The sequence below is a fragment of the Lytechinus variegatus genome, chromosome 13 (genome assembly GCF_018143015.1).
Source record: "Lytechinus variegatus isolate NC3 chromosome 13, Lvar_3.0, whole genome shotgun sequence".
NCBI lineage: Eukaryota > Metazoa > Echinodermata > Echinoidea > Temnopleuroida > Toxopneustidae > Lytechinus > Lytechinus variegatus.
This window is the reverse complement of record NC_054752.1, coordinates 21,700,855-21,772,943: the sequence shown is the minus strand read 5'-3', so window position 1 is coordinate 21,772,943 and position 72,089 is coordinate 21,700,855. Positions and strand designations below refer to the sequence as shown.

The following is a 72,089-nucleotide window of genomic DNA, read 5'->3' as shown; positions in this document are numbered from 1 at the left end:
GAAGGGTCAAAACATGAATGTTTATTCATAGAGAGGTAGTTGCTAACGCTGGTTTGACCGAGTGTACTTGGTAGAGAAATGCTACCTCTAAATATGCTTTTCACATTGCATTTCTTTAACCTCATACTATCTGCTTAGCGAAGGTTAACGCCTTAAGCCCGGACTATTCCACAGCTCATGAATATTGATGATTTTACCATACAGAGCGTGATCAATGTGCAATTTCGACTTCTGTGATTGGCTAATGCTTAGCCCCACTTTCCTTAGCCCTGTTTCGTTTTCACACTGCATCTCTTAGCACCGCAATTGTGGTCCACATAAGCTGGCTAACCCTGCTTTTTTGCAGGGCGAGATAGTACCTTACTATTTACCGTGCTAGCCCACTTTGCTAAAACGTAGTGTGAAAACGAAGTGGGCTAAGCTTAACCCCGGGACATTGGTGGGGCTAAGGCCCGCCCCCCCCTTAGACCCACCAATGTCCCGGGGTCCGGGGTTAAGGAAAAAAAGTACAGTGTGAAAAGCATATATCTCACCTGAGCTATCCAGTCTTTGAAATGAGCAGCCTCTTGCTTCTCAAGCCTGAACCTTTCTGAGCGGTAGAAGGTGGCCACACCCTCTCGTACTCCCAATGCCTTCTGATGGTGAACACCATGGTAACCCAGACTCTGCAGTTCTGGAAGTAACGTCTGGTGGTAGTAATCGGTCTCTACCTGAAATAAACAAGCGAACATGTTTATAATAATAATATAGGGTATTTATATTGCGCATATATCCATCTTGTTAGGTGCTCAAGGCGCTCCTATATTACCCGGCTAAGCTAGGCATTCATAGCGCACAAAGCTTTTCCAGGAATTACTTCCTACCGGTACCCATTTACCTCACCTGGGTTGAGTGCAGTACACTGTGGATTTTTTCTTGCTGAAGGAAATTACGCCATGGCTGGGATTCAAACACATGACCATCTGTTTCAAAGTCTGAAGACAAATCCACTGGGCCACAATATCAACAGAATATTATTGCATAAACATTTCATAAAAAGTGATGTGACATTATCGAACGTTATTTTACAAATATACTGATGATGAACGGGCAGACTATTTCTTAAGGTGATTTGGATTATCAAGCTATCTTTCCCAGATGAAGCACAGAACGTTATCAACAAATCCATTCAAAGATGTGATAGATTCTCCCATCCACTGTCACAAAACAATGATCATCTTCTTCATATTGAAAACAATATAATTTTAGAAAAAAGGGAAGCAAGGATATAATCCTGGCAAAGCTATTAATTATCAAGAAGTACAATCTTTCATGGAAGGGTGCTCTGTTTGCTTTCAATGGGCATTTGTCTTTGCTTTATCAAACCCTAAAGAGAATTCAAGAACCCTCACCTGAATTGTTATTTATTTTTAGAAATTTTGCTCACAAATGAACCAATTATCATTATCATAATCCGGTATCTTGTGATAAATGCATACATTTATTTTGCAGGTTCTACAATGGAAGACTGACGTACCTAAATCTTCCTAAGATTCAAAATACAAATACCAGGTATAACTATCCAATATTTTACAACGATGAATGGTTCCTGAGATATCATCTAGTTCAAATTGAAATTCAAAATATATTCTTGGTATATCTATGAAAGATATTGGAATCCATCATAATTATGAATATAGATGAAAGGTAAAAGAAAGCCACAAACCCATACATACAATCTTTTTTTTTTCATTTTAGATCTACATGTACCTCTTGTAAGCAAATGATGTCTGCATCGCCATGGATACGAAGTTCAACCATCAACTGGTGATGCCTTTCAATCGTCTCCCGGTGTCCTGTCGGGCAGAACGGGTATCCCTGCGGCTTGATGTGGATGGATGCTAGGATATTGTAGGAAACTATGGTAACCGCTGCAGCACCTGTTGATGCGTCTAATGGGGGCAATGATGTCTTCCAGTCAATCTGAGAATGATGCATGCTGTTCTGAAGTTCTTGGCTTGCCATACTTTGAAATCTTTCTATCATAATTAAAGAAATGAAAGGTCATTTGACCGAAATTGTCCATGAACTATCTACGAACTGGTCTATTGACAAGTCTTATTTCTGTTCATTCCACTGAACTTATTATATTATCATTTTCTTTGATATTATTTTGATTAAATTATTTTTTTGTTATTTAACTTTATCTTATTTCTTATTGAAACCTAAGGGAGTTCTTTATTGATATCATTAAGCATTACACTGGTTTATATTATATAATCTTTCTTCAGAGTATGTAAATTAGTGGATTCATTCATTCCTTTGTTTTTTCTGTTGTTATGACTGTTTTTTTTCATCATTCTTCAATATTCTATCCATTCTATTGTTGTTTTTCTTCCTGTATATTGACATTTATATTCTTTGACAAATATTATCATTCAATTATTTTGTATTTATTTTTGTTATTTATTATTGGAAAAATATAAAGGGACTTCTTTTGAGAATGTTTATTTCATAATAATAAAGTATTACATTTATTAAATTCTCATGAAGTGAAGGTATTTTCCAATTCTAGTGCATTTAAGCATCTTTTATTTTCAAAAAAATATCACCCCTGTATACTATTGCACAAAATTCACATCCTGGGGCCGATTGCACGAAAGGGTCTTTCCAAGGACCATCTTTCGTGCTGCCCATCTTTTATGATGCGCTATAAGCGAGGTGTTTCTGAAATTTATAATTAAAAAGTAAGATTTGTTAGCTTGCTTTTAAATAAAAATTTATACAATTTCATATATCACATCATTTTATGAACAAATATTTTGTTTATTTTAACGAACGAATAAAATATGTTTGCAGATAATTTATCTAAAATGCGTTTCACATGGCGCATCATAAAATATGGGTGACAAGAAAGACGGTCCTTGCAAAGACCTTTTCGTGCAATCAGCCCCAGGGCAATTCCAAGAATGGAACCTTTTTTGGTGAGGATGTTAGAAAGTAGAAAGGCAAAGACAAACTCAAACTTGAAAGTTTGGAGATCAACAACCTTGTCTCAAAAGCACATTATTAAATTCAAAATTGACCTTGACCTTGAATTGCGCATGACCCCTAAATCCAAAGGTACATGACAACCCGATGCTGGTGATTGAATATAATGTTATAGTACATCAACGACAACAACATTGGACAGATATGAGAGACATCTACACTACAGATTTCCTATAACGTTTGTAACATCATCATGTGAAACGTGTTATCCTCTTTTACTTTTTAGTGACTTAGTCTTAGTCTTGGCTCTTCTCTTCTTGGGTCAAAATTATATCTTTTCTCCATCCATGTAATTGAATTGGGATGACATTTTTGGTAGACCACCACCAATGACCAATCAACATTCAAGAGAAAGAAATTCAGTTACTGAATATTGGAACTCTTACACTCCCACGACGATATCAGGCGATTTACACCATGCGCAATACAAATACGATAGCACAGAAACGTGACGATCTTAATGCGACAAACGTGCAAAAGGATCGCTGTACTGGTTGTATTACGCATGGCTGCCATGCACTACTTCCTAAATGAAAGATTTGACAGCTCTAAATTACGGTAATATTAATTATAAAGCAATCGTATTGAGTAGTGTTGAGTTACTCACCAGATATTAACTTCGGAGATTCTTAATCATTATTCAAATGGTCTAGAGAAGATATTTTCTTGGGAAGAAGTCGCAGGCTCGTAGCAGAAGACGGAAGTGAGGTAGGCTGGACGGACGGACATGACGGAAGCTTCAATCAAAATGCACATGATCCTGATCCTCGATCGATCAGCGCGTAGCTTGCTAGCTCGAGGGCGGGCGGGGGGGGGGAATGGATTGGATGAGGTTTAAATGAGCAATAAAAAATACATCTGGGACTCTTTTTTTCAAAACTGTGTGGAAATTACCTGAGAAAATGTAGCCTCGATGGGGAGATGATTTTCCGGGATTTTGGTAATTTCCTCTCATCCTACTCGTGACTTAAAAAAGGGCCTTTATTCCGCACTTGCTTTGATGAAACACACGGCCCTATGCCAAAAACTAAATAAACAGACATAAAACCATGAATGAAGATCACTGAAAATTATGGGAATCTATTTTTTTTTTTCGGTGGGGGCTAAGGGAGACACGAAAAGAAGAGGAACAAGGAAAGGCAAAAGAGGAGATCAAAGATTATTTTTTCAATCAGAGAACTTTTTTAATTCCTTTTTTATACCCAGCCCCCCGGGGGGGCACTCAGTATATAACGCATAGTGGGTATGTGCCGCGGAGGGGACCCCATTTTTACACTCAAATTTCCGTTCCAAGGCATAGCATTTTTGCCTTGTTGAGAAAAAGAACAAAGAAAGCCGCTCCAAGGCATAGCATTTTCTTCTTATCGAGAAAAAAGAAGAGAGAAATCCGCTCCAAAGCTTCGCATATTTTTCGTTACGCCGCTCCGATCGCGTTGAATGAGCTGCAATTTTGGTGAAAAGCGGCCGCAGAGCTCCCCGGCGGAGGCCGCGCTAGCTGCATCATGCACGCATGACCGTTCCGTAGGGATGCATACGCGCTCACACGCTGGCAATCCGTTCCAAGGACCCCCGTTTTCACAAACATTTGTCGTTCCGAAGCCCGTTCCAAGGACCCTCCTTTTTACAATAAGCCCGCTCCAAGGCCCCCGTTTTTTGTCTCGCCCGCGGCACACCCCCACCACTTTTTTGGTCGAGTGCCCCCCCGGGCCCAGCTCTCCCTTTCCCAATGGCCAATATCCCGACAAGAATTTACATAAGGTTTGGGTCTCATCTATCCAATGAAAGTAAACGTTTTGACAGTATATTACACTTGAGTGAGCACTGTCCGTTTTTGTAAAACTCGCAGAAATCTGTTTGCGCAGAAATGCTCATTTTCACGCTGTGTCAAGGGGACTGGGCAAAATCAAACTTATACCCCGCGAATCATTTTTCATACATTTTCCATGCACTTTTAGTCAATTTAGATAAAACGGATACATTCAAGCATTTTGCAACATTTGGCCACCCAAATTGAAATTTCAACACTTAGTAAACACAACTTTTACCCTTTTTGTGCCACCTGGATCTGAGGACATAACTGAATCTGAATAAAAGTTTACATCAGACATCTCCAGCATTTTTTCACTAAGTTTATATCGTGTAAAGTGGGTTTTCCTTTATTATTCATTTAATACTTGTTTCTCCACACTTTTCCCAAGCTTGACAATGATTAACAAGAAGAAAATCAAGCCTAGGCCATTTCATGTATATCACAGCTCAGTGTAAAGCAAATATCGTATTGATAGCCTCGGTTTGTTGGGGAAGTAAAGTGGGGCGCAATGCACTTTTCGAAGTGTTTTTGGCAAGGAAACAAGTTGAAAAGGGTAAAAGATATCTTCAAATCAATTTTACTAGCTAAATTCCTCGTGTTCTACACGATTAAGATCTACTTTTATTCGCATAGCTATTTCAAAGTTCTGCGCAAATCATTTTTCACTAACTTTTCAAAAGCAAGTGGTGCTCACTCAAGCGGAAATATTTTTCGATAGTTTTATCGTCATTTGCTTAAATGGATCTGTACCAATGTTAAATTGTGGAAAAATCTTCAGGATATTAAAAATGTATAATTTTACAGGATTTTTCTTAGTGTAAACTTTTTTTGATACGCACTGTTATGTGCCGTGTTCAGAATACAAATTTTTATTCTATTTCTCTTTTAATCTTTCAGGAAATAGCACTCTGTAACCGATACATCCTTAATTAGTTGAATATTATAATAAGTTATGACATTTTCAACTTTTACTTGATTTCACAAAAAAATATATGCACATCCTGGTCAGTACGCTAATGAGGGGGACTGCTGACATCATCCACTCACTGTTTCTCATTGTATTTTATTATATGAAATATTCTAATTTTCTCCCCATTGTCATGTGGAATAAAGTTTTATTCCTCTCTGAACATGCATAGGCCTAATTATCCCGGGAGCCACCAACATAGACGAGTGAATACCATGCGCGAGGTGGGGCCGTTCTAAACCCAATGATGTACGCATATATAGAACAAGTGGAATGCCTCTGGCCGTCTCACCTGCATCACGCGGTTCAATATAGCAGCAGTGCTGACTTTGAATACTACTCTAACTCGCACAAGATGTTCAGTGATACATGGTTACTCTTATGTCCACTTTTTATGAACGAGACCAATAAACTTACAGAGATATGATGGTTATTCAACAAAAAACCCCAACATGGCCAAAGTTCAATGACCTTTGACCTTGATCATGTGACCTGAAACTCGCACAGGATGTTCAGTGATACTTGATTACTCTTATGTACAAGTTTCATGAATCAGATCCATAAACTTTCAAAGTTATGATGGTAATTCAACAGATACACCCAATTCGGCCAAAGTTCATTGACCTTTGACCTTGGTCATGTGACCTGAAATGCGCACAGGATGTTCAGTGATATTTGATTACTCATATGTCCAAGTTTAATGAACTAGACTAATAAACTTTCAAAGTTATGATGGTAATTCAACAGATACCCCCGATTCGGCCAAAGTTCATTGACCCTAAATGACCTTTGACCTTAATCATGAGACCTGAAACTTGCACAAAATATTCAGTGATGCTTGATTACTATTATGTCCAAGTTTCATGAATCAGATCCATAAACTTTCAAAGTTATGATGGGAATTCAAAAACTTAACCTCAGGTTAAGATTTCGATGTTGATTCCTCCAACATGGTCTAAGTTCATTGACCCTAAATGACCTTTGACCTTGGTCATGTGACATGAAAATTTAATAGGATGTTCAGTAATACTTGATTAACCTTATGGCCAAGTTTCATGAACTAGGTCCATATACTTTCTAAGTTATGATGTCATTTCAAAAACTTAACCTCAGGTTAAGATTTGATGTTGACGCCGCCGCCGCCGCCGTCGGAAAAGCGGCGCCTATAGTCTCACTCTGCTTCGCAGGTGAGACAAAAAGGAAAAACCGATATCTGTGACAGATAACGCTTAAAATATTGCTGTACTTATTTAGGGGTTTAATTCAGGGAATTTGCCAAGAGTGTCGTTTTGTTTCCAATACTTGTTAAGGGTATAGGGTTTCACACGCCAATACTTGTTAAGGGGTGCATTTTCAGAATATGGAAAATACTTGTTTAGGGTGCTTTTTGAGACCCCATTTTCGCGCATGGTATCCACTCGTCAATGGAAGCCCCCCCCCCCTTACCATCTTGACTGAACCATCAAATTTTGAAACAATATTGTTTCAACATTTTATGGTTCAGTCAAGTTGGTCCTTATTGTCAAATCTGTTTAAGAAAAAAGAAAAAAAAAAGAGTGAGTGAAGGACATCATCGACTGTCTGATTTACATGCCACTGAATTGAGCATAATTATATCATTGTTTTGTGAAACATAAGCGAAACTTTTGAAATGTCATAACTTTCTTATTTTACATCCGATTTTGAAATGAAATCTTCAGCTAGTTTGATTTTTCTCTATCTGTTCAAATCAACATTTTTTCTGGGGTGAACTTGACCTTTAAATGAACTTTCAATAGACCAATTCTCATTTGACAAATAACATTTATTACGCCATCTACTAGGCATCAGACTACATGATGATTAAATAAAGTGATGGTCGTATCGAGTGGCTTTTATAATAGCCATGCTGGATTTAGACAATCTGAAAATTAGATTAGTGCTAGGACTAAGAAGATACAAACAGGAAATAATAGCAATTTTAGATCGTTATAAATAATTATGATGGCATAAATTCATTTGATTATTAAAGGGGAATGAAACCTATAGATCAATTAGGCTTGTGTCGAAACATAAAAATCAAAGAAAAACAACAAAGAAATTTTGAGAAAAATCAGAACAATAATGAGAAAGTTGTGAGCATTTGAATATTGCAATCACTAATCCTATGGAGATCCTCCTGTTGGCAATGCAACAAGGATGTGTGATGTCATATGTGAACTTTCAACTGATGGACTATAAAATACTTCAGAATGTCTCTTTTTGCTTTTTCTAATGGTGATACAAACTCTTATAACCCTCCTCTAGAAAGAACATAATTATGATTTATGGATAGATGTGATAAAAGAGGCAATTTAAGTGAAATATACACTAAAGTAATGGGGAGAGTTGTTCACAAGTGACACATCTTTGTCACATTGCCAATTTGCTATCTCTGTAGCATTAGTGATCGCAATATTCAAATGCTCATTACTTTCTCATTATTTGTCCAATTTTTCTCAAACTTTCGTTGATCTGTTTCTTTTCACATAAGCTATCTTGTTCCAAGGGTTCCATGACAATTATTGTTCCACTCTTAATTCCACATATTAGTCGAATGACCAACTTCAACCCTGGGTCTAGCAATATACCCACTCTAAATTTAAACCTATACCTAACACAAAACCTATATTGTCATTGGCGGCGGAAGCCAACAAAATTAGGAGGGTCTACCTGAAATTTTGTGATGGACACAGGTAAAAAATTTGACAATAAAAAAAAGGTAATCGACCTAAATTTTAGGGGGGGCCAAACACATTTTTTTTTTGGGGGGGGTTGTTGCACCCACAAATGTAATAACGCCCACAAATGTAATAACGCCCACAAATGTAATAACACTTTACCCACAAATGTAATAACACTTTACCCACAAATGTAATAATTTTGGATCGCCCACAAATGTAATAATGACTTTACCCACAAATGTAATAAATTTGAAGGGATTTTTGGCGAATCCGTTCTAAGCTAAAATCCTATAGTAATGCGTTCATATAGCACAAAAGTGCAAAGTCTTTTTTCAGACCGGGTTAATAAAACATCAAAGTACAAGTCCAAAGTCTTTCTTCCAGACCCGGTTGTTTCAAAAATTATAATATAAATCCAAAGTCTTTTTTCCAGACCCGGTTGTTTAAAAAAAATATGATAAAAGTCCAAAGTCTTTTTTTTCCAGACCCGGTTGTTTCAAGAATTTCAATAAGTCCAAAGTCTTTTTCCTGACCCAGTTATTTCAAAAATAATGATCTTCCTGTGGAAAAAATGGAAGTCGAGCTTAGTCTTTTCTCCAGACCCAGTTAATTAAAACTGGTGGAATTAATGTCTTTGTTGTTGTTTCAACTTATACGGTGTATATTGTGAATATATGCACTAGGAGTAAATTGAGAATCAAGCGTAGTCTTTTCTCCAGACCCGGTTCCCTGTTATTTAAACATTATGAAAAACAGTTTAAAAACAGTATAAAGACCCCATAATCTTATTAATGCTGGATATAGCGTAGTCTTTCAGCCCGACCATTTTTTTCTTTAAAAAACGCTAATAGTAAGAATTAGAAAAAAACCAAAGTCTAAGACCAAACAAACCTTCAACCTAAGAACCTGTTTTAAAAGAGGTTTAGAGTGTTGTCTTTATTCCAGACCTAAAACAGTAACGAAGAAAAATCTTCTAACATAAGACCTTATATTCTTATTCTCGTGGACTAATACGAGTTTTAAAACGTACTCTTTCCTCCAGACCCGGCTATTAAAAAATGTAACTGAAAAACTTTGAATTTAAGACCAAATTTCCAAAGTTTCACCCAGTAAAATATGTCTTTTTTTAATAATACTACTACCCCTACAAAACATTGTAATAACGCGTGGGTAAAGCAGACATCCTTTCTCCAGACTTGGTTACTATTTGAAAAATAAAATAGTTTTTACAAATATTCTAAAACGAATACCCAATAATCTAATTACTGTGGAACAACATGAAGACCGATTGTCGAAGATCGACTTTCCTCCAGACACAATTATTTCAGGAATAAAAAATAAAAAAAACTCAACCCCCAACAACGAATCTAAGAACCAACAATCCTCCAATTTAAGACAATGCATGTAGAAAAACACATGTTTAGAGCGTTGTCTTTATTCCAGACCCGGTGATTTAAAAATTATTTAAACAATCCTAAAAACAAAAGACTCATATTCTTATTCTTGTGGAATAACACGAGTATTATGCTAGTCTTTCGTCTGGACCCGGTTATTTGAAAGATAAAGAAATATTGAAAAAAATGACAGCTGAGACCAATCTGCAAAATTAAAGCCACTTAAAATGCTTTTAAGCCACTTAAAATGCTTGTGTTGTATTTACCCCTCACCGACGTATATTATAACTTTTGAAACGACCGGGTCTGAAAAAAAGACTTTGGACTTGCATTATAATTTTTGAATAAACCGGGTCTGGAAAAAAGACTTTGGACGTGTATTATAATTTTGAAACAATCGAGTCTGGTAAAAAGACTTTGGACGTATATTATAATTTTGAAAAACCGGGTCTGGAAAAAGACTTGGACTTGTACTGTAATATTTCATTAACCGGGTCTGGAAAAAAGACTTTGAACTTTTGTGCTATATGAACGCATTACTATAGGATATTAGTTTAGAACGAATTCGACAAAAATCACTTCAAATTGATTACATTTGTAAGTAAAGTCATTACATTTGTGGGCGATCAAAAATTATTACATTTGTGGGTAAAGTGTTATTACATTTGTGGGCGTTATTACATTTGTGGGTAAAGTGTTATTACATTTGTGGGCGATCAAAAATTATTACATTTGTGGGTAAAGTGTTATTACATTTGTGGGCGTTATTACATTTGTGGGTAAAGTGTTATTACATTTGTGGGCGTTATTACATTTGTGGGCGATTATTACATTTGTGGGTGTAACAGGGGTTCATATGAATTTAGGGGGGACGCAGGAAACAATATTGACAAGCAAAAAAAAAAAGAAAAAAAGAAAAAGGTTATCAAATATGTTCTAGTAAAAAAAGTCAAAATGTGATTAGAATGACAGTTGCACCAAGCTGACTCTAGTATTAACCAGTCATTTTTGATTGATTTGTTTATAGAATGTATATCTTACACAAAATCAAGCCCGGAGCAATTGTCACAGGAGCAAATGTCATCGCCAATTAAATAGTTTACCATTTCAGGAATGAATCCTAAAATAATCAGCATAATTATATCTGTAACAAAACAAAAATAAGACTGGAACATACTGGGAATACAAAAGAATACCAACCAAAATTGTTTCATTGACATCTTAGGATCCAGTGTTGGGCCTTTCTTGTTATCTGCCACTGTTGTCGAGATATTAATTTCTGAAGGGGGGGGGGGATTGAGGAACTTGAGGTGGTCATGGACAATTTCTGCGAGCATCACACATCTGCTTTAATTGCTGGCGTACTTGAAGCAGTTATATATTTAATATACAGGGGGGGGGGGATTTTATTATCTTCTTTAAATCTATTTACAACATAAGAATATAACAGTTCAACAAAATATATATATATAACAGGAACATATTGCCAACTTTGTCAAGTATAAACAGGGAGGGTGCTTATCAAAATAGCAAAAATTAAAGTTAAGAGAACATTACATAAATACTTGCTTTTCACCATAAAAATTTGTTTCTGATTTATCACCTAAATGTAATATGAAGAACACAATTGACAAACGACACTGACAAAAATCATCTGATAGTTTTATCAATTCTGAATTTAATATAAATATATTACATTCATATTTATATAGAATATTGATTAAAATAAGTAAATTCAAATGCATCTTTGGTAAGAAAGACAGGTGGTAATGTTTCTTTTTTATTTTAAATATCATTGAAATTAATCACAAACCAGATATCAATCACAAATCAACTAATGGGATAAAAAGTGCACAAATATGTCATAAGAAACAGAACCTTCATCACAACAGATGAATGATAACTAATTGAACACTCGTCCCACTCATCCCAGAATGCTACCACATCCCATGTTCTTTGTTTCGTAACATTATAAAATGGGGCAAAATAGTGATTCTAATTTGAACAGAATACTAGTACATGCAAGTTGCAACCCACATGTATTGACAGCGATGTGCAAGTTCCTATTGGCATTCATCATTCTCGGAACTGCTGTCACTTTGTACGATGCTTTATTTTTCAATCCTATTTTCAAAGTCACCATATTTGGTGTGATGGAAGACAGAAAAAGCAATTTGACCATTAATTCCACATTTTACAATTTTGACTTGGGGCTATCTTAGAACTTAAAATCATTGCATCTGTTTCAACTACTAACAAGGATAAGACGCTAATCAAGTTTTCAATGGGAGTTACCACAGTGTCACCATAATTATATGTAAAAGTCTGAATAAAACTGGTACCCAATCAATATCAAATATTTTTTGAATCTGTACCAAATGTATCGGCCCTAGTTTTTTAAAGACATTTAAGAACATACAGAAATATATTTTTGTACACGAATACATGGCAAGAAAAGATCCAGGTGGAAGTCTAAATTCATCACTGATGAACTTCTGTGCTAGGCTATTCCACACATTCACTTAAAAGGGGCATCGTACAAAATTATGATGCACAATACAAATGGTCAAGGAAAATCTTTCAGAGAAATATCACTACTTTAGGGCTTAAATACTGAGAAAATGGGAGCCATACCAGTCTGTAAGTGTAAGAATCACCTTGTGCATGAGGGAGTCATTGTTCTATCATGGTTATCAGATCCATAATAATTCATTGAATTCCTTGGCCCATATTGTGAAGTCGGGTTTAACTTAAACTCAGGTTTAAGTATGGATAGCCAATTGTTACATAAATCACTAAACAATAGAGATATCTTATTTCAGCTCATTTGGCTCTCAAATCATTCACAATTGTCTAGGAAGTATAAAAAGTACAAAATTGTCTTTACCATCGATGAATCAGGAAAGAGCAAAGTAAACATGAGAAAATACAATTTAATGAAAATTTTGAAACTTTTGGCTTCCCATAATTTTAGGACAGAGTTAGACCATGGTCTATAAAGTTAAACCTGACTTCAGAATACGGGCCATTGAGTCCATAGAGGTAATTAGTTTTGTTGCCAGTACAGACAAGAGTATACAGTGGTGCTAAAAGGTTTTGTATCCCACCAGAAAATGCACTCCTTCATGCTGAATCTAGAAAACGATGCTACAATGTCCGGCAAGCCAAGAGAAACAAGCTACATATTGAATGGAATATTCTATCACCCAACTTCACAATCAAATTTCTAAAAGATGGCAAAATCTCTAATTAAAATTTTCTGGTAGGGTTAACTAACCTTTAATCACCACTGTACATATTAGAGCATACATACATGTACATCATACATATTACATAATGGATGAGGAAAAATGAACAAGTCTAATAAGTTAACAAATCATATAAATCAATAAACCTCCAATATTGACAACTGACTGATTAAGATGATTTGACAATCAATTTTATGACAAATTACCATTATTTCATGGTTACAAGCTTGACATTGCTTCAGTTTGCTATTGCAAATACATGACAAAAACTTGTCAAGCAATCTCTAAATAACAGGATAAAAAATTTCATCTCACAAAGTTCTGTCAATTTTTTTTGTCTCCCCACTCCCCTCCCCTTTCAACAACAATCATGTAACATAAAAGATAAAATCATAAAATTGAGTGCAAGTAAATGAAAAATCACCATGCACAAAAGAGTTATGATTGATTGTATAAAATGCAGTGGTTGTATTGATACCTCTACTTTCTTTATAAATCCGTTGAAAAGACTTTTGTTGAAAGACCTCCTTGTAGAAAGTCTGAATGAATGTTACATGTCAGGAATTAAGTCAGATACTCAGCGAAAAGGTCTGATCACTTTATTATTCAAAAAAGGTGACTGTAAAGAACTTAATTGGAGACCTATTAAATTGCTGAACTGTGATTACAAAATAATAGCTGCTGTCCTAGCTGCCAGAGTCCATAAGGTTGCTGACGAAATTATTCATGAAAATCAAACTGGGTATATAAAGGGACGTCTATCAGCTTGTAATGTAAGGTTAACAAAAGATGTTACCGGTTTTTTCAATAAGCATTGTAAAACAGGTGCTATTATGCTAGCAGACTTCACGAAAGCTTTCGATGTTTTGAATATAGAATTTTTAAACGTGTGTTTGGAAAAATTCAATTTTGGTGAATCATTCCGTAAATGGATTTCAGTTCTTTATAAAGACATTTCTAGCTCTGTTTTGGTAAACGGTTGGATCTCAAGTTTTAATATTGAAAGAGGTATAAGACAGGGATGTCCATTATCAGCTCTTTTGTTTATCATCGCTGCCGAATTTTTTAGCGATTAGTATAAGAGAAAACAAAAAGATTAAACCTATTGAAATTACAGAAAATGACGTTCAACTTAAACTCTTACAATATGCTGACGATACTATTTTTTGTTCAAGATGAAAAATCGTTAACAAAAATATTAAATGAATTAAAACATCTTTGGTAGAATAGCAGGACCAAAGATTAATAAAGAAAAAACAGCATTGATATGGTTAGAAGATACAAGTAAGAAATATGATATTAAAAAATACAATTTATCTTGGACTATAAAACCTGTAAAATACTTAGGTCATTATATTCATTCTGATGACAAATCGCTAAACTTAGAGTGGGAAAAAAATTAACTAAATTGAAAAAGACTCTTGACAGCTGGTCAAAACGAAACTTTTTTTGGTCGGGTAACTATTCTTAAATGTTTAGCACTTAGTCAAATAATACATTTGAGCATTGTTGATTCCATTCCAACGAAATTCCTGAAAATTTTAAATAATATAGTGTATAGATTCATTTGGAACAGAAAAGTAAAAATTAAAAGATGTACTTTAACAGAAAATTATATTAATGGTGGAATAAAAATGACTGATGTTCACCATCAAATGCTAAGCTTTCGGTTAAAATGGTTAGGAAGGTTCTTGAATGACAAAACAGAAATATGGAAAAAATGTGTTCATATTGGTTTGACCTCCTAGGAGGTATCTCGTTCCTTTTAAATTGTAATTTCAGTATTAATACACTGAAAATTATAAACGAAAGGAAAATACCAACTTTTTACAAAGAAATATTGGAGGCCTGGGAAATTTTTAGAACTGTTACCACATTGAAAGATGTGTGTATGTGTAACCCTAACTGTAATGATAATCGAAATCAAATACTTTGGCATAATAAACATATAATATTTGATAACCAGTCTTTATTTTATAAAGACTGGTATAGAAGTGGTATAGTTTACTTAACAGATATTATTGGGAGAAATGGTTACATGCCAATGGAAAACATTCAGAGAAAGATTGATATAAAAAGAAGTAAAAATACTGTTATTTTCGACTACACAAAATTAAAAAAAGGCAATACCAGCAATTTGGATAAAAAGTTTGAGCGATAATAGTGGCATCACTATCCGACCTCATGGTTTTATTGCTCCCCAGGTAATGATTGGAAAAAGTTTGAAATGCATCAGTGATCTGAGTAGTAATACTATATATAACCTGTTTCCCTCAAAAAATACTTTCACCAATAAATGCTGTTTACTTTCACCAATAAATGCTGTTTACATTGGGAGAACAAACTTGATATTAATGTAAATTGGGCAAATGTATTTAAAAATAATCTTATTCAAGTTAGAGAAAATAAATTACGAGAGTTCAATCTTAAGTTATTATATAATCTCTTACCAGTAAGAAGTAACCTGTTCAAATGGAATTTTGCAACAGATGATTTGTGTCCAACATGCAAGGTTAAAGAAGATATCATACATGCTTTTATTGACTGTGAAGTAAACAAATCCTTTTTCAAATACATCAAAATTATTTTGCGAGAAGTTTGCAATGTAAAAGTGGAAGTAAGCATCAAACAATTACTTAAAGTTGAAAGTGATAGTAAAACAAATATCTTTGTAACTATTGCATTTTGGTCAATATATAAAGTTATTTTGGATAGGAACAAATCAGGAATTGAAAAAAAATTGTTTTGAAACATGTATTTATAAAAGAAATAAAAAAACGGATAGAAATGTACATTGCTAGTAAAAAGACCAAAGAAGAAGATGAACTGCCCAAGAGCTTGTTACGATTCATGTAAGAAAACCTATGTAACGTAGATATGACTTTGTAATTATTGTAATAATACTTATATGTTTCATGGTTTATGACTGTGTAACCTTTGATTTGAATGTGATTTATTGTGTAACCCCTGATTTTGATGTTAATAAATCCTCTAATAGAGGCCAAAAAAAAAATACATGTACATCATACATATTACATAATGGATGAGAAAAAATGAACAAGTCCAATAAGTTAACAAATCATATAAATCAATAAACCTCCAATATTGACAACTGAATGATTAGGATGATTTGACAATCACATTTATGACAAATTACCATCATTTTAATAATGGTTTCAAGCTCCTGAAATTGCTTCAGTTTGCTTGCAAATACATGACAAAAATCTTGTCAAGAAATCTCTAAATAACAGGATAACAAATTTCATCTCACAAAGTTCTGTCAATTTTTTTTGTCTCCCTACTCCCCCTCCCCTTCAACAACAATCCTGTAACATAATAGATAAAATCATATAACTGAATGCAACTGCAAGTCAATGGAAAATCACCATGCACAATGAGTTATGATTAATTGTATAAAATGGAGTGGTTGTATTGATACCTCTACTTTCTTTATAAATCAATTAAAAATATTTTACTGGTTGGAAGTGTATCGAAAATTTGAATGTAAATGATGGCAACTTGGTCTTCATAAGAAAATAATTTTCATTATTATATTACCTACGTTAATGGAAAAGGTAGCAGCTGGAACAATATAGGCATAATTGGCATATCTCAGGAGAACATGATAAAAATATTGCATTATAATTTCAAGGAACTGTGGATATGAACAAGAAATCCCACAACTGTAAGGAATCATGAACAAAGAACAGCAGAAGTGTATGCAAATGCAAATAAGAAACCAGCAAGGAATCGTGAACAAGGGAATGATGGAATCAAGGAATGTTAAGAGGTAACAGGGGAATTTAAGGAATTGTAAAGCATATACATAAGTCCTGATTCCTGTTTCATTGTGCTAAGAAGAGAATATCTACAGTCTGGTGTAAATACTTTATAGTGGTGAATCATATTCATTTATAATTTCTTTTTGAGAACTTATCCTCATTCTTGTACAAAGTCGCCAAGGCGCAGGGTCTAAGAAGAGAAGGCAAGATGGCGACCTGTACAAACTCGCGACTTGTACAAAGTCGCCAATGCGCCCTGTCTGAGAAGAGAAAGCGAGATGGTGACTTGGACAAACTCGTCAAGGCGCCCTGTCTAAGACGAGAAGGTGACTTGTACAAACTGGTCAAGGGGCCCTGTCTAAGACGAGAAGGCGAGATGGTGACTTGTACAAACTCGTCAAGGCGCCCTGTCTAAGACGAGAAGGTGACTTGTACAAACTCGTCAAGGGGCCCTGTCTAAGACGAGAAGGCGAGATGGTGACTTGTACAAACTCGTCAAGGTGCCCTGTCTAAGACGAGAAAGCGAGATGGTGACTTGTACAAACTCGTCAAGGCGCCCTGTCTAAGACGAGAAGGCGAGATGGTGACTTGTACAAACTCGTCAAGGCGCCCTGTCTAAGAAGAGAAGGCGAGATGGTGACTTGTACAAACTCGCCATGGCGCCTTGGTCTAAGACATCCTACGGAAGCTAAAAACTGCCATCGAGATGACGAGATTATTCCTCCTCTACTCGACTTTTGGGGTCCGATAAGGCGTGATCCGGCATCTCGTCTTCTAAGCCTTTTTTGGTCCAATAAGGCGAGAAGGTGAAATTCCGAATAACGTTTTCTCGACTTCTCGGGTACGAGAAGGCGACATCTGGAATCTTGTCTTCCCGACTTCTCGGGTACGAGAAGGGGAGAAGGCGACATTCAAATTCTCATCTTCCCGACTTCTCGGGTACGAGAAGATGAGAAGGCGAGATTTGGAATCTCTTCTTCCGACGTCTCGGGTACGAGAAGGTGAGAAGGCGAGATTTGTAATCTCGTCTTCTCGACTTCTCGGGTACGAGAAGAAGAGAAAGCAGATCATTAGGGGCCGTGCAAGAAGTTCACGCATGGATGACATCAAATATAAGCTGAAACTGAACTAAGATAAGACTGAGCTTGTAGTATTTGCTTCAAAAGTCCACCAGCGTCTACTCAAGGACTTTACATTAACCTTGCATGATAACACAGAGTTGAAGCCATCACCAAATCTTCGCATCCTTGGAATGTTAAATATCAAATCCGTAATCTAAGCAGAATCAGGAAATATCTAGATGAAAACACCACACATGCTGCTGTTCGTGCCCTGGTCCTATCGCGCCTTGACTATTGCAACAGTCTTCTTTACGGCACTACAACTAAAAACATCCATCATCTTCAGCTACTCCAGAACCATTCAGCACGTCTCATCTTTTGTCAGCCCAAGAACACCCACACTTCACCTCTACTTAGCACTCTGCACTGGCTCCCTGTACAACATAGACTCCAGTTTAAGATCGCTAATCTAATTTATAAAGCCATCAATGGTCTCTCATCCTCATACCTGTGTAATCTCATTCATGTGAAGCAATCTAACTATAATCTAAGATCTAATGCCAGCAGAGTTATCCAGATTCCAAGATGCCGAACCCAATGCTGGCAAGCGGGCGTTCCTAGCTACTGCTCCAAGAACATGGAACGATCTTCCCAACTTTGTAAAGAATTCCGTTTCACTCAATGCATTCAAGAAAATCTAAAAACACACCTTTTCCGCTAACTCCCGCTTGCGAGCACTGGTCTTTTATCGTTTGAATTTTCATTTGCATTTATGCGTGAGTGTGACTGTTTCTTTGTTTTATTTCTCCTCTCAATATAATGCGCTTTGTATCTTGTATTAGAAAAGGCGCTATAAAAATGTATTATTATTATTAAAGCGGGAATCAAATAACTACAACCTGCTGTACTACAGTCCAAAATGGACTGAGTGGGTCAAGGTCCCCGCAGCATATTTGGTTCATGAGGAGCTTCAGGTAAAAGTAGAAGCAGAAGGTAAAAGTTGTGTATAAAAGCCGTCAACTTCAAAATACTTAATTAATAACATTAAGCTCACATCTTCCAGGTTTATATCCCTTTGGTCCAATATATGTCATTCACTCCAATACTAATAGCCAAATTGTCTAACATCATCTGGTCTTAAACCAGTCCGTCCAATATACATATGGTCTAATACCAGTCTGTCCAATATATGGTCTATATTCAACACATCGTCCAATAAACGTATCATCCAATAGCCATTTTGTCCAAGACCATTTGGTCTAATAGCCATTTGGTCTTTTATCAAGTAGTCCAATAACAATTTGGTTTATACTGTCGAATGGTCCACTTGCAATTTGGTCTAATCATCGAGTGGTCTAAAATCAACTTGTCCAATACTCATTTGGTCCATATATCACTTAGTATAACTGCAGCTGGTCTAATGTCATTTTGTCTAAACCCATTTCGTCCAATAATCATGTGGTCAAATTACCACTAAATCTTATTTTCTTTGCTGTATGTGTTTTAATTATTCATTTTGAATTAATACAAGCAGTCAATGCATAACTTTATATATATATATATATATAGATGTAGATGAAACAGTCTCAAAAAACCCCAAGCTGATGGAGATGTTAAGGTCCCTGAGAACAGACCGAGCCAAAGGAGAGAGAGCACCAGATTCTGATATGTCCAAGGTAATGCATTAAATGGAAACAGCGTAATATATCTGTAAAGAACAACACTTTTAAATATGACAATTTAAATCCCCTCCTCTTTACTCTCTATATTGCACCCATACAGGACATCATCCGTGCCCATAACATGGAATCCATGTTCTACGCAGATGATACCCAAGTCTACAGCATTTTCAATCCTGACGAGAGAGACTCTGTCATTACTAGAGTCAACAACTGCCTCCGAGATATCCGAGCGTGGTCTACGATGAACAAACTGACTATGAATGATGACAAGACGGAGGTAGTACATTTCACTTCAAATTTCCTTTCAAGGTGTTGTCCCGGTGTCAGCATACACGTAGGAGGTGAAGAAATACCAAGTAGAGAAGTTGCCCGAAACCTCGGAGCCATGATTGATCAGCATTTTACCTTGAAGGCCCATGTTAATAGAATATGCAGTTCAGCTATGGCGGCCCTTCGTAAGATAGGAGGCATTCTGGACTATCTTGATCAGCATACTGCAGAAATGCTTGTTCAAGCATTTGTGACTTCGAGGCTGGACTCATCCAATGCACTGCTTAGAAATTTACCTGACTTAGAGATCAAGAAGCGTCAACGGGTTCAGAAGAGGTATCAAGACTGATACGCATCTGGTATCAGCACTGCATACCTTTGGGAAGTATTCTGGGGCTGCCATGACAGTTAGGAAACGAGGTCTGGCAGCAAAAAATGCTGCAGTAAGACATTTGAACCTGAAAGGTTCCAAAAAGATTGGTGTCCAACCCACATCAACAGCTCGAAGGAGCAAGTCAGCTACATGCAGGACGGCCACCCAAGTCGTTGCGCATCCAGGAGCATGGCTATTCCCGACTGTCTTCATCCCAGTCATCAGCTGTCGTGCCGCTAATGAGGAGGAGAAGAGCACCTGCTCCTCACAGTTTGAGCCATGTTGTGTCGCTTAACCAAGCACTGGGGAAGACGCACAGTGCTAAATAGGTGGTTAACTCTACTAATGTTAGTGACAGGGTATAAAAGGGTAATGTTTCAAATACCAGCTTTGCATTTTCCAGTTTTGCATCTTATTGAAAAGAGATTGACTTATCAATTTGACATCATTCTTATGAAAATTGAATGCCAGCCAAAAATATTTTTTGTATTGGGTGTTCCGAAATTCAGCTTTGCATCTTCAAAGCTCATAGTTTTAATATACTGAAGAAACCAAATATGATTTTAATGCATGTTTTCAGTATTGGAAAGGCTAATAAACTTACCTAGACTGTCATCATCACTCAGTCTACCTGGTCCATCCATCTGAACAATATATATGCAACAGACATCAAAGATGAGGAATTTTTTATATATGGCCTCTGCAATGTTTAGTTTGTTTACCAATGTCTTTATAGATTTGTTCAGAAACCCTAACCCAATTCAATAAATATTCAAAATGATTTATATAAAATCAAATAAAAGATATTTAGAGCATACCATTACTGCTCGATGACTATCTATTACTATAATTTTTGTGGAGAATAGTTTTTGAATGTTTTCAAATTTACCAAAAACTATCTTGTTGCTTTTAATACCTGAAACTTGATCACATATTTGTCATATATGTTTTGTACATGATGTACCACGCCGTACACCGGGGTACTGTAGTACCCCGGGGAATGGCGTTGTGCAGCGCCATCTCGTGTTGTAATAGTGTACAGTTACATACACTAATCTATATTAATACGTCATATAATCGTCACCAATGGTTTGACGCCGTATGGATCGCCTTTGCCAACGACGTCCTACTTACAAAAGCGACTGGCGCGTATAATCTGGAGAGATTGAAGAGCGCCATCATATTCAACAACAACAACATTGTTGTCATGGTGATCACGGTCGTACGATCGGTGCGACAATCATGACAATGAATGGGGACAATGATCACAACGCCTATTTCCTTTCTTTGATACAATCTAATGCCAATAATAGTAAACAAATTATGTTATACTATACTTTTCGACAGCTAACTTACACAAAAGATTAGCTTATAGTCCCAAAACTCGCCCTGGTACACGCGATGGGGGTGGTGTAGGCTTATTACTCGTCCATCACAGGCACAGCGCAGTGCATGTGCAGCGCATTTGCAATGGTATTGCATGAATTTCCAAAAGTGAAGATAGCCATTAGTTTTTGTATAATGATCGAGCAATGTTGGGGGAGAGCTAAAATTAAATTTATGGACTTTGATTCTTGTGATTAACGTCAATAATTATAATTTACGTAATAAATAATATTAATGTCATTAAAATGATTTTATAATTTTATTTTCATTCATTTTGTATTAATTTATTTACCGGGTAGTAGACCGGCAACACGATACAATTAAACGTAGCTATTAAACTGCATTAGATATCCCAAGAGGAAGGGGAGGCTATGGATAAGTTTAGGTGCCCTGTCTGCAAATTGAGGCAAAGTTATGGATTAGATGGTTTTCATGTTTGCTTTGTTTCTGTTGACCCGGCAATCATGGGTGAAAATAACTCGAAATGCATTTTTTGTTAACCATCCATAAGTACTTAATGGATGATTTGATTACTTTGAAATGCATTTATTAATTTCTGCCTGGTAAAAGGATGGCAGTCAAATTGTATGTTTTGGTCTTTTTCTTTCTTCCATTGTTCAGGTATGGAGAATGTAGAGTCCATGGAAGTGGATAACGGCTCAAGCAAGGGCAAGGCCCCCGATGCTTGCGACGTCGCGGGCGATTCCCTGGAAACACTTCCAAACAAACCGGAAGTGTCTTCAGCGACAACCCTTGCAAAGGGTCCGGATAAGGCATTTCCCAAGGCGCCAATTGCTGGCACCCCCCTGTCTCCTTCGAGGAAAGTGGGTGGAGTGAAGCGAGGGATTATGTGCCCCTTCAGGGGGTGTAAGGTTGTCCTCAGGAGGGACAAATTACCTAACCATTCATTCAGATTTCATTTACCTCTGTGCTTTAAACGGGAATCTTCCGAGTTTTGGCAGAGAATGCGTGGCGTGCGCGTCGATGCTCTGTTTGCTCTTTCACGAGAGCTTGGAGTAAGAGGGCTGATAGGATTGTTTGATTTTCTGTTCAAGCGATGGAACTGCTCGATTAAGACCCAATTCCAACTAGAGCTGGTGGATGACATGATACACCTATCGAAAGAATATGGCTGGCACATTCCTCCACGTTTCGGTTTGTCACCACCAAACTCACCAGCAGTTCTCATCCATTGGCGTCCCTTGCTGTTTTTGGTAGGTCAATTGCCTCGGACCAGACAAATTTGGTTCAAAAACAAATTCTCAGTTCCTTCTGTAAAAGAGGAGCCGGTACCAACTTCCCAAGAATGTCAGCACAAACCAGCGTCACCATCAGCGCCAATTGCTGCTCCATCAGTGGTACCTACATGCAGTTCTGAGAAATGTCAGGTCCCAATTGTGCAAGCACAATCTGCGCCAATTGCAATGACCATTCCTGCTGGTGCGGGCGTGGCAACCTCTGTCTCAGTAGCGATGCCGTCAAGATCTGCGCCAATCACAATGACCATTCCTGCTGGTGCGGGCGTGGCAACCTCTGTCCCAGTAGCGATGCCTTCAAGATCTGCGCCAATCGCAATGACCATTCCTGCTGGTGCGGGCGTGGCAACCTCTGTCCCAGTAGCGATGCCTTCAAGATCTGCGCCAATCGCAATGACCACTCCTGCTAATGCGGGCGTGGCGACCTCTGCCCCGGCCGCGATGCAGTCAAAACCGGCGCCAATTGCTATGTCTGGCCCTGATGAACCAGATTCACCTGTTCTTACAGCTTTTGACGCTCACTATCACCCTGACCGTTTGAGTGCGCATCTTGGGCATGTTACAGAACAACAGTTAGCACCGCCCCGTGTTCCGGTCAGAGTTATAGGAGGCGTTATGAATTTCTGTGATCCAGGGACCTACAGTCAAATGCCGCGTTTAGTTGGGCATCCATGGCATCTTGCCATCGGAATCCATCCTTCGCGCGCAGGTTCATATACTGCAGACGACTTCGCGTACCTTGAGCAGACTTTGTCATCTCGTCGGGTCTCGGGTATTAGCGAAGTAGGTTTGGATTATAATCTCGAGCCAAGCACATGGGATTCCCAGATGCATCTTCTAAACCGTATCTTAGGACTGGGTACTTTGGGTTATGTCCTTATCATGCATATTCGGGGACCGAGAGGAAACCCGGACCTTACTCGTTTGGCATATCGCAAGGTATTCAAACAGGTAAGGTTATACTGTTCCGTTTATCAGCGGATACATCTGCATAGTTTTTCGGGCGACCTAGAAACCATGAACGAATGGGTTTCTAATTTCCCAAAATGCTATGTAAGTTTCTCCGGACTGTTGCGTGTATTCACGTCAGATCAGCTTAGCGCACTGCGGCACTGCCCGTCAGAACGACTGCTGATCGAGACGGACTCACCATATTTGCCCCTCAGGACTAATGTGGGAGTGAATACGCCTAACAACATTGGAGACATTGCGGCTGCAGTTGCAGAAATAAGAAATGTTCCTCTCATGGAAATTCTGCAGAGGACCAGCAGAAATGGTAGAATCTTGTACCTAGGTGTACAGGAAAGCAATGCCTAGATACATGGAAGTATTTTTTGTATATACCTTTTTGGATTTTGGTTTGTTTTTCTTTTACAAGAAAGATCAGAGTTTGATCTAATTACCTGCAAATTTGCAACAAAAAGTGCAGGAAGTTGACAGGTAAAATATGGTAACAAATACAGAAAGGAAAATTATATCAACTGGCTTCCTGCTTGTACTTGTGCTAAAAATGTACATGAGTACAAAGAAAAGAATTCCTTTGTCTTTATTTTTCTATTAACATTTATATATTCATATGCAGGCAAATTATTTTAGGGGATCCCCTGATAGTCTCGATATTGGTATCAAGTGTATCTTGTGACCGCAAGTTTGGGCATAATATTTCAAAAATCACATAGATACAAATCCCCTTGGGCCTTTACTCGAGAAGTTGGTTAGGTATTTTTAAGAGGAAAAAATATATATATATATGACATATGTTATACAGACTTGTGACAGGTTAATCTATTGGTCTAAACACTCATTTAGGTTTTTTTTGTTTCTGACTTAATACTAATCCATGAGTGCGACAGTAGATTAATATATGCGTTCTCACCTTATTTGGAATCATTGCGACCCGTACAAGGGCCATGGTCGAATTTTTGGATACTACCCGCTCAAGGGTTTACTTTCATATCCTTAAATTAAAAGGCGACAACGCTGTCCTAAAGTCGGGGGGAGTGTGGTCGTAAGTACCTAAGACCACAGGGTATGGGTAGCTTGCACGCGCGCGTCCCAAAATGGGGAGATCGCGAACGGACGGCCGTACGTTCGCAAGGGGCCTTGCCTACGCGGAAGCCATCTTCATCACTTTGAGAGTCGACATGAGCGAGACGAGGACGTCTGTTTTATAACACAACCTTTGCTTCGCCCGTTCGCTCTTCGAGTTTATCTACAACAAGCTACATACCTTCATTACAAGCTGCAACGTGCTCTAAAATATACACCAGGAATATATACATCCACAGCAAGGAGTATTATCACAGCAACATTCTACTAGTTTCTTTGGCCTGGTAAGTATCACTAGTATTTTCCTTCTGTTAACCCCCTTTCCACCCTTCCTTCACCACAGGGTAATCCCATACCTAATATTCCCATAAAATTACCACACTAACTTCGCTTCGGACGTAGCTAGTGTTCGGATTGTGTACACAATCATGTCGGTCGCGGGCGGCTACAAAGACCTTCTTAAGCCGAAGAAAAAATACAAGAAACTTTAATAGCAGGAAGGACAAACCTGATAATGCAAGAGAGAGGGTGGTTAGGAAGTTGGGGGAGGAGAAGATTGAGGAAATTGTGAATACCTTTTCAAAGGCTGACGGCACTGCAAACAAGGCGAGAGCCGATGGCATGATTTTGACACTGCTCGCGCAGGGGCTGTCGCAAATCGAAGTGATTTCTATTCTGCCTGTTGGCGGATATTGGGTTTCGCGACTTTCCAGGTTCGATCCAAAGAGGAGGGAAAGACAAGGAAAATTCCGTGGCATGCAGCTACAGACGAAGACTGAATTGAATTGAATTCAAAGACATAAGATCAATAATGACAACTACAGGTATCATTATTAAACAGTGAAGATTAGAACAGAACATGAAAATTAGAATAAAGTTATCATTTGCATGCATTAATTGTTACATAAGATCACTAAAAAGAAAAAAAAAAGATCTTTCTAAATACAGGGGAACCTCACTATAACAAGGACCTTAAGACCATTACAATAACCTTGTTAAATCATGTTTCTCACTAAGTCACTCAGGGTAAAAGACAACAACAAAGCAATACAAATACACCAGCAAAAATCACCTTTTTATGAGAGGATTTTGTTATATCTGACCTCTGTAGGTTCCATTTTACAATGAACATGCAATTAAAGAACAGATTCACTAAATATATCTGACCTATACATGTACTAAACCCTGTAATACATTTTTTATATTTTGTCGTGAAATACCTATTTAAATCCAAATTTCGGAAAATGAAAGAATACAATTTTTATGTGTGAAAGTTTGAAGAAAATATACCCCAAATTAACGAAATTATGAATCTGTGACGTCATCGAGTTATTTAAATGTACACTCAATAAAATGTAATTTTTTTCAGGAGAATATTCTGGGTGTGTGTGTGTCCGTGTTTTCTTTTCTTTTTTTCATTCGGGGGGGGTTACAATGTAAACTATTATTGCTTTGTGTTTCAGGAAATGAGCCCATACCCAATCAAAATATATTTCATCCTAATTAATGACATTTATTAATCTAGCTATCCTCTGCAAGCAAAAAAATCCAAATCGGTCAACAAATAAAGAAGAAGTAGCATTTTATGTGAATTTTGAAAAATGCACATAAATTAGCATATTTAATGAATTAAAAAATTCTGTGTAGAAGTTTTGAATGCCCCACCTAGTGATATCATATAAAGCAAATAGAAATCGGATTTGAAATGGCGAAGTAGTAGCATTTTGAAATTGTGGACTGACGACGGATGCCATGCCACGGCATAAGCTCATCTTGCCCTTCGGGCCGGATGAGCTAAAAACCAGCTCTTCTGGTTTTTCCACTTCCCTCAATCATCTCTGACTGACCTCTGGATGAATATTCATCTCAGAGCATCTGAGAGGCACACGATGCTGCGAGAGCCACCCTCCAGAATACACAGTGACGGTTGAAGCGGGATTATGACAAAGATCTACTTGCGGCGATTTAAGGAAGGGGAACGATTATACCTTCTCACCAAGGCGACCCCCAAGAGAAAATGTAAGAACCTGCAATCTCCCTGGAAACGTCCGGCTATAATCATGAAGCGATATACCCCTTATGTGTACCGGAGATCTATCGGAACAAGGCCCTGACTGTAAAAACCACAATCATCTCAAAAGGTGCCTTGACAAGACCAAACCCTGACTGGAGGAAGGAAAGAAATTTCTACTTTAGAAACCCGGATGATGAATCCTTCATGATTCAGTGTGATGGATGTGATGAGTGGTTCCATGGTGCATGTGTTGGTGTTACCTATGCGGAAGGAATGTCCATTGACAAGTATTTCTGTCCTTTTTGTAGCTGTGGGTAACCCATTTCCTTTTCAGACGGATTAGCTAGAACTCCACGCCGAGTCAACCTTTGAGGTGGAGATGGATACCCCGCCCCCCTCTACTCCCCTAGAGGCTACCTGGCAAGCAGAAATAGATGCCCGGATGGGTCCAATCCCACCACCTGGCAGTAAATGTATTTGCCAGCATTACATCGTATAGCTGGCAAATGTTGTTTATACGGCAATAAGTGGTGAACACTTATTGTTCTCCGGCATGCGTGACGGAATTATTCAATTCCGTTGCGCCAAAGGTGTTTCATTTGAATATGAAAAGAGGGGATGCGAGATAAGGATGTGGTGTTGTAGGGGAAGTCATTCTAGCCTTCCAAGGACCGCACACTAGCACGTCTTTTAAAGAGTCTCCAGCTACATTACGTCTATCTTCGAACATGGATCCGGCTAAAGTTTCTGAGCTTATTGATTTAAAAAATTGAGCCAGTCGCAAAATAAATTGCTAACAGACTTGGACGGTTTGATATCTAATAGGTTGAGCAATTTTCACCAGTCTATAAATGTAAACCAGAAAGCACTAAGTGATGCACAAGTTGCAAAGATAGAAGAAATGCACACCGAGAACTTTAAGTTTCAGCATAAAGGCAACGAAGAGCAGCATGAAGTGAATGTGAAAATTCATAGGAAACTGAAAGAGGCCGAGCATTGTCTCAACGAATCCAATGATACGTCAGGAGCTGTCGCAGGTGCGAAGGACAAAATAATCGAAGGTTTAGGTCTACGCAAGGCGGTTTCAGATGAAGTAGAGGCATCGGGAGCAGTTACCATCAAGCTTCGGAAACTATCGAATAGCATGGCATCTCATCTGGTGCATTCAAGAAGTGATGGGACTGTTAACAAGCATTATTCAGCATTTAAAGTAGAAATATATTGAAAATCGTAAAAATGGAGAATCATATATCAAAATAAAGGAGAAAATAAGGAGAACACGATGGTGTACATCATTTATCATGGAGACCGATGAAACTCAGTAAATTGATAGTTTAATACCTCCATGGGGTCTTTCGAGATCTGCTGAAATTGAAGCTCAGATGAAGAGTCTCCAAAAATGAGAAACTACGAATGGCGGAAAGCCAGAAGCAATGTGTAATCTGTAATGAGTATTTTGGGCACACCACAGTGTGCTAGTTACAGATTATCTTCTGTAACTAGTCCGAGAACTGTGTGGAAGGCTTTTCATAGGGACATCATCATTGTTTTATTTGTGGATCTTGTAAATCAAAATGAATGCGTCAAACCAAAAAAGATGAGGTGATCGGAAAAAAATCATCGAAAGAAAAGGACTTTCGTTTCTCCAAGTGTGACTCCCGCTGCAAAGAGAGCAGCAACTTTTGCCACACCAGGAAAAGATAAAGTACAAAAGGATGATAATGACAAGAACAATGTCAATGATGACAATGGTGATCATGATGGAGAATAAGTAAAACTGCAAGCAACTCATGATAAGATCCTCCAACTCCTCACTAGGAAAAATTTTGTGAAGGCATTACGTGTGATCTGCACTTTATCCAAGGAAGCCAAATTAGCCATGGTGCATGCAACCTGTGAGATCGTGAAGAGTGAGGTAACATATTGCTTGTGAAATATCAAAGAGGTACTCTTGGCTGAAAATCATATGATTTAAGCAAATGAAAAAAGGACATGAAATAACGAAGTTATGAATATTAATAGACTTGGCCATGGCAAATTTCCATTTACTCTGGAGGCGTCACAGGATGAAAAATTCTCAGAAAAATAATTGTCAGAAGAGAACTTGTCAGATAACGAAACAGACTGTGTTTATTATCCACCAGAACAAAAGAAAGGACAGAAGAGAAACTATTACAAACACCAATGCTGTTTCTATTGCTCAAAACTCTATACTACATTCAGTAAGCATTTGTTGAAAAAACGTTTTTTCAGAACTTGAAGTGGCAAAAATTGCAGCCTTACCAGTAAATTTGAAGAAAATAAAAGATTCCTTCTAAATATTGCAAAACAAACTAAGGTAACTTTTATCACAATAAGAAGATTATGGAGCTCAAGAGAGGGGACCTTATTTTAGTTAGGAGACCTAGTATGTTGATTGTGATTTTATGAAGGAAGAATTGAAGATGAATAAGAAGATTATTTATTTATTTATTTATTTATTTTGTTTTATTTATTTTATACTGCAGGGTAGGCCTGTTCAGTTCTTAAAACTGCTTTACAAAGGCGCCCTGCAGTTTAAAATACATGTCAAGATAAATATAAAATATATCATCAAAAAACATTCAACGTCAAAAATACAAACTATTTAACATCAGAAAAAAATTAACATAAAACAATTTAGAGTGGGAAGTGACAATCTAAACATACAAGTACATAGCATTGTAAATCAATGGAATATTATTACGCTCTTCATCAATTCGTATGAAAGGCTTTGCATAATTTTTTAAAAACTAACAAGGAGGTACACGTACAGGCTTGTAAATTTGAAGGAAGTGCATTAAATAATTTGGGTCCGAAATATGCGAAAGATTTTCTTTTATATTCAGTTCTAGCTTTGGGAAGCTGAAGGGGGCATCGCAAAGAAAACCGTGTCCTGTATTTCACGGGCCGTTTACATACTAAAGGTTTTAAATAATTTGGAACTAAATTGTTCATTATTTTATATACAAAAACACAATACTGATATTTTATACGCTGATCTACTGATTGCCACTTCAGTGACTGCAACAGAGATATTTGTGATGTATTATAATCTTTTTTCAAAAGCATCCTGGCATATTTATTTTGAAGTTTTTGTATCTTATCTAAATGTATTTTTGCACTGCTTCCCCAAGATGTACTACAGTAATCAATGTAAGGTAAAATCATAGAAAAGTACAGCTTCTTCATGATATCAAAGGACAGTAAATGCTTAATCCGCCTTATACAACCTATTGCTCGAGATATTTTACAAACGATATTAGTAATATGTTCACACCAAGTCAAGCCCGGATCGAGCATGACACCTAAGTATTTAATCTTTTTTACATTTTCTAATTGTATGTTCCTGAATTTCACTGGCAAATGAGCACCCCTCAACTTTTTCTTTTGACCAAATACCATGGCTTTTGTTTTTTGCGGGTGTAAATGCATATTATTTAAGTCTAACCATTTACATATTGAATCAAAATCATCTTGCAAATACTTTTGTACCTCCTTAATTGATTCACCGTGATTAAAAATGGCGGTATCATCAGCATAAAGAGACATTTTAGAATGTACATGCAATTTCAAATTACACATGTCATTAATAAAAATACAAAATATCAATGGACCCAATATAGATCCTTGTGGAACACCTGATTTTATCTTTAAAAATTCACTGCGACAATTGTTAATCATTACAAATTGCCTTCTGTCTGTTAAATACGATTCCATCCAGTTGTATTCATTGCCAGTAATACCATAGTACTTAAGTTTTGCAAGTATAAAATTGTGAGGAATAACATCAAAAGCTTTGCGTAGGTCCAAGAAAATACCACCAGTAACATGCTTTCGGTCCATTTTATCATACAAAAAGTCTGTAATCTCAGTTAGACAAGTGGCAGTGGAATAAGACGGTCTGAAGCCAGACTGACAATTTGCAAGTAGATCATTTACATTTAAGTACTTATACAATTGATCATGTACTGCTCTCTCTAGTATTTTGGACAGGACTGGAAGCACAGATATTGGTCTATAATTGTCAATATCAAAAGATCCTCCCTTATGTACAGGAGTAATTCTTGCTGTCTTAAAATCTTCTGGAATAACACTAGTTTGCAAAGTTGCATTAAATAAATGGGTTAAAGGTCCAGCTATACTCTCTGCTGCCAGCTTAAGAAACTTAGGGTAAATACCATCTACTCCGACCGCTTTCGAACAATCAATATGTAATAGCTCTTTCAAAACATACTCCTTTTTGATTGCACAAAATTTAAATTCACAATCTGGAATAAAAAGAGAGGAGACCTACATGTAGTATGTTGATTGTGATATTATGAAGAATTGAAGATGAATGAGGAAGAGATTTAAGGAATGGAGTTTCAGCGACGCCTGGCTCCACAAGACCTCGTCCAATCAAAGCAAGAATGCTGCGTTATCCAGATAAAGAAAAAATTACGAGATGCCTTAATGTTAATGTTGTAGGATATGAAATATTTGAAAAATGAGGCCAGGTGTGTGTGGGGGGGGGGGTGAAAAATCCTTGCTAATGGCTTCAATTCGACTAGATGATTAATGATTGATTTTGTGTATTTGGAAAATCTCTTAATGTTGTGAATATTTGACACTAGAAAAAAAAGATTTGAGTACGTTGAGTTTAAAGGAAAAAGAGAGAAAATGTTAAGTGATAATTATAGGAGTTTTCAATGTATTCATAAATTAATTTGTAAAGATATGATTTTGTATTTGATGTTTGTATTTCATTTTGATAATGGTACCAGGCGGGGGTGCTTAATAGCAATAGATTGATACATGATTTAGCCTGGCTATAACTGTGAAATAAAAGTCATGCGTAAACGCAAAGTATTCGGATCATGGTTTGTTTGCAAGGATTAATGTCATTAGATATAACATGGACATGTTCAAGATTTTCGGCTGATTCTGCCAAACATAACACTCATTGTGAATAAGTCACTTGAAACAGGTATTTTCCCTAACTCTTTCAAGAAGGCACTTGTTCGACCACTTCTGAAGAAGGCAAGGCTAGACCCTGATTACCTAAAGAACTACTCACCGGTGCCTAATCTGAAGTTTATCTCCAAAGTCCAATACATGTACATGTATCATTGCCTAACTACAAATGATTATGCCCAACTATATGAAACCATGATGATTCAACCAACTATTGTCAGAAACCTTTGCAACATGTAAAGATCTCTCCTCATCTGTACCTCAAGTCTGACATGTATTTTAGCCTCCTTATTTTATCCCGGAAGCAACATCACATGGTGTCAGAAGTGATCACAGCTAGAGTCAACCTGCCATACTGAATCAAATTTGAATTTGAAGTCATCCTAGTTTTGATTATGAGGAGACGACATGTTGGAAAAAAAACAGGACCCCTTTCATTTGAGGGGAATGTGTCTAGAAACTGGAAAGATTGGTCGAGAGTCTCTGAATTCAATGAGATAGCTTCCGAGCTGACATGGAAACCAGAAAGTGTTAGATATGCAACATTTCTCCATGTTGCTGGACGTTTGTAAATATCTTTCAAAAGAATACATCGTCACATGCATCTTGGTAATTTGAAGAGAAAGAGCAAAACAAATGAAGGGCAATGAAACAACTACTGATTTCGAAACACTGTCAGAAGTAGGGCCATATTGTAATCGTTTGGGAATTTACGAGGGAGATGTGCAGGCCATGTTTCGTGGGGAATATGATAGGGAGAAGATAGAATGGAAAAACCTCACGAACGGTGCTGTCCTAGAATTATTTTCATGGCCAACTTCTACTCTTGGGACAATTCTTTGGTAAAGTATTGACAGCGTCATCGTCGACCACGACTCTATTGTGGGAGTGCGAGGCAACAGCGGATGTGCACTGCAAGTTAATAAAATAGGTTTGGTCTCTTGAATTTTGTATAGATTAATCCAATCCTGTGTGTTTAATCTTGCAAAAAAAATTGACTTGCCAGTACTCCAAGTTATATAATCCGTAATACCATGTCAGATACAAGTTCATTTGCAACCTCCTGTTACAATGACAGGCCCCATAAAGATGATCTCTGTATCCGCTATCGAGATATCAAACATTTTTTGTATTATTATGATGCCGAGCAGCAAAGACCTCGCGATGAGTCACGGCAGCACTGTCTTCTGGCGTTTGTAAATATGTTTTAAAACAATACATATCATCACATGCATCTTGGTAATTTGAAGAGAAAGAGCGAAAAAAAATTTTATCAGGGGAAGGGTAATGAAAAAACACTGTCAGAGGTAGGGCCTGATCGAAATCGTTTGGGTATTTACGAGGGAGATGTGCAGGCCATGTTGTGTGGGGAATATGATAGGGAGAAGATAGGATGGGAGAACCTCACGAACGACACTGTCCTAGAATTATTTTCATGGCCAACTTCTACTCTTGAGACAATTCTTTGGTAAAGTATTGACAGTGTCATAGGAGTGCGAGGCAACAGTGGATGTACACTCAGTCGGAAGACGTCAATAGATCTCCTCCGACTGATACGCTCAGTGGGAGGTGCTCAGACACGGGAGCAGCATGTTGATATAAATGTGGATGTGCTCTCAGTCGGAAGACGTCAATAGATCTCCTCCGACTGATACGCTCAGTGGGAGGTGCTAAGATACGGGAGCAGCATGTTGATAGAAAGGTGGATGATCACAAGTCATGGACCATTGTCCAATGAAGAAGAAAGAGGATTAAAAACTGTGACATTGACAAATATGGGCTGATAACTTGATTATGGACCTGGATTGGCATATGACCTACAGAAGAGAAGTGTAAAACTGCATATAGTGTAATATGATATGATATAGCAAAGAGAGGGAAATGAGAATAACTGAGAACACTTAATTTATTCTCTGACGAATTCCTTTGACTTTATTTGATAGCTCAGTTCACATGTGATTTGGTCAAGTAAATCACAAATGTTATATGCATGTTGAAAACTTTTTATGATTGTTATTATTGCCTTCAAATATTACAGTGCCTCTAGGATAAGATCTTTATTTGTGATAATGTTGATAATGTAGTTCATAATCTCGTGAATTGAGATCTAGTGATTGAATGTAGTGAGGATCCTTTGTTGGTACAAGTTTTATTCCAAACAAGGGGAGGGGGATATTGTGTTCATACAGTAACACATTCCATTCTTTATCAAGCCATTCTCTCATTCAATCATGTTATTCATTCATGCCCTCATGCCTCATTATCTCAACTGCTGTTTCCATCTCATTCCCAAGCTCACTTTCATCACATCTCCACCCCCAGACCACTTGTGTAAACATTGACAGTACTGTATCGTCCCCTCGATAAACAACCCCTTGTTCATCTCCATCTGTTTAAATTTCCCTTATCACTAATACCTTGGTCACATTTGATCTACGGCGGCCGTACTGCAAGTCGAAAACAGCGGTTTTTAACATTTCTTTTGTACCAACTACATATAGGTGGTTTGAATTAAAATTAATAAGACGGCTGTTTTCCATTCGCCGTACGGCCGCCATAGATCATACAGTATGTGACCAAGGTATTAGCCATCCTCAGAATATTATGTAACAATGTACAGTGTATGGTATATTGTAGTTTAGTGGAGAATAAAGTCAGTTGTGATTGTGACTCCAAGCCAGCTGGCTCGACCAGAGTAAAGATCGAGACAGAGTATGAGTTCAAGTGTGGATGAAAGTCAGAACACACTGTACACAAAATACAGAAATAGACAAGGAATAATGAATATTAGTTAGGCCCTATCTCTTGAAAGAATCCAATGAGGTTTTGAGAACAATTGATACCCCAATATTAAAGAGTTTTTATTTGCAATCCAACAGAGCATTGTTTGTAAAAAGTATTTGAAAGGTTCCTGGACTTTAGTAGATGGAGATGAGATGTATGCCACAGCACATGTACTATGCCTAGCGACATGAAATATATAGAAATATCACAGCTATAAAAGAATATGGAGGGCATTGATATTTGCATAACATTCCTGAATCACCCCTTCATTTGCCCCCAAATGTTCAATGCATTGGTAATAACACTGCTTAATACTAAAGTCATGGATGGCGTTTAATTTCTTGTTACATTGCAAATCTGTACATTGCCCTAATTAAAATTTAAGTCATATACAAACAGGGGTGGAAATTTTCTAGGGTTAAATTATACCCTTTTTGCACATGATTTTCTTAGCCCCGGACTATCGCTATTAAACCCCGTACTATCCTTAACCCTGTGGTATTTTTTTCCTTTTCACACATGCCCAATTGTTATTGCTAACCCCGGATAAGGAATGCTTGCTTTTCACACACGAAACTCGTTAAACCCCAGACTAGTGGTAGCTCATGTACAGTCACGAGCACACTGAGGGGTCATATCCAAAATCGTGCACGCTATAAATACATTTGTTGATCATTCGTAGTACAAGTACTTCACTCGGAATTGTTTACCGGCTATACGACAGACCTAATTACGTTATTTGCTTGATTCAGTTGATGAAAAACATGAGTGCCATTTTGCTCATTTTGCAAGTCTATTTCTTAATGAAGAAAAATAGGGAGAAACGGAGAGCAAACTGTATTACAAGAAGGAATATGTTCCGTCGGAGGAGGAGATCCAACATTGAAGACGGCGAAAGAATGGATATAGACCTGTGGATGGCGATGTTGTCAACCTATTCGGCCGACCCAGTTTTAAATAATAGGATTTGGATTTTGCCCAAAAGTAATTTCTGGTGGCGGATGATAGTGATGGAAACTTTCATGGAAGAAGACCGGTCGAGTCATTTTAGAATGCTGAGAACCACGTTTGAATTTCTGTCAACACTGTTGCGCCCTTTCATTCGCAAGACATATACTTTGAAAAAACAGCAGATCGATCCAGTGGGGGCAGGGAAATTGAAAAGATATAAAATACAATAGACGCGAGGTTCGCTGACTCCAACATGTGTGATGTGCTGTGCATGTGATATCATGATAGCGTTTTTCAAGATAGACACATGTGTTGGAGTTTAATATGCATGGTCAGGATGAAGGCTCCCAAAATAATAAAAAAAACGAAAGTGCATTCATATTTCATCATAAAATCATGTTTATATATGTGTGGTGTCGCGCGAAAACCAGACTATAGGTGAGAGACAATAGATGCGCTAGGACGTCATTTAAATACGCGTGTCATCAAACTTCTGTCTGGCACGCGTCGCGAGGAAAAACAAAACAAACAACCCGCGGGAAATAAAAAAATGTCAGGCGCATTTTCATTTTTCAGAACAGTGGATATTTGCTTGATATATTTGGTGGCGGGTTCGGATACATGTTGATTGGATTTAATTCCCCTGGCTCAAACTCATGAAGGTAAGTTGAATTATGTTGCAGATTGAGTTTTGTTAAATTCATTGATATTTGTGATGCGAGGAACATGGCAACTTAACACTTGAATGTGAATTTTGTGTTGCGTATTTATGTGGATCGATCGAAAGAGAGCTTTCTAGGAACTTCAAATTACATGCAACTGCTGAAGCGATTCTCGGTATTTGTCCGGGCCTTTGACGGCCTTTTTAAGATCTAACTGCCTAGGCTATCAACTAGATCTGCACATACTTGTATGTAACGACAGACTATCTAAGTAGGTGCGGACGGGCTATGTTACATATTTGTATGTAACATAGCCATTTAAGTTAAATCTATCACATGCAATTAGTTCGTAATAATATATATTAAAAAAAAAATTGGAAAAGGAGTAAAAAATCCATGATAATTTAAAGACATGGATTATTTCGGTGAAACAGTTCTATCCATGATTTTTTATGAATTCACTTGACAAACTTATGCAAAGATGTTTCAACTTGAATGTTATTTTGTATATCATTACATGAAATTATGTTTGTTCTATTTTCCGCCTCCAAGACTAGATATTAATGAATGCAAAAAGGGTGATTTATCATTCACACCCCCGATTCGGCCAAAGTTCATTGACCCTAAATGACCTTTGACCTTAATCATGAGACCTGAAACTTGCACAAAATTTTCAGTGATGCTTGATTACTATTATGTCCAAGTTTCATGAATCAGATCCATAAACTTTCAAAGTTATGATGGGAATTCAACAGATATCCCCAATTCGGCCAAAGTTCATTGACCCTAAATGACCTTTGACCTTGGTCATGTGACGTGAAACTCATGCAGGATGTTCAGTGATACTTTATTAACCTTATGTCCAAGTTTCATGAACTAGGTCCATATATTTATGGACCTAGTTATGATGACATTTCAAAAACTTAACCTCAGGTTAAGATTTGATGTTGACGCCGCCGCCGTCGGAAAAGCGGCGCCTATAGTCTCACTCTGCTTCGCAGGTGAGACAAAAACAGATTTTGTGAGAAAATGCAGGAGACGTCGTTGATTCCTCCAACATGGTCTAAGTTCATTGACCCTAAATGACCTTTGACCTTGGTCATGTGACATGAAACTCTAATAGGATGTTCAGTAATACTTGATTAACCTTATGGCCAAGTTTTATTAACTAGGTCCGTATACTTTCTAAGTTATGACGTCATTTCAAAAACTTAACCTCAGGTTAAGATTTGATGTTGACGCCGCCACCGCCGTCGGAAAAGCGGCGCCTATAGTCTCACTTTGCTTCGCAGGTGAGACAAAAACCTAAAATCCAAAATTTCACCTATAATACCCATTTTCCCAGGATGGCTCACATATCAATTGTAATAGAAAGACATATGTACCCCCGCTAGAATTTAAAATAGAAGTTTCAATTTCAATTAAACTGTACACGCTATTTTGAAAACTAAATACATGTTACCTCAAAATAGACTAGCTTAATAACACGATGGATGTCAATGAGGAAAGTATTAAAACACGAATTCTAACTTGCTGACTTATGGCGCGCGCTTTTCCTCATCGCAGTGTTCATGAATATTCATTATGCTTACCTCTGATTGAACAACACGGCCAGCTCTGTTGTGGGGCATGAATGGGAGTGCTAAGCCCACTTTTGTTTTACTCTAGCGATCTTAACCCTGTACTATCGCTCTTAGCACCGCAATTGCTGGGATAACCCTGCTTTTTTGCAGAGCCAAATAATCCCGTACTAAAGGTGGGGTTTAATAGCCCACTTTGCAAAAATGCTGCGTAAAAAACAAAGTGGGCTAAGCTTAACCCCGTACTATAGGTGGGGCTAAATGGAAATTTAGCCCCACCTATAGTATGGGTTGAGGAAATTTTAGCGTGTGTAAAAAGGGTATTACAGGCCTATTACGAGGGATATGTACTTGCATTTAGGAAAAATTTTATGTTATCTTTTAAATGCTAATCTTAAAATTGCATCAGGGATGCCAACCTTGTCCCAAGAACTGCAATATTTTGACAGATGATAAAAGGATCTTGGGAGGAAATATAACATTCTTAACTTATTCATACATGTGTATATTACTATTCAGGGTAAAAATAGAAGATTTTCCATGAAACCTGCAGTAATTTAATTAAAAACACTATACATCAAATCTGCTCCCAAAACTTTCATGACTACCCTATCTGAATTTTTTGTTATCCGAAACAAGATGATAACCAACAGTTCAAACCATGGCTGTAATTTTGAAAACTTACATATTTTTACCTTCAATTCCACTTTAAAAAAGGCAAAAGCGTCCAAATGAAAAGCTTGGTCGCTTCACTTCCTTGCTTTCAAGTTTTTTTCAAAAAAGTTATTAAAAAAAATTCTGCATACAGCCATGGTTCAAACCAACTATTCCCTCAGAGTTATAATTGCCAAAAAATATATTCTCTAATTGGTAAGCCTTTCTGTACATTATTTTGTTTTTTTTCATGATCCTCTGCCCTGCTATGACCAAAAATATGGTCGAGCCAGAGGGCTCACTTATTTTTTCATCACATGTATAAAATGTAGAGGTGCCTTGGCCGAGTGGTCTAAGGTGCCTGGCTATACAAAAGTCCGGAGTTCGATCCCCGGCACCTATGCCCGTGTGCAAGGCATTTAATCTGCAATGCTCTTTTATCCTGCATTCAAATAAATGGAAATGCTTTAAGCATTATTGGTAACTAGGTGTGCAAATAAAAAATGAAATAAAATAAAATGCATCTGTCTTGCATTTCACACAATACCCTTTAAGTGATGCAAAACATGAAAAATGTATTGCATGAATTACAACATAAAATGCCGACACGAAGCAATGAATAAATATGGACGGAATTCAAAATATTTCAGTGTTACCAGCACTCCAACGATTGTAAAAATCCCAGCTCAATCAAGAGAAATGTTAAGTTTCCTTGCTGACATCTTGACCTGAAAAAAGATAAAAATGAGAATATATATTACATTTCTTAATTCGTAGATACCATGTGAGCAGGTGCAGATAAATGTTTAAATTACAGAACAAATCTATAACTTGCATAAATCAAAACTAAATTACTACTCGAGGATTATTTGACATAGCAACAGAGAAATGTATGAACTGGATTCCAAGAATTGTGGCTACAAAAAGCACTGCAGGCTTATAGAACAAGTTGTCTCAAAGTTGTGCATAAACTGAAATCATTACAATGTCAGCCTATTGCTGTTGATCAATAATGGTGCATTCTATGGAACCTAAGAAATATCTGTTCAAGAAGGAATAGTTTTTTTTATAAAGTGCACATAAATGGACCTTTCCGCATTTTCATACATGTATCTGTGGATATTTGAGGTATCAAAGCCATTATTAGGTGGTCTGTCTATGACAGATCACCTCTTAATTTCGTCAGAATTTTCTTTATTTATTTCTTTATTTTTACGGATTTTTCTTGTCGCCAAGTTATCTCAAAATGGACTTGCTCAATTTCATTGAATTTCATGTCATCTATAGGATCTGTCATGGACACGTGCAGTGAAGCTTTTCAAGGTCATCAGGTCATGATGACGTCATCTAGGCGCCATTTTGTAAAATCACATTATCAATCACATCTCCATTATCAATTATCAAAAATCAATCAAATTTACATCACATCAACTTCAGGTCAAGGGTCATCAGGTCATGTCATCAAAGGTCACCTGGAGGTCACGACGCGCGCGTATGCGCGCGTCAAAATTTCAAAATGCTCAAAATCACTTTTTGACCAAACGAGAGTACGTTTTAGGTCATTCTAAGCATTTCAAGAATTTGCGCGCGCGCACGCATGCGTGCGCGTTTCCGCGCGTAACACCTTAACGCAACGCAGAAACACCGTTTTTTTTACATCATTGCATTGATAATAAAATTCTGAACAATTCGATACCTTGATCAACCTTCTACGACCATTAATGACGAAATTAACACCCGTTAAAGTCTGCAGCACGTGTGCGCGCGAGCTCTCACTATAGGCCATATATGGGCAAAAACATGCCTATTGTAAATTCACTGTAGCTCTTTAAATAGTCCATTGACCCCCAATTTTTTTTTCATATATCGATAGAGTATGAGTTGTAGATTTGATTTCATGTCACCATTGTCCCTAAATTATATCGTGACGTCATCAAAATGGCGCCTAAACTAAAAATTTCATTTTTTCAAAAATGACGTCATCAAATTTATGCAAATTTGGTTGTAACTTCTCAAATATAGATCATTTTTCGCCCAGATTTCGATATGTTGTAGTTTAGAATGTACTCTTTCTCATTAGGGGTCATGAATTTTCATTTTGAGAAACGCATCATTGCGTAAAACAGCGATGAAAAGAGGCATGTCATTTTTCCTCATTTTGCGTGTAATCTCTATGGGACCTGACTTTTTCTCAAAACTAGATTCGACATTCCGCTATTTCGTGAGCCATATCTCCATTTTTTCTTGTCAGTTTTCTTTAAGCTTTTAGTATGTTGTAGCTGAGATTCTAAGCTTCCGCAAGTGTGCCCTTCATTTTTTGATCAGATGCCGGGATCATGCCCGTATTTCACTTGCAAAATTGGACTTGTAATTCTCAAAATTGCTTACGTGTATTCTCTATGGGGAATATCGTGGCTTTGACTGCTTTCTAAAGGGCGCGGGTTCGAGTCCTGGGGTGAACAAGATGATTTTTTTTTTCAGTTTTTTTTTTCTTTTTGCCACTTCTTACATGATCCTTTATGATATTTAAAAGGTATAAATGTTTAAATTTAGCAAGATAAAACAGATTATAATTGATTTTTTTCATATCACATGTGTTTTGCGTGTAATCTGTATGGGACATGACTTTTTCTCAAAACTAGATTCGACATTCCTCTATTTCGTGAGCCATATCTCCATTGTTTCTTGTCAGTTTTCCCTGAGCTTTTAGTATGTTGTAGCCGAGATTCTAAGCTTTCGAAAATGTGCTCTTCATTTTTGATCAGATGCCGGGATCATGCTCGTATTTCGCTTGCAAAATTGGAATTCTCAAAATTGCTTACGTGTATTCTCTATGGGGAATATCGTGGCTCAATGGATAACGCATTTGAATCGCTTTCACAGGGGCGCAGGTTCGAGTCCTGTGGTAAACAAGATTTTTTTTTCATTTTTTTTCTTTTTACCACCTCGTCCATGATCCTTCGTGATAATTTAATGGTATAAAATTTAAAATTTCGCAAGATAAAACAGATTATAATTACTTTGTTTCATATCACATGTATTGTCATACATGAAAGAGACCCTTTTAACAGTGCTTTATCATCTCCCGTCTTTCACAAGTATTCCATCCATAATGAATATTCCGTCGTCATCATGAAGATCATATTGATCTGCATGAATATATGTCTGTCTATCTACCTACTCTGTATATGTATCTGTCTATCTCTCTGTCTAATATAACATATTTATCTGTTTAGATATGTATATCTATCTATCGTTCTATATATCCATCAATCTATCTGCCTGTCTCTATCTATCTTTCCATATGTATGTCTGTCTGGCTATCTATCTATATCAATCTATTTGTCTCTATCTATCTATCTATTTATCTATCTATATGTCTGTCTGTCTATCTATGTTTTATTAATATAACCACCTATCATTTATCTCTCAATCGATCACTTGATCCATCCATCGCTCCATCCACCACTCCATCCATCTATATATATAATCATCTATCTTGTATGTATCTGATTGAAGATGTATGTTTGACGATTGTCATCATCACATCAATAATCACATTTAGCAATGGTCAAAACTTATTCTTAGGATGTCTACGATCAAGATTATCAATGATATATATATGATTTATTTCATACATCAGCCGACACTGAATGACAAATCATGACAGACCACCTAATTCGTCCGCATGACGAATTAAATTCTAGTTAATATAATTTTTGATACCTCTAGGGCAAATCCCTCTCTGGCCCTGTATTTTATTCACTGTAATTTCCTCTCAAGAAACGTGCCAGATAATTGGCTATCAATGGTCATTTAAAAAAAAAAGCTTTTAGATAACATTCCCCTCTTCTGACCCTTTTTCTTTTTCACGATTACTTACTCTCTCACAATTCTTCTCACGACATGAGCCCTATATAAGAGGCCATTATTAGAACCATTATTTCTAATACCGGGAGCCTAGGGCTATTCAAAGTGCATGGGATCAATCAAATAACCAGGGCGATCTACAAGACGTCTTCTTAGAAACTAAATGAATCTAAACACTCACCAATCAAACGGCAAAAGGAGCTTTATATTTCAAGCAAAATCATATTTTAGAGACTGAACTGCGACTGTTAAAAAAAATGATGCATATGATTTTGGAGCTCAAGCTTGCTCCATTAAATGTCGCCCTCTAAATCTCAAATTATGAAGTCTTGTCGCGAAATATTGCATTAAATTTAGATGCTCATATTTTCGCGCTCACCGATCTTGCCGCGAAAATTTCCACTTTTACAATGCTTGTATCATTCTCCCCCCCTCCCTTCCTGGCCCTGTATTCTATTCATGAAAACTTACCCTCTCCCGATTCCTCTGCATATCCCTCAGCATGGTGCGAACCATCGCCAGCTGGTCCAGTTCCTCTTTCTTTCTGTCCTCAGCATCCTCCACCTGCCTCTTGTATTCCTGACGATGACCTTCCAGGTCAGCTAGTCTCTTCTCCAGACCCTTGATCTCCTCCCTCAAATGCTGCTGCTTCTGTGCGATGTTGCCCATTTGTTGCTGGAAAATAAAATGTAATTTTTACAACAGTTAGTACACGGTTAAAATCAAATATGTTTTTGAAAATTTCATTGATAGTAAGAAAGAATTTATTTGTAGCATTAAGTCTAACCTGCATCACGCGATTCAATATAGCATCAGTACTGTTGACTTTGAAAACTACTATAAAATAATTATTCACAAGACACCATTCATATTATGATACGATACTACATTCATTGACCCTAAATGACATTGGACCTTGATTATGTGACCTAGGACTTTCAGTGATACTTGATTACCCCTATGTCAACAATTCATAAACTATATCCATATACTTTGAAAGTTATGACAACGATTTAATAATTACCTGCAACATGGCAAAAATTCATTGATCTTAATGACCTTTGACCTTGGTCATGTGACCTGAAACTTGCTAAGGATGTTAAGTGCAGCTTGATTACTATTATGTCCAAGTTTTATAAACTAGACCAATACAATTTCAGAGTTACATGTATGATGGTAATTCAACAAATATCTTACTATCCCGAAAATGGCCAAAGTTCATTGATCTTAAATTACCTTTGACATATGAGCTGAAACTCACACAGGATGTTCAACTTCAGAGATACTTGATTACTCTTATGTCCAAGTTTTATGAATCAGATCCATAAACTTTTAACGTTATGATGGTACTTCAACAAATGGCACTAACTTGGCCAAAGTTCATTTACCCTAAATGACCTTTGACCCTGGTCATATGACTTGAAACTCAGGCAGGATCTTCAGTAATATTTGATTACCTATATGGCCAAGTTTCATGAACTAGGTCAATATACTTTCTATGTTATGATTACATTTAAAAAATTCAACCTTAGGTTAGATTTCGATATTGACACCCCCAACATGGTCTAAGTGCACTGACCCTAAATAACTTTTTACCTTTGTCATGTAACCCGAAACTCGGGCAGGATGTTCAGTAATACTTGATTAACCTTATGGCCACGTTTCATGAACTAGGTCTATATACTTAGTTTCAAAAACTTAACCTTCGGTTAAGATTTGATGTTGACGGCGCCTATCACTCTTCTATGCAGGTGAGACAAAAATGTCAAATGCCACATAAAGTATTCACCTCTGATATCCTACCTGAAAGGCGTTGTTCATAAATTTGCACAATTTTCTTTGTTTACCAATTTGTTGCACAGAAAAAATGTAAAATGTCAGACTTAATCTTAACTTAAATATTTCTGCACTTTAATAATATTTTGCAATTTCTGTATGGTTATACTCAACTGCACATTATAATACATTAAAAGGTGAACAGGAAACCATTACAAGATAAGCAGAGGGGCACTGCTTATATGACATGTCATGTCACAAAATCAAAATTAAAAGATAAAACTTAGATATTTATTAACAGATTTCTTTCAAATCTTCTTCAAACATATTCTTTACTGGTATATTTTTTTACATTCATAAAAATCAACTTGACGACAGTGTAGTCTTCCCCTTTCACTCTTTGCGAAACATCTCCCAACCCCTGACCTAATAGGAAATTCACCTTGTGTTTTGCAATATCTGTGTTTTGTTTCTCGACCCTCTCCAGCACATCTGCCTCCTCGCTCTCCAACGCTTCACACCGGATACCGAGTGATTGGTATTCATCCTCCATTTTCCTTGCTTCTTCCTCCGGACTCATTTTCCTCCTGCTCCGGGCGACATCGGCCTTCTCGCTTCCTGCATTCTTACTTTCCCTCATCCTAGAATCACTAGAATTGCTATCACAACCAATGAGAGCCTTACTAACACTGTGGTCTCTCCCCACTGGCTTGTTCATGACTTGTCCTTCATTTGCATATCTATCAGGCATATATTGTGGAGGTCTGTGGCTCTCTGGGTTGTGATTGGTTGAATGCATCGAGACATGATTTTGATTGACATCAGGAGTTCTGTGATTGGACAGAGTGTTCAGAGGGCGTGCCCCCGAGTTTGGTCTAGAGGAAGATACGAGTTCTTGGAGAGTTGAATTCGGGGATGTCGAAGTGACTAAATTTGGAGAAAAAAGAGTGAATCCATTCAAACTTGAGAAAAATCTCCCATTCAAAGTAGAGGAAAAGACACTTCATGGAAAAGAAAATGCAAAGGGGAAACTGTGTTACAGTTCTGAAACACACACATTGATCAACACAGACTTTTCACATACTAAAAATCTTATGTAGAAATGCAAGGCTTATATAGGACATCTGCCCCGTCTTACAAAGAGTTACGACTGATGTGATCAATCTCAAGTATATGGAAATCCATCAATGCCATAATTTTAATTTTTTTTAGGAAACTTGCTCAATGTCCTTTGAAAACAAAGAGAACCATACTGAATTGTCAAGAAAACAGTGAATATATGGACATGCATCATTTCAAAAAAAATTTGAAGAAACATATATTTTAGATGTGATTAATCGGATCAATCGCAACTCTTAGTAAGACGGGCCCATTTCCTGTTCGATAAACTGTTTGGAATTCAAACACTCTCTTGCTAGGCTAAAGCCAGGTCAATAATACTACTACTAATAATAATAATGGTAAGTTTTTGTATAGCACACAACACATAACAAATAAGTCTCTATAGGCTTGAGAAAACAAAGGAGAGGAAGAGAAGTGTTTGTGAGTTCATTTTGTTGAGGCTAGATACAATTTAAGTATGTTTTATGAGCTGTTTTGAATTTGTTAACTGAATCAATTGTTTTCAGGGAATTGGAAGTCTGTTCCATAAAACAGGGGCTGCATGAGCGAATAAACGATCGCAATATGATTTTGTTGTTATTGGAGTAACGACTAATAAATTCATGCTTTGTGAATGTAAATAACAAGTCCCTTTGGAAATGCATACAGAAGATAAAGTAATATACATGTACAGAAGGCTATACAACAAAGGATTATTAATTTTACATTGATCTTATCATTTAATCTCAGATACATTCAACAAAGTCTTTTGTTTAATTCGGCTACAGGTTCCATAGCAATCGTCTCATATAGACCTATCATACTTTACCTCTTGTTCTACAGGTTGGACATTTGATTCTATCTTCAGCACAGGCTTCACAGAGGGTGTGACCACAGGGAACGAGAAGGGTTGCAGAATGATCCGGTGGTACCTGGTTGGAATGTCAACGACAAATGCAAAACATTATTCTAAAAAAAGATAACAAACATGCTTCAAGTATCAGAATAGACATATAATTCAAATCGAAATAACAAGCAATAGCTGAGTCCTAAGTCCAGTGTTTAGGTACGTGCCACATGTATGCAGGTTGTTTAATACAAAGCTATGAAAACCAGTATATTTTCTTCGATATGTACCTCAAATGAGGTGAACTGATAAGAATTCTTTTATTTTTGAAAAAGCATTTCTAACAACCCCTTATCATTTTAGAAATGAATACATATTCCATGTCCTACCACTTCTAATGCCAAACCGCCTTAAATATATGCATTTTTAATTACAGAATATGACAAGAAATGGAGCTCTCATGACTGCTTTGTCATCAGTGGAAAATTAAAACCTAGGTTTTTTTCTTCAAATTTTGAGATGAGAGGTGCCAGCCCCTGATAATGCAACAAAAAATGAGTTCAATGACCTACCATTAGCTGCTTGCATTTACCGCAGTGATGTCCTTCAATGTATCCTGTATCATCATCTGGTTCATCCAGGACACCTTGAGGATATCCCGATCGGTTCATCAACTCCTGTCTCTCATCCTTTATCTCTGCCTTCACCCTACTAGCAATCTGATCAGCCAGCCTGTCAAAGGCATCAGGATCCAACGCAGGCTTTGGTCTCGTTCTCCTTTCCGACTCGCTGCCACCAACCCTGCTGTAGGCATCCCCCACCAAGCATTTGTCGTCAACTGTTTGTTGAGCATGCTCTGAGGTATGCATCACATTTGTCCTTGCATCGTCATAGTTGTCCACATCCCCTTGCAGTCGACTGGACATTGTCCCATCATCGCCATGAGATCCTCTACTGTCATTCCAGTTGGGATTAGCATACATCCCTGGTTCACCCTTCTTTCTGTCTCTTGAACCTGAAGACACTTGGTCCTCATTGACTCTCCTCTCATGGTCCGTCCTTGCTGATTTTTCTGATCTTGAAGATGGAACGTTTCTCCCGGAGGGAGGACGTGACCCCTCACTAGTAGTGCTCTTTGCACTTGAAGGTCTGGATCCATGTCTTTTGGTACTTGATGCCGACAGAGAGATACTGTTTTTTGAAGGCTTTGATGAACTCCTGGAAGGGGAAGCTGATCTTGTTCTCAGTGTGTTCTTCTTGGTGGATGAATTTGTTGGAGGTTGATGAGAATTCTTTTTATGATTACCTGTACTCCATGACATAGTTTCTGATCCTGAAAAGGAATTGAGGCAATATATTTTTTTTATCTGAGCTGTTACCTTCTCCAGACTTCATTGCTATCTTAAAATAAAAAAATCTCTCAACCGCCTCCAAATAATGACAATATTTCCATATTTTCTAAATGAGAAAATTATTGAAATATAGTACTGAACACCACTTTGATTTTCTGCAACAAACTGAAAATTACAATATTTTGACCTGAACTGTACAACAATCAATACCTAATGCAAACATATATCCTGCTGATTCTTATGTTGCGTAGGCAACAATTAAATATGTTGTAGTACTGTATGGTACACCAATCCAGGAAATTGCAATAATTACCAGTTTTATTATTTGTTGGTGCAGACTTTCTGGCATTGTCTCGGCTCTTCCTTCCTGCTCCCCCTTGAGGTGTTTCATCAATGCTGTCCATACCATCTATGTTCAGAGATCGTTCCCTCAGCCAATTGGCTTGCATTCTCTTAATCTCGTCCACCTGTTTTATGAAATAAAGAGATAAAATTAATTATCATCTATATATAGTGTTTTAGCGATGCATTGAAAACACATATTTTGGTCTGCATCAATTGCCTGTGCAGTACCAGAGCGTATCCCTAAAAATCTGACGAATATCCCATAGGCTACTGTACAAAATTTGCTAGTGAATATGAGAACATCAACAACAGTTTAGGGCGAGTGCTCAAAATATACAATGCGTACAACAATGAAAGCAATGCGATGCACAGCATATAGCACAACTATGCAATATTACAGTAATCATTTATGATCACATTATAAATTTTATTATTTGTGAAATAATAATTGGTATCTATAAATTGTTCTTCAAGACAGCATCGCTATCCGGATGTACATGTACGTCATACGCAAGCGGTTAAAGAGTCAACCCTATTGTACTTGCGTTGTGTACATTTCGATCGAGGGATCTACATGACATTGGTCTGGTGAGAAACCTTTATTTTTTAACATTTTAATTTTTTTAAACCTTCCTACGCATTAGGCATAGGAAGGTGTAGAGATAATTAAAATCACAACCAATTACATGATTTTTAATAAAAAAGATGGATTTCCTAGGGAAATCCATCTTTGTTTTGGTCAGTCTCTTATGCATATATGGACAGGGTTCAAGACTCCAATAATGAAGAAGTATATGTCAATTTTTTTTTAAGACATCATCATGGAGTCCTCAAGACTAGGTAAAAAGGACGTTCTGAACCTTTCTGTTCTCACCCTTGAAAGTCTAATGCAACCAGATCTGTTAAAGACTAGCTCCCCACGGAGCGGGTGAGTTTCATCTTTAACAATGGCAGTGAATTTGGAACATATTGCTGATTGCACAATTTCTTCCAGCTTTGTTAAAGAAATCCAGTGATCTTGCTCGATTGTGAAACTATCCTTGCCAATTTGGTCTTGTTTTTCTCTGTTAGGCCACTAAACCAGACAATCGAGCAAAAACATAGCACAGATTGGATCACACTGATAGAAGAGAACTAGTCTAGGGTCTGACTTCTCATATGAAAAGATCTATTAAGCTTCTGAAGGAAATATAGGCGTCGGTGGCCCTTAGCATAAATTTGTCTTGTGTTTTCATCCCACTTGAGTTTGTTGTCTACTACCGTTCCAAGATAATTATATCCGGACACCTGTTCAATACCATCATCATGAACACATGTGGATGTGGATATACTCCCCTAGTCTTATGAAAGTAAAAAATCATTTCTTTTGTTTTTTGGGTATTAAGTTCCAATGATGTCTGACAAAAACTCTTCTGTCTTCGATACAGAGTATACCGTTTCATTATTAACTCTGATCAGTCCTATGATACACGTATCATCTGAATATTTTTTGTTCTCCTTCTTTAAAATTGAAAACGAAATTGCTGATCGATACTGCGAACGAACGCAACAGAGTACCAACTTTCCCTTTTTTGAGGGTCCAGTTTGTGCCTCGATGTCAGGATTCTCACGATAGACCACTCTAGGCGACATCGCAATACTTACCCGTGTTAAGAAACTGGGACTCCACTCACACGCATTTGGGCCGCCCTAGCTTAGAACTAAGCTTTCTTTCCGTAAAAAATATATATTCTTATAATTCAATAAATGTTACTAAATACATAATTACTGTTAAATCGGTACTCACTGGTTCCTTTCTTGAATTTTCTGGCAATTTCCCACGCTTCTGGCTACAATTCTGTGATAAATTTTGTCGCCATAGACAGCTATACATGCAACTTTATTTATAAATGGAGCGCCCCTTACGAGAGTTGTTAATGCCGCGGAGAAATCGTTAGGCATTTTGGCCTGTGTTCAAGGCGTAGCTGTTCTATTTTTTTTATAGGTATGAGATCGAAATCACAGTGAGTGTACACTCTTTCATAATGATTCCGATAGGGAGGCGCAACACCCCCACCCACATTGGCACAAATCCCAGGGCAGGGAGACATGTCCCCCTCACCCAAATTAGTAGGGGGCACATTATGAAATGTCCCCCTACTATTTTTGGTCTTTTCATTAAAAATCGAAATAAAACATGTATTTTGGAAGAGACGATCTTACTTTTGGGATGCCCCCTTTTTTTGCTTGTTTGCTTGTCAAATTTCTTTTGGTCAAGATGACCTTCTTTTGGGGGTGATAAACCTTCTTTTTTTTTGTTTTTGCTTGTCAAATTTTCCCAGCCCCTGGTCCCCCTACCTTTGGGGAGAGATTTCCCCCCCTTGCCAAGTAGACATACTCTTGATATTGTTTGTGAATCTGCACGGGCATCGGGGGCTGGGGGATGAGGAAAAGCGGTGAGACGAGAACAAAAATAGAAGGGAAAAGAGGACCGAAAAAAAGTGAACGAAAGAAAAATTAATGGAAAATAAAAGGGAGGAGAAAATAGGGAGAAATGTGATGGGAAAAAATTAAAGGAAAAGAGGACAGAAAAAGTGAACGAAAGAAAAATTAATGGAAAATAAAAGGGAGGAGAAAATAGGGAGAAATGTGATGGGTTAGGTCGAGATTTTATATGCCCGTGCAAAAAGAAATGAGCAGAGGTTGAGATCTTGTCCGTTTGGGCAAATGCCTGTCTGTTTGTTGGACTGGCGCCTGTTGCAAAAATTATTAAGCTGATGGAATCACTGCTTCATGCATACCGACAGTGACAGGATTTAGCGGTTGTAGGTATACATGTAAATCGCGCTCTAACGCTCTAAAACTGCACTTTTTCTTTTTTGGAACGAGTATGAAGTTATCTATTGATATACTGATGTACAATAAAAGTCATTGTCATGTATTTCTTGACATTTCATTTACTTTTTTACCATAATTATATCAGGGGCGGATCCAGCTTTCGCCAATAGGGGGGGGGCGCGAAAAATACTTTCATCAACATTTTTCTCGCTTGGCCGCTATAACTTTTTTTTTATTGGTTTTTCACGGGGTAGTCCTAACTAAAGACTGAAGATTTTAGTATATGTTAGTTTTAACACGATAAGGTATCTCATGTGGTCTTAATATATAATTTTAGCGTGAAGCGCGAGCTACATTCTTTGATATTTTATGTCCTTAGAATTGAAGATTCTGAGCAGTTTTTATAATCATGAACAAAAAAAAGTATCCGACTAAACAATGCGAGCGCGAAGCGCGAGCCGAAAATTTATTATAGGAACATGAAAAGTGACTCAATTAGGACTGTTTTTAGTGATTAATAAAGAGGATACAAGTATCACCAATTAAATAATGAAAGTGCGAAGCGTGAGCTAAAAAAATTGATATTCCGACCTGAAATTTGGACAGTACAAGCACGTTTTTATTAAAATAAAGAACAAGCTGTGTGTCTCAAACAATAATGGAGCGCGAAGCATGAGCTTATCTTTTTATATACTGACATGAAAGGACATAAAGGAGCATTTTGACAAATTTTGGAAAGAATTTGCAAAGAAGATAGATATCTCACAAATCAAACAATGCGAGCCCGCAGAGCGAGCTGAAAATTTTGATATAACAGTTTGTATAAATCAAACAAAATAATAAAAGCTTGATGTGCCAGCTAAAATATTGTTTGCAAATTTTAGAACTGGATATGAAGTGTCATTTAATCCTCTTGAATGGGATTCATTACACAGGCAATGCAAGCGCGAAGCGCAAGGGAAAATTTTTATATAAAGTCTATTTTACAATTCTTCCCCTCACCTTTTTCTTGTTTTCTTTCGGGGTCGTTTAGAGGCTGTAAATTACACATAATGGGTATAATACCTCCTTTTTACTTTTCTTTCTGTTTTTGTAGTTTCTATCAAGATAAAGAGTAGGTTGTCAAAAAATAGGGGGGCCGGGGCCGGCTCGGCCCCCTCCTGAATCCGCGCCTGTATATCCCATAGCTGCTCGCATAGGCCTACGCCGTCACAAATAATAAAACAAAATCTTGCTTTTTTTTTCTTTTTTGGTGGGGGATGGATTTTCCATACGCATACCAATTTTTCAAATTATTTTTTTCTGCTATTTTCATAATAAACTTTAAATGAATTCGCCTTTCCACTACTTATTTTTTTAAAGACAAAATAACAAAATTATATATCTAGTCATCATCGTCACCAACTTCATTCTCATCTTCATCACCACTACGACCATCATTATCATCATCATCACTGCCACCATCACCACCACTATCTGATCATCTTCACCAAGATAATTTTCATCATCATTGCCATCATCGTCTTTCTTTTTTTCTTATTTTTTCCCCTTCCCTTCTTTTTTTCCTTCCTATTTTCCTCCTTTTTTAGAGGGGCACACCACCACGCCCCCTCACTGGATATCGGCCTCTAAATATGTTTGTTGTTGTATATAAGTTGGCGTATGCCTCATGAAATGAAATAAGAGAAAATAAGGAAAGGGAAACTAAGAAGAAAAAGAAGGACTGAGGAGAAGAAAAAAGAAAGCCAAACAAACAAGAAAAAACAATATCAAAATTTTGTTGTAAAGTCTTCTACGTGAGTTTAATAATTATGTTTTCAATGAAATGAGAACATAAAAGAATTGAAACAAGTAAGAAGGGCTATAAATCGTAGCAAAGAATTAGAGGGAAGCTCCGATACAATAAAAAGGTGAGAAAAAGAAGACTTTGAAATACTCACAACACGAGCATAATAAAAAAATATGGAATAAGTGAGGACAAGTAGCTGAGGGACCCCCCCCCCCTCTCTCTAGTTATTTATCTATCAAACTCGCATACACAAGAACTTCTTACTAATCAAAATATTGCAAGCAAAAAGCACGAGCTGACATTTTTTTAAATATTCAAAACTGATAGAGAGACACATTTTAAACAATTCATGAATCATAACAATTATTCATTAGCTTACCAATCGAATCATTCGATTGCGACAAAAGATCTGAGAATTAATGTTTTTAGGAATTCATTAAAAGCATAGTTGTATCTCAACATTAAAATAATTAAGGCGGGCGCAAGGTATCAGCTAAAGCTTCATACACCGATAAATTTTTTTTTGACATTTTAAGTATTTTCGGTAATCATGAAAAAGATTGATATTTCATGAAAGCTCAAATCCCGAGGAGGAATATTTTTATTAATTGACTTTAAAAAAAAATGTTCTAAGCCCCATTTAATATTTGATTATAAGTCGATGCAGTAAAAGCTGAAAAATAAAGTATTTTGTGTTCCTCTATCATAATTCTCTTTCTCTTTAACCCTGGTTCCTTTTTTCTGGGGGGGGGAGCATTTTGGTTAAAAAAGAGAGAAAAAAGATAATTGCTGGCTTGTGGACGGTAGTGGTAGGGACATCCCCCCCCCCCCCCCGTAGTTACGCCAATATGGGACCAAATGATCCTACATGTCCGAGGCAAAACTTGTGCAATCAATTAAACATTATTTTTGAAAAAAATTAAAGCTTGCGCTGTTTAACTTTAATCTCTTTCACCTAAATTTGCGATGAACGCTGCGTTATGAAATATATAATTATCAACATCTGGCGAAAAGAATAACCATCCGATCACAACTGGGCGTTGTGGCGTGCGCCTGTAATCCAAGCTGTGGGGAACTTACAAAATTGATGCAGAGGTTCGAGCCCTGGTCACGTCTTTCGGATGGTGACGTTAAAGGTCGGTCCCAGACGTAAATAATCATACCTGATTGATACACGTCTGACAAAACTAAAATACACACACTGACGAGAACGCGTATCACGTGATCTGCATATCAGCTTCGATCGCAAGTCAGCAGTGAAGGATAACTGCCAAGAAAATCAGGAAAAAGTCATCAAAATGTAAGTGTCCCTTATTTTCTTTCATTTTTTGTTGTTGCTAACAATGCTTTAGCTTTTACACTCGAAAATCAAGCATTATTAAAGAAAAAAAAAACCAATATAACTTGTAGTTGTACTTGTGATATAAATACAGAAATATCCTGTGCTCAAACTTTTCTAACCCAAAAATAGTACTGATGTCGCCTATGAGGTCCATACATGTAATGTTTGGACCTCATTGGTACTCTAGTCCACTCCTAGTACCAATGAGGTCCAAACATTACATGTATGGACCTCATAGGCGACATCAGTGGAATTGCGGGGTTAGAAATCTTTGAGTACAGGATATTTCGATATTATTTCACAAGTACGCGCTCTATTTCTTTTTTTGGCCAATATTATAATTAAGGATCGTAAATACATTGTTAGCAACAAAAATAAAATGAAAGATATTAAGGGAAACTTACATTTTGACGACTTTTTCCTGATTTTCTTGGCAGTTGCTCTTCACTTCTGACTCGCGATCGAAGCTGTTATGCAGATCACGTGATACGCTTTCTCGTCAGGTGATCGGTTGGTTATTCTTTTCGCCAGACGTTGATAATGATATATTTCATAACGCTAGCATTCATCGCAAATTCAGGTGAAGCGATTGGAGTTAACAGCGCAAGCTTTAAATTTTTCAAAAAAAATTTTATTGCATAAGTTTCGCGCCGGACATGAAGGATTATTTGGTCCCATATTGGCGTAATGCATAACAACGGGGGGGGGGGGGGGTGTCCCTACCACTTCAACGACTATAGCCAGAAATTATTTTTTTTTTCTCTCCTAGCTTTTTTAACCAAAATACCCCCCCCCAAAAAAAAGGGGACTAGTGTTGAAGAGAAAGAGAATTATGATAGAGGAACACAAAATACTTTATTTTTCAGCTTTTATTTATTCGACTTATAATCCCATAATCAAATATTAAATGGGGCTTCCAGTTTTTTAAGCCCGGGGGCCACTTACATGAGTGGATACCATATGCGCGACCAAAAAAAAATCTTTTTCACTATAGGGCACGTTACGTACGTAACGTGATAAGGGTGTCAAAAACACAAAAATAATGAAAAAGGGGTATATCTATTTCGCTAGGAAAATTACGTGTTTAGGGTCGAATTTGAGGGGATGATAAAACAAGATTAAAATGTTTTATAAAGGATGTCCTTGTTTTCCCCAACACTTCGTGTTTAGAGTCCAATTTGCGCAAGGTGTAGAAGCTAGGTGGGGTCGTACTAAGCCAATTAAAGGTAAAAAAGCCGAAGACCGAAGGACCCGTAACAATAAACATTCCTGTACTTGTGCATTTCAGGGAATATTTAAAGAGTATCGTTTTGTTTCCAATTCTTGTCAAGGGTACGGTACACGTCAATACTTGTTAAGGGGTGCATTTTCAGAATCAGGAAATTACGTGTTTAGGGTGCTTTTTGAGACCCCATGATCGCGCATGGTATCCACTCGTGAATGGAAGTGGCCCCCAGCTTTTAAAGTCAATTCATAAAAATATTCCTCCTCGGGATTTGAGCTTTCTTTCATGAAATATCAATCTTTTTCGTGATTCCCAAAAATACTTAAAATGTCATTTTTTTTATCTTTGTATAAAGCTTTAGCTCATGCGTTGCGCCTGCAATATTTTAATGTTGAGATACAACTTTATGCTTTTAATGAATTCCTAAAAACACTAAATTCTCATATCATTTGTCGCAATCGAATGATTGGAAATGAATGATTAATAAGTTTCATGAATGTTTAAAATGCGTCTCTCTATCAGTTTTTAATATTAAAACAAAATGTCAGCTCGTGCTTTTTGCTCGCAATATTTTGATTAGTAAGAAGTTCTTGTGTATGCGAGTTTGATAGATAAATAGAGAGAGAGGGGGAGGGTCCCTCAGCTACTTGTCCTCGCTTATTCCATTTTTTTTATTATGCTCGTACGTGTTGTGAGGTTTTCAAAGTCTTCTTTTTCTCACCCTTTTTATTGTCTCGGAGCTTCCCTCTATTTCTTTGCTACGATGTATAGCCCTTCTTACTTGTTTCAATTCTTTTATGTTCTCATTTCACTGAAAACATAATTATTAAACTGACGTAGAAGACTTTACAACAAAATTTTGATATTGTTTTTCTTGTTTGTTTGGCTTTCTTTTTTCTTCTCCTCATTTCTTGTTTTTCTTCTTAGTTTCCCTTTCCTTATTTTCTCTTATTTCATTTCATGAGGCATCCGCCAACTTATATACAACAACAAACATATTTAGAGGCCGATATCCAGTGAGGGGGCGTGGTGGTATGCCCCTCTAAAAAAGGAGGAAAATAGGAAGGAAAAAAAGAAGGGAAGGGGAAAAAATAAGAAAAAAAGAAAGACGATGATGGCAATGATGATGATGATGATGAAAATTATCTTGGTGAAGATGATAGTGGTGGTGATGGTGGCGGTGATGATGATGATGATGATAATGATGGTGGTAGTGGTGATGAAGATGAGAATGAAGTTGGTGACGATGCTATGATGATGATGACGAGATGTAATTTTGTTATTTTGTCTTTAAAAAAATAATAGTGCACAGGCGAAATCATTTAAAGTTTATTATGAAAATAGCAGAAAAAAATAATTTGAAAAACTGTACCGTTGCGTATCCAGTGGAAAATCCATCCCCCACCAAAAAAGAAAAAAAAGCGAGATTTTGTTTTGTAATTATTTGTGACGGCGTAGGTCTATGCGAGCAGCTATGGGATGGGAAAAAAAGTAAATGAAATGTCAAGAAATTCATGATAATGACTTTTATTGTACATTCAGTATATCAGTAGATAACTTTATACTCTTTCCAAAAAAGAAAAAAGTGGGTATATTATGGACAATTAAAAATGGGCAGTTGCTCTGTATATTATATTACATAGAATATATAGAGCAACTGCTCGTGTGTAGCGGTAAGTTATTCACTGATCTACATAATTCATGCGGCGCACGGCGCGTGCGCAATGTTTAATAATTATTGCTGTGAACACAAGAATGTCATCAAAAACATAATCTCACAGATCAAATAATGCCAGCTCGACGCGCAAAATCAGAAAAAAAAAAATTTTCTGCCCTGATAATTTGGTAACCCTAACCTAACCCAATTTGTAAGTATTTTAAACATAAACAGGATAACTACAGACAATGATTTAAATTAACTTTATATTAATTCTTTTGCGAAAATGAATATGAAGGACAGCTTTTTGATAAAGAACACAGTTTTAGAGTGTTAGAGCGCGATTTATACCTACAACCGCTAAATCCTGTCACTGTCAGTATGAAGCTGTGATTCCATCAGCTTACGGTAATAATTTTTGCAACATGGGCGCCAGTCCGAGAAACAGACAGGCATTTGCCCAAATGGACAACATCTCAACCTCTGCTCATTTCTTTTTGCACGGGCACATAAATCTCGACGTAACCCATCACATTTCTCCCTATTTTCTCCTCCCTTTTATTTTCCATTAATTTTTCTTTCGTTCACTTTTTTCTGTCTTCTTTCCCCAATTTTTTTTACCCATCACATTTCTCCCTATTTTCTCTTCCCTTTTATTTTCCATTAATTTTTCTTTCTTTCACTTTTTTCTGTCCTCTTTTCCCTTCTATTTTTGTTCTCGTCTCACCGCTTTTCCTCATCCCCCAGACTCCGACGCCCGTGCAGATTCGCAAACAATATCAAGAGTATGTCTACTTGCAAGGGCGGAAATCTCTCCCCAAAGGTAGGGGGACCAGGGGCTGGAAAATTTGACAAACAAACAAAAAAAGAAGGTTTATCACCCCCTAAAGAAGGTCATCTTAACCAAAAGAAATTTGACAAGCAAACAAGCAAAAAAAGGGGGGCATCCCAAAAGTAAGATCGTCTCTTCCAAATGTTTTATTTCGATTTTGAATGAAATGACCAAAAATAGTAGGGGGATATTTCATAATGTGCCCCCTACTATTTTGGGTGAGGGGTACATGTCCCCCGGCCCTGGGATTTGCGCCCATGTGGGTGGGGGTGTTGCGCCTCCCTATCGGGATCATATCACAGCGAGTATACACTCTTCCATATGGAAGAGTGTTTACTCGCTGTGATTTCGATCTCACACATATGAAAAAAAATAGAACAGCTAAGCCTTGATCACAGGCCAAAATGCCTAACGATTTCTCCGCGGCATTAACAACTCTCGTAAGGGGCGCTCCATTTATAAATAGAGTTGCATGAACAGCTGTCTATGGCGACAGAATCGTAGGCAGAATTGTTGCCAGAAGCGTGGGAATTTGGCAGAAAATTCAAGAAAAGAACCGGTGAGTACCGATTTAAGAGTAATTATATATTCATTAACATTTATTGAATCATAAGAATAAAGATTTTTTACGGAAAGAAAGCTTAGTTCTAAGCTAGGGCTGCCCAAATGCGCGTGAGTGGAGTCCCAGTTTCTTAACACGGGTAAGTATTGCGGTGTCGCCTAGACTCTGGCTAGAGTGCTCTAGTTCTGTTAGGCTTAGCTACCACTCCTAGTACCAATGAGGTCCAAACATTACATGTATGGACCTCATAGGCGCCATCAGTGCTAAAATTGGGTTAGAGATTTATGTGGATCTAAATTTATTGTAATTTCAACAAAAGTACTAGCTAAATTTGAGGCTTTTGTTGAAATTTTGCTTTAATGATACATTTATGCTTCAATAAGTAACAAAAAATTGAAAGAAATGAAGGGGAACTTACATTTTGACGACTTTTTCCTGATTTTCTTGGCAGTTGTCCTTCACTTCTGACTCTCGATCGGACCTGATATGCAGATCACGTATACACGTTCTTGTCAGGTGATCGGTCGGTTATTCTTTTCGCCAGATGTTGATAATTATATATTTCATAACGCAGCGTTCATCGCAAATTTAGCTGAAAGAGATTGAAGTTGAACAGCGCAAGCTTTAATTTATTCAGAAATAACGTTTGATTGCACAAGTTTCGCCTCGGACATTTAGGATCATTTGGTCCCATATTGGCGTAACTACGGGGGGGATGTCCCTACCACCGTCCACACCGGGCGTCCACAAGCCAGCAATTATCTTTTTTCTCTCTTTTTTTAACCAAAATGCTTCCCCCCAGAAAAAAAAGAACCAGGGTTAAAGAGAAAGACAATTATGATAGAGGAACACAAAATACTTTATTTTTTCAGCTTTTAATGCATCGACTTATAATCAAATATTAAATGGGGCTTAGAACATTTTTTTAAAAAGTCAATTAATAAAAATATTCCGCTCTTCGGGATTTGAGCTTTCATGAAATATTAATCTTTTTCATGATTACCGAAAATACTTCAAATGTCAAAAAAAAATTATCGGTGTATTAGCTGATACCTTGCGCCCGCCTTAATTATTTTAATGTTGAGATACTTTGCTTTAATTTAATGAATTCCTAAAAGCATTAATTCTCAGATCATTTGTCGCAATCGAATGATTCGATTGGTAAGCTAGTTGTATAATTATTATGATTCATGAATTGTTTAAAATGTGTCTCTCTATCGATCAGTTTTGAATATTTAAAAAAATGTCAGCTCGTGCTTTTTGCTCGCAATATTTTGATTAGTAAGAAATTCTTGTGTATGCGAGTTTGATACATAAATAACTAGAGAGAGAGAGGGGGGGGGGGTGTCCCTCAGCTACTTGTCCTTGCTTATTCCATATTTTTTTATTATGCTCGTGTTGTGAGTATTTCAAAGTCTTTTCTTTTTCTCACCCTTTTTATTGTCTCGGAGCTTCCCTCTATTTCTTTGCTACGATGTATAGCCCATCTTACTTGTTTCATTTTTTTATGTTCTCATTTCATTGAAAACATAATTATTAAACTGACGTAGAAGACTTTACAACAAAATTTTGATATTGTTTTTTCTTGTTTGTTTGGCTTTCTTTTTTCTTCTCCTCAGTCCTTTTTCTAATTAGTTTCCCTTTCCTTATTTATATTATTTCATTTCATGAGGCATCCGCCAACTTATATACAACAACAAACGTTAGAGGCGGATATCCAGTAAGGGGGCGTGGTGGTGTGCCCTCTAAAAAGAGGAAAATAGGAAGGAAAAAAAGCAGGAAGGAGAAAAAATAAGAAAAAAAGACGATGGCAATGATGATAATGATGATGAAAATTATCTTGGTGAAGAAGATAGTGGTGGTGATGGTGGCGGTGATGATGATGATGATAATAATGATGGTGGTAGTGGTGATAAAGATGAGAATGAAGTTGGTGACGATGATATGATGATGATGTAATTTTGTCTTTAAAAAAATAATAGTGCAAAGGCGAAATCATTTAAAGTTTATTATGAAAATAGCAGAAAAAAATAATTTGAAAAATTGTACGTATGCGTATGGAAAATCCATCCCCCACCAAAAAAGAAAAAAAGTGAGATTTTGTTTTGTTATTTGTGACGGCGTAGGCCTATGCGAGCAGCTGTGTGATATAATTATGGTAAAAAAAGTAAATGAAATGCCAAGAAATACATGATAATGACTTTTATTGTACATTCAGTATATCAGTAGATAAATTCATACTCGTTCCAAAAAAGAAGAAAGTGGGTATATTATGGACCATTAAAAATGGGCAGTTGCTCTATATATTATATTACATAGAATATATAGAGCAACTGCTCGTGTGTAGCGGTAAGTTATTCACCTGATCTACATAATTCATGCGGCGCACGGCGCGTGCGCAATGTTTAATAATTATTGCTGTGAATACAATGAATGTCATCAAAAACATAATAACACAGATCAAATAGTGCCAGCTCGACGCGCAAAATGAGAAAAAAATATATATTTTCTGCCCTGATAATTTGATAACCCTAACCTAACCCAATTTCTAAGTATTTTTATCATAAACAGGATAACTATATACAATGATTGAAATTAACTTTATATTCTTTTGCGAACAAAATGAATATGAAAGACAGCTTTTTGATAAAGAACACAGTTTTAGAGCGTTACAGCGCGATTTATACCTACAACCGCTAACATAGGCGATCCAGGGGGGCCGAGGGGCCCGGGCCCCCCTATTGGCGGAGCAAAAAAAGAAAAAAAAGAAAGGAAAAAAGAAAAGGAAGGGAAAAGAGAGGAAAAAAGAAGAAAGGCAAACATAAGAGGAGGAACATGATTAAATGAAATAACATTAGGGGAAGACTCTGAAAATAATTTTTTTTTAAATCTATTTGTTAGGATAAAAAAATTTCGCTCGCGCTTCGCGCCTTATTGTCTTTTAGGGTATTTGCATATCTTGCTCAATATGGAGCTTGAAAAATCAAACTTTGAAGTCATTATACAAAACATATTTCAGCTGGGAAATTGAACTTTCATTATTTTGTTTCATTTACAAATTGATTTTTAAAAAGTGCTCTGTAAAAATGTCTGTGTTATCATCTGAACATTATCATTTTCTGCTTGCGCTGCGCGCTCGCAAAATTTGAATTTTCAGGTACGTATTATTTTCCTGTATTCCATAAAGTTCTCAAAAAGTTCCCTATTCAGGTCAGATTGTTAAAACGTATCAGCTAGCGCCGCACGCTATAGCATTTGGATTAGTCGGTTATGTATATCCCAATATTAATTCTAAATCAAACTAATTTGATGACAGTTTATCAAAAAATTCGACTCGCGATTTCTGCTCGCATTGATAGATATATGCCTCTTATGCATAATTACAAAGTGCTTTAAATGTCCAGTTTTCAGGCCATAAAATTAACACATTTCGCGCTCCCATGCGAGAGAAATAGGAAGATGGTCATCATTTTCATATGATGACATAATGCCCTCATAGCATGTTCCGGTCCTATGTAAAAACTCAAAGTAATAAAAATAAAATACATCAGCTCTTTTTTAACTGTGATCCATCACAATTCACAATTTTCCCACAAAGTGTTTGCATTACAGAGCTTAAATTCACCCTTTGTTATATCATATATTTTTAGCTCGCGCTTTGCGCTCTCTTTATTGATTTTCATGATAAGAAAGTTACTTAGAATACCCAAATTCTAGGTCGAAATCTAAAACACACGTTAATTCAGATACGCAGATTGTTCTCTATTTAAATCATTATCCAGTTTCAGATCACAATATCAAAAAGTGTCTGCTCGCGGATAAATAACTTATCCTTTTCATGATAAAACATGAATAGTGCGTCCAGAATCTTTCCCCATAATTTTGTTTACCCATCACATTTCTCCTATTTCCTCCTCCCTTTTATTTTCCATTAATTTTTCTTTCGTTCACTTTTTTTCTGTCCTCTTTTCCCATAATTTATTTTACCCATCACATTTCTCCCTATTTACTCTTCCCTTTTATTTTCCATTAATTTTTCTTTCGTTCACTTTTTTTCTGTCGCCTTTTCCCTTCTAAGTTCTATTTTTTTTCTCGTCTCACCGCTTTTCCTCATCCCAAGCCCTCGATCGACGCCCGTGCAGATTCGCAAACAATATTAAGAGTATGTCTACTTGCAAGGGCGGAAATCTCTCCCCAAAGGTAGGGGGACCAGGGGCTGGAAAATTTGACAAGCAAAAAACAAACAAAAAAAGAAGGTTTATCACCCTCTAAAGAAGGTCATCTTGACCAAAAGAAATTTGACAAGCAAACAAGCAAAAAAAAGGGGGCATGCCAAAAGTAAGATCGTCTCTTCCAAAATACATTTCGATTTTGAACGAAATGACCAAAAATAGTAGGGGGACATTTCATAATGTGCCCCCTACTATTTTGGGTGAGGGGACATGTCCCCCGGCCCTGGGGTTTGCGCCCATATGGGTGGGGGTGTTGCGCCTCACTATCGGGATCATATCACAGCGAGTATACACTCTTCCATATTGGAAGAGTGTTTACTCGCTGAGATTTCGATCTCACACATAATTTTATAAAAAAAATAGAACAGCTACGCCTTGAACACAGGCCAAAATGCCTAACGATTTCTCCGCGGCATTAACAACTCTCGTAAAGGGCGCTCCATTTATAAATAAAGTTGCATTGAACAGCTCTCTATGGCGACAAAATTTAACGCGGAATTGTAGCCAGCAGCGTGGGAAATTGGCAGAAAATTCAAGAAGAGAACCGGTGAGTACCGATTTAACAGTATTAGGGACAGTGATTTTCCGCGATCGCGGAAAACGGACGGAATTCACGGAAAAGGCCTTTTGAAACGGAAAGTGGCATTTCAAACGGAAAATCACGGAAAACGTATTTTCCCTCAAAATACACAGAATAGCAACAGAAATTACTCCGAAATAACAACAAAATGAGAATATTAAATGGCCACAAAACCCCAGAAAACACGATCTCACTTCGCTACAATCATGACAATTCACACATCGTGATTGCTCTCGACATACCCCGCGATCGTACCCAGCCGGCCGGGTTGAGCTTCACATACTAGTATCGCTCAACTGCACGGTCGTGTGTTGTTGCCCTCTACGTTTGAAGATGTAACAGCACGATATCGTGGTCTTAAAATCCAAGATGGCGGACTGGCGAAAGTCGTTGACTGATGATAACGATGTCCAAAAAACCCCAAAATTATCGATGAAATTTAATTTCACCGTAAAATAATGCTAATTATGTGAAAGGTGAGGATGTATGCATGCTAAATCAGTTTGAAAAATTATTGAATACACCAGCATAGATCCGATTAGAACGGATTCTATTGTGTTGTTGGTACAGTAGCAGATACAAATTTTGGCCAGTGCGAGTGTATGCGCTTTGATTTTGCTATTCAATGTGTAAACGGAATTGTCACTTTTCCGTGTGTACAACGTCTATGGGGAAACGGAATTTCCGTTTTCTGACGTGCTGAAACGGAATTCGTGATTTTCTGAAACGGAAAATCACTGTCCCTACAGTATTCATGTATTAATCAATATTCATTTAATCATAAGAATAATTTTTTTTTACGGAAAGAAAGCTTAGTTCTAAGCTAGGGCGGCCCAAATGCGCGTGAGTGGAGTCCCAGTTTCTTAACACGGGTAAGTATTGCGGTGTCGCCCAGAGTGTAGCTACATGCTACACCTACAGTTAATACACTAATTTATTTTTCAGTTAGTGGGACCGTGAACCGTGATCAATTTAAAAAAAGTGATCCCTTGCCTTGGCCCTTCCACTTTGACCTGTTACGCTACTCATTCTGCTGTTTTGGTATTTACCTTTTCCGTTAAGCTTCCTTTCAATCTTCCAGCCATTTAGCTGGTGTTTAGAAACAAACAAGGATGACTTTAATCTCGGACTGGAGCTTTTGATCTTGGTTCTTGCATAGATTCTTGCGACAACATTGGACTTTGGAGCGAGATGCAAGAAGCGTAGAGGGCGTTCTTCAAATTTTCTGAACGGGCTAGGGCCAGGGGAGGGGCTCTGAACTATCAATGGGTGCTGGTTTGTTACCTGAAGACAACTTTTTTAAAATTCCGAAAAATGAGAGCGGAACATGAAAACAGCTCGAGGAGTCACACAAGGAAGCAGCGACCGAGCTTTACAAAAAAAAATTGTGTGCTTTTCAAAGCAGATATTGTAGTTATGCCCATTGATTGTCATAGCTTATTCGCGCCCAGGACCAAAAATCCAGTTAAAACCAATTAGAGCAAAACCAATTGAAACCCATAGGCGGATCCAGGGGGGGGCCCGAGGGGCCCGGGCCCCCCCTATTGGCGGAGCAAAAAAAGGAAAAAAGGGGAAAAGAAAGGAAAAGAAAAAGGGAAAAGAGAGGAGAAAAGAAGGAAGGCAAGCATAAGAGGAGGAAGATGAGTGAATAAAATAAGATAAGGGGAAGACTTGGAAATTAATTTTTTTAATCTTTCATGTCGGGATATAAATTTTTCGCTCGCGCTTTTCGCTCGCATTGCCTTTTAGGTGATATCTTGCTCAATATGGACCTTAAAATATCAAATTCTGAAGTCAATATACAAAACATATTTCAGCTGGGAAATTGAACTTTCATTATTTTGTTTTATTTACAAATTGATTTTTTTTAAGTGTAAAAATTTCTGTTTTATGGTCTGAATATTAACAATTTCTGCTTGCGCTGCGCGCTCGCAAAATTTGATCTGTCAGGTACCTATTATTTTCCTGTATTCCATGAAGTTCTCAAAATATCCCTATTTAGGTCAGATTGTCAAAACGTATCAGCTAGCGCTGCACGCTTGCATTTTGATTAGTGAGTTATGTATTTCTCAATATTAATTCTAAAACAAACTACTTAAAATCACCATTTTGATGACAATTAATCATAAATTTCTGCTCGCGATTTGCGCTCGCATTGATAGATTTTAAACTCATGCATCTTATGCATAATTACAAAAGTGCTTTAAATGTCCAGTTTTCAGGCCATAATATTAATAGATTTTGCGCTCTCATGCTTAGCATGCTTAGGAAGAGAAATAGGAAGATAGTCATCATTTTCTTATGATGAAATAATGTCCTTATAAAATATCCCGGTCCTACAGTATGTCAAAACTCAAAGTAACAATAATTGAAAATATCAGCTCTGTTTTAACTGTGATCCTTTTTCACCACACAATTTTTCCACAAAGTGCTTGCACTACAGAGCTTAAAGTGACCCCTTTTCAGATCTGAATATCATATTTTTAGCTCGCGCTTTGCGCTCGCTTTATTGATTTTCATGGTAAAAAAAGATATTTAGAATACCCAAATTCTAGGTCGATATCTCAAACACACGTTTATTCAGATACGCAGCTTGTTCTCCATTTAAATAATTATCCAGTTTCAGATAACAATATAAAAAATTGTCTGCTCGCGCTTTGTGCTTGCATTATTAATGTATGAAAATTTCCAATAGCTTAACCTTTTCATGATTTACAAAACATGAATAGAGTGTCCAGAATTTTTCCGCTCGCGCTTCGCGCTCGCATCAATAATGTTCCGTTTTTGTCTCATCCTTTCCACGATTACAAAAGTGCTTAAAATTTCCATTATTCAGGTAGAAATGTCAAAAATTTTCAGCTCGGGCTTCGCGCTCGCAATATTTAAATGTTGAAATATGTAACGTCTTCATGGCTAAGTTCAAGCAGTCCATAACAAATACGTTTTCGATCAGCTCAAAATGTATATAAAAATTTTCCACTCGTGCTCTGCGCTCGCATTATTAATGTAAGGAAGATCCCCACTTCCTCATCCTTTCATGATTTACAAAACTTGAATAGAGTGTCTCGTTCAGTAGGTCTAAATCACGAAATTTTTTGCTCACGCTTCGCGCTCGCACCAGTCGTTTAGTTATATAATATACCTATTCTGTTCAGTTACAAAAAGTGCTTAGAATTTCCATTCCTTAGGTAAAAATTTCAGCTCGCGCTTCGCGCTCGCATTATTTGATTTTTTAAAATATGTAACGTCTTCATGGCTAACTGCAAGCAAGTCCTTAACAGTACCTTTTCCATCAGTTCATTTCTGCTCGCGCTTCACGTTCGTAATAATTATTCACTTGCATACACATCTTTTTTTCAGGATTGCCCAGAATGTTCAAAACTTTTAGAAAAAAGTACATAAAATTTCCCCAAAAAAATTGCTCGCGCTTCGCGCTCGCATTATATAAATAATGATTATGGTATTATATATTTATGTTTATTCATAAGAATAAAGCTAAGAAGTGACTAATAGGACTACCCCTTTAAAGAAACCAAAAATCCCGGCAAATATCATATTCGAGTAGCCGATCGGGGAAAATATTGCTGAAAAAAAATTCCGGGCCCCCCTATTGGCGAAGGCTGGATCCGCCCCTGGAAACCAGTTGGCTAACTGGTTTCAATAGGGGGGCAACTGGTTTCAATAGGGAAATTGGAACTACTGGTTCCAATTGAAAACCAGTTGCCAATTGGTTTCAATTGGTTCCAGTTGTTCCAATTTCCCTATTGAAACCAATTGGAGGCAACTGGTTTCAACTGGAAGTTGAAACCAATTGGTTTCCAACTGGATCAAATTTGAACTTCCATTTGGAATGAACTTAATTAGTTACAAATTAGTTAGCATTTGCACTAACTATTGCTCATGCCAACACAGAAGCGGTGTTATTTGTCTAGTAATACCAATGTAAAGGGCACTGATAACATACAGACTTTCATATTGATATATTTATATGGTAGATCTTCAAATATATGTATTTTTATTTGATGTAATTTGGTAACAGTTAATGGTGTACTAATTATCTTTGAATCTGTTTTAATTATAATCTATAACATTTATGAACATGGCTTTCACTGCTAAGTATTCTAAACACTTATCTGAAAAAAGTGTGGTACTTCAAATTGAAAAAAAATAAATAGATACATTGTAAGTTATGATATACCTCATAAAACATTAATCTGTGCACACTGGCATAAAATATGCAAATTAACTGGTTTCAATTGGATCCAGTTGGGTAACTGGAAAGTTTCCAATTGGAAATCCTAACTGGATCCAATTGGGTAACTGGAAATCGGTTTCCAGTTGGAAACTTTCCAGTTACCCAACTATATCCAATTGAAACCAGTTAAAATTGCATATTTTCCGCCAGTGTGCACAGGCAACGACATTAATGTTTTATGAGATTCATCATAATTAACAATGTTTACAATCTATTTTTTTTTTCAATTTAAAGTGCCACACTTTTTTCAGATAAGTGTTTAGAATAGCCGCAGTGGCGGATCCAGAGGGGGGCGCCCGGGCGCGCGCCCCCCCTATTTTCGCCGGATTTTTTTTTTTTTGGATGGTTATATTTACTGGATTGGTACAATGTAGTCAATTTCAAGGGCTAGATCTAGTCAAAACTATATTTTAACTTACGCTCATGGCCTTTGTGTTCGCACAAATGCACCTCTGTCATACTGTATTGCAATATGTAAATTCCGGAATTCCAGGGCGCGCAAGTCGATTGGTTGGAAAGTTGCACCACTTGTAATCGGGAGTTGCAGTGCAGTGACCAGTGTGAAGATGTTGGATTGGATATCATTTTTTCCCGAAATTTTGTGTTTTTTGTAACATGCGTTTGTCCGTCTTTATGGCAAATACATGTAAATTGTAAGTAACAGATCGCGAGAGAAAGTGTCAACGATGCGAATGATAATGTCTATCCCGAGATTATTCTTCACTCAAAGATGAAGCCCTATATCGGGCGCCACGTGCGCAGCATTATCATTCTGCCTTGGTCATGTACGTTTTCACTGAAATGTATAGGTCAGACATATTTGTATTTAATGTAAACTAACTTTTACACTTTCTGGTAGATTCAGAGGCATATTATCCAGGGCGCCCCAACTAAGTTTCGCCGAAGCAATCATTCCACGAATTTATTATCAAGGAGCAAAATTGTATATTCTCAATCACCAGTCGACCCCACTCCGCGTTTGCTGTGTATAGGCAGCTATATGTCAGCGTAAGGAGCGAAGATTTTATGTGACGGGGGGGGGGGGGGGGGGGGGGTTGGGGGGAGAATAAAAATACTTTCGTGCTGGGGAAAAACGTCCCGAGGACACATTGTGTATTGTTAAAAAGTAGAAATTGTGACATTAACCCCCCCCCCCTTACCCCATTTTTAATGTTTGATAATCTATAGGTTTGCTGATTACAATATATCTTTAAAAAAAAATTGCCAGCAAAATCGAAAAAAAAATCGTCGACAAGTATGCTCAGAAATATCCCAGAAGAATGTTATTCATGAATCCACTCGGCACTAAAATATAACCTTGCGAACTTTGGGGATTTCACATATGGAAGCTTAAAAGTGCCACCGAGATGTTGAGATAATTATCTTGGGAAGTCGATATCTTGATAGCAAAAGATCAGATGACGAGATCCTGGATCTCATCATGTCAACATCTTTTAGAAGAGATGATGAGATGACAAGATCCCGGATCTCATCATGTTGACATCTTTTAGAAGAGATGATGAGATGACAAGATCCCAGATCTCATCATGTCAACATCTTTTAGAAGAGATGATGAGATGACAAGATCCCGGATCTCATCATGTCAACATCTTGTAGAAGAGATGATCAGATGACAAGATCTCGGATCTCATCATGTCAACATCTTGTAGAAGAGATGATCAGATGACAAGATCCCGGATCTCATCATGTCGACATCTTTTAGAAGAGATGATCAGATGACAAGATCCCGGATCTCGTCATGTCGACATCTTTTAGAAGAAATGGTCAGATGACAAGATCTTCGATCCATGATCATGTCATCTAATCATCTCTTCCACTGGATGTAGACATGACGAGATCCAAGATCTTGTCATCTGATCATCTCTTCTACAAGATGTCAACATGATGAGATCCGAGATCTTGTCATCTCATCATCTCTTCTAAAATATGTTGACATGATGAGTTCCAGGATCTTGTCATCTCATCATCTCTTCTAAAAGATGTTGACATGATGAGATCCGGGATCTTGTCATCTCATCATCTCTTCTACAAGATGTCAACATGATGAGATCCGGGATCTTGTCATCTCATCATCTCTTCTACAAGATGTCAACATGATGAGATCCGGGATCTTGTCATCTCATCATCTCTTCTACAAGATGTCAACATGATGAGATCTGGGATCTTGTCATCTTATCTTTTGCTATCAAGATGTCGACTTCCCGAGATAATTATCTCAACATCTCGGTGGCACTTTTAAGCTTCCATATTCACATAATGTATGCGCAAATCGCTGATAGTAAACAATACATAGAGTGCACCAGAAACATCAATACATTGGTCATCGGGCATGGTTCATTGGCGCTTAGTACACATTCAGTGGTCCTTCTTCATGTTTTACAAGCGTAAAGTCCCCCATTTTCCCAAACCCACGGGCCAATTTGTAAGTCCTAAACATTATTCCTATTCCGTAACCCTAATGCAAAACCATTATCTTGCAACCCAGACCAAAAAAAGTCACAATTTTCTCTAAGATGGTATGAAAAAATGAAATAGAAGTCTGCAGACTAAATAACTATTTACCGCTCCACCATATGAAAAAAAAATCATTATCTCTTTTTCAGAAACTAAATTTGTACCAGCGATTACGCAAAAAAAAGATCAACACCACTGAACAGACACAAACCTAGCTGAAAGCAATCACAACATTGTAATGATGATGAACTAGTTAAGTATGCAGTATCTTAACACAATATAATTATGACAAAATGGGAGGATACGGTATTAAATCTAAAGCGGGACATTCTCATAACATTCCTCCAATCGCGCTTACGTGATAATGCATTGTACGGCAAAACTTCCTTGAATTAATCATGCATGTCATAGAAATACATTTGGGTGTGATATTCGTTATTAAATTATTTACTGAAGTATTTCACTTACGAAAAACGTATATAATATTTTGTGGCTATGCCCACAGAACCTCGAGACTTGCACAGGCAGCAAACGGGATCTATATAGTGCAGAGCTTTAAAAGTATATCCCTTATATATTATAGTGTGAGTAATTAAGTCTTGCAAAAAATAAACTTTCCATATTTTCATCTTAAAAAAATAAAAGTCATGATTGAGCTCAAACTTGGCAGGAATAGCTTTGCCCAACAGAAGGCAATCAATACAGTTTACAACATTTACTTTGTTGGTTGGAAAGCTAGTATACATTGATTCAACATGTAGAAAAAACATCAAATTGGAAGCCTATATGAATTCATGGTCTAAACAAGTTGTAATTTCATAAATGAAAAGCTTACAAAATGCCTTCTGAACTCTGTATACCGAAGACGAGCCTCGGTTTATTTTACATTTTCTGCCACTGATAGTTATAACTTATACAATTATGGACTGGATATCAAAGCTCCTTACATGTATTTTCTAGCATTTTATCATTGACCTTATTTAATTATTTGTGGTATAATTTTAACAAGTGCTTCGTAAAAAATGATTATCTTATGTTAAAATAAATATAAATACAATTTCATCCTGGCTGGTCATAAGTTAAGATGGCAACGCGATGAGAGACTTTGAACGTAAACAATAAAAATGATGAGAATCCCCTTAAGAAGCATTATATTACTTTGAGGTTGTGCAGAATGACTGGATTATTGAAGATGATTTGAAAATAATACGAGGGAAAAAGTTGATTACCAGAAGATGATGATTTTTTTCTGTAGTTTGTAACAATTTACTGTGCATTTTGGGGAAAAAAGAACCAAATTTTATGCATGTTGCCATACGACTAAACAATTCTCGTTTGAAACACACAATGTAAATACACAAATGACAATAAACAGAATGGATTATTCGGAACTTATCGATTACAAGTCACAGTTTCGTATCATTTAAATTTGACGTTTCAATCACACGATGCAAGCAAGTGAAGAGCCTTTGCCAAATGTATGTTTTGAATGACCGCTTATACGGTGTGTGACTGGAAACCAGCTCCTAAATGAGTCAGTATATGTCTTTTATTCATGAAGTTACAGTGATTTAAGTGTGCATTTTTCTTCTAAAGGTGCTCTCAAAATACGACTTTTGGACATGATTTTTTGAAAAAGTCCTTGCCGTGGGAGGGGGGTATCCCCCCTCCCACACCCTCCCCCCGCTCGGTCGCTTCGCTCCCTCGCCGCTGGCGCCCTCCCTATTTCAAAATCCTGGATCCGCCCCTGATAGGGCCTACTTAGCAGTGATAACCATGTTCATAAATGTTATAGATTATAATTAGAACAGATTCAAAGATAATTAGTACACCACTAACTGCTTGTTACCAAATAAAATTACATATATTTAAAGATCTTCCATATAAATATATATGTGAAAATCTGTTGGCTTGAGCAATAGTTAGTGCAAATGCTAATTAATTTGTAACTAATTAAGTTCATTCCAACTGGAAGTTCCAATTGGATCCAGTTGGAAACCAATTGGTTTAAACTGGTTCCAGTTGAAACCAGTTGCCTCCAATTGGTTTCAACTGGAACCAATTGAAACCAATATTACCCAATATTTTTAGAGTACGTGTTCATCGGTCACTCTAAGACACAAATAAATTATCGGATGTTCCCCGTCCTATTAACCGGGCCTTCTAACCATACGTTTTCTTTACTTTAATCGTAATCAGGTTGTATGCCTGGATCAATAGAAATAAACATTATTCCCACATTGTCAGATTCATGTTGTTGCATGTTGCAATAATTCCTCATAATCACAGAGAATTAGCAATCAAAGAACAGCTGTTTCTTTAAAATAATGTATTTCCACTGTGATTGCATTTTCCCCGATCGCCTTTAACAGCCTGAGTGAGTCATCATTAGGGTTGCGATCC

At 37.1% G+C, this 72,089-nt stretch overlaps 2 protein-coding genes and 1 pseudogene across 2 annotated transcripts; 1 reads left to right on the top strand and 2 right to left on the bottom strand.

The window, feature by feature from the left end:
• Positions 1 to 3,767, bottom strand: part of LOC121426897 — a 10,839-nt pseudogene extending 7,072 nt beyond the window's left edge.
• Positions 3,768 to 21,652: 17,885 nt separating this feature from the next.
• On the top strand, positions 21,653 to 24,685 carry LOC121426781. The gene has a single exon (XM_041623179.1). The coding sequence runs from the start codon at positions 22,293 to 22,295 to the stop codon at positions 24,276 to 24,278; it is 1,986 nt and encodes a 661-aa protein (XP_041479113.1). The 5' UTR covers positions 21,653 to 22,292; the 3' UTR covers positions 24,279 to 24,685.
• Positions 24,686 to 39,091: 14,406 nt separating this feature from the next.
• LOC121426832 lies at positions 39,092 to 64,168 on the bottom strand. Its single transcript, XM_041623228.1, has 7 exons — positions 64,006 to 64,168; positions 47,889 to 48,042; positions 46,796 to 47,556; positions 46,206 to 46,308; positions 44,718 to 45,202; positions 42,971 to 43,174; positions 39,092 to 39,357 (listed from the first exon to the last, which is right to left on the bottom strand). Exons 1-7 carry the CDS (start codon positions 64,039 to 64,041, stop codon positions 39,316 to 39,318), a joined length of 1,785 nt encoding a protein of 594 aa, XP_041479162.1. The 5' UTR covers positions 64,042 to 64,168; the 3' UTR covers positions 39,092 to 39,315.
• Between the last annotated feature and the right edge of the window lie 7,921 nt (positions 64,169 to 72,089).

Bases quoted from the DNA above. Each gene is read 5' to 3' on its own strand.
- LOC121426781 (XM_041623179.1), top strand. From the start codon at position 22,293: ATGTTTTGGTCTTTTTCTTTCTTCCATTGTTCAGGTATGGAGAATGTA.
- LOC121426832 (XM_041623228.1), bottom strand. From the start codon at position 64,041: ATGGCTGGAAGATTGAAAGGAAGCTTAACGGAAAAG. The intron at 46,309-46,795 runs GTAGGTCATTGA...CATTCCAACCAG, and splicing joins GTAAATGCAAGCAGCTAATG to GTACCACCGGATCATTCTGC. The intron at 45,203-46,205 runs GTAAAGTATGAT...CTCCAAATTTAG, and splicing joins TCCAACCTGTAGAACAAGAG to TCACTTCGACATCCCCGAAT.